General features: G+C 45.4%; 2 protein-coding genes and 1 pseudogene across 3 annotated transcripts; 2 read left to right on the top strand and 1 right to left on the bottom strand.

Annotated features, from left to right (window-relative positions):
* Positions 1 to 28,446: 28,446 nt before the first annotated feature.
* On the top strand, positions 28,447 to 33,756 carry LOC119272046 (annotated as a pseudogene).
* A 236-nt stretch (positions 33,757 to 33,992) lies between these two features.
* LOC119269042 (DNA polymerase eta-like) lies at positions 33,993 to 39,275 on the bottom strand. 2 transcript variants are annotated; one of them, XM_037550790.1, is made up of 14 exons: positions 39,100 to 39,272; positions 38,897 to 39,017; positions 38,712 to 38,823; positions 38,437 to 38,604; positions 38,190 to 38,354; positions 37,876 to 37,979; positions 37,614 to 37,733; positions 37,287 to 37,410; positions 36,549 to 36,662; positions 36,298 to 36,489; positions 35,680 to 35,779; positions 35,453 to 35,595; positions 34,583 to 34,673; positions 33,993 to 34,481 (listed from the first exon to the last, which is right to left on the bottom strand). In XM_037550790.1, exons 1-14 carry the CDS (start codon positions 39,173 to 39,175, stop codon positions 34,228 to 34,230), a joined length of 1,884 nt encoding a protein of 627 aa, XP_037406687.1. In that variant the 5' UTR covers positions 39,176 to 39,272; the 3' UTR covers positions 33,993 to 34,227. The 2 variants fall into 2 exon arrangements, with proteins under 2 accessions (XP_037406687.1, XP_037406688.1); XM_037550791.1 differs by having other exon boundaries at positions 34,343 to 34,481; positions 34,583 to 34,695; positions 39,100 to 39,275.
* Positions 39,276 to 67,299: 28,024 nt separating this feature from the next.
* On the top strand, positions 67,300 to 69,427 carry LOC119269043 (interactor of constitutive active ROPs 1-like). The gene is made up of 3 exons (XM_037550792.1): positions 67,300 to 67,693; positions 67,790 to 67,946; positions 68,029 to 69,427. The coding sequence occupies exons 1-3, from the start codon at positions 67,680 to 67,682 to the stop codon at positions 69,028 to 69,030; spliced, it is 1,173 nt and encodes a 390-aa protein (XP_037406689.1). The 5' UTR covers positions 67,300 to 67,679; the 3' UTR covers positions 69,031 to 69,427.
* Positions 69,428 to 71,535: the final 2,108 nt, after the last annotated feature.

Raw genomic sequence — 71,535 nt, 5'->3', positions numbered from 1 at the left:
CGGCCCGATCTGGCCCGGGGCGGGCCCGATCTGGGCTCCCTCGGGCCCGGCGGCGGGGAGGAGAGAGAAGGGCAGGTGGCACGCGGGGATTGGCCTGGAGCGGCGGCGGGGCGACGTGGCGGCTCCCCATTGGTGGGAGTGAGGTGGCGGCGGGCGGTGGACACGTCCGGCGCGGCGTGGACACGTCCGGCGGCGCGAGAGAAGGAGTTTTTAGGGTTCATCCGCGAAAATTTCGGGGATGGCCACATATTTATAGGTAGAGGGAGCTAGGAGAGTCCAAATGAGGTGCGGTTTTCGGCCACGCGATCGTGATCGAACGCTCTAGATGATGGAGCAGAGTTCGGTGGGTTTTGGGCCAAATTGGAGGGGTGTTAGGCTGCAACACACGAAGTCCAAATGATACGAAACTTGACAGGCGGTCTACCGGTAGTAAACCAAGGCCGCGTGGCAAGTCTTGGTCCAATCCGGAAATGTTTAATCCCCACACACGAAAGAAAGCTAGAAATGACCACCGGAGGAGAACGAAGCGCCGGAATGCAAAACGGACAACGGGGAAAATGCTCGAATGCATGAGACGAACATGTATGCAAATGCAATGCACATGATGACATGATATGAGATGCATGACAACGACAACAACACACAGAGACAAAGAACTCGAACCCGAGGAAATAAATATAACTTAACGCCGAAAACGGCAAGAGTTGGAGTACAAATTGGGAAAGTTACATCCGGGGTGTTACAAAAGCGCTCCCGAGGACACATGGGAATTATCGTCAAACTAGTTTTCATCATGTTCATATGATTCGCATTCGGTACTTTGATAATATGATATGTGGGTGGACCGGTGCTTGGGTACTGTCCTTACTTGGACAAGCATCCCACTTATGATTAACCTCTATTGCAAGCATCCGCAACTACAACAAAAGTATTAAGGTAAACCTAACCATAGCATGAAACATATGGATCCAAATTAGCCCCTTATGAAGCAACGCATAAACTAGGGTTTAAGCTTCTGTCACTCTAGCAACCCATCATCTACTTATTACTTCCCAATGCCTTCCTCTAGGCCCAAATAATGGTGAAGTGTTATGTAGTCGACGTTCACATAACACCACCAGAGGAGAGACAACATACATCTCATCAAAATATCGAACGAATACCAAATTCACATGACTACTAATAGCAAGACTTCTCCCATGTCCTCAGGAATAAACGTAACTACTCACAAAGCATATTCATGTTCATAATCAGAGGGGTATTATTGTGAATATAGGATCTGAACATATGATCTTCCACCAAGTAAACCAACTAGCATCAACTACAAGGAGTAATCAACACTACTAGCAACCCATAGGTACCAATCCCAGACTTAGATACAAGAATTGGATACAAGAGATGAACTAGGGTTTGAGAGGAGATGGTGTTGGTAAAGATGTTGATGGAAATTGGGCCCCTCCCGATGAGAGGGGCGTTGGTGATGACGATGGCTATGATTTCCCCCTCCCGGAGGGAAGTTTCCCCGGCAGAACAGCTCCACCGGAGCCCTAGATTGGTTCCGCCAAGCTTCCGACTCGTGGCGGCGGAGTCTCGTCCCGAAAGCTTGCTTATGATTTTTTCCTCAACAAAAGACTCCATATAGCAGAAGATGGGCATCGGAGGGCCACTAGGGGGCTCACGAGGCAGGGGGCGTGCCCAGGGGGTAGGTCGCACCCCCACCCTCGTGGCCAGGGTGTGGGCCCCGTCTGGAACTTTTTGCACTCAGTATTTTTTATATATACCGAAAATAGCTTCTGTGAAGTTTCAGGACTTTTGGAGCTGTGCAGAATAGGTCTCTAATATTTGCTCCTTTTCCAGCCCAGAATCCTAGCTGCCAGCATTCTCCCTCTTTTTGAAAACCTTGTAAAATAAGAGTGAATAGGCATAAGTATTGTGACCTAATGTGTAATAACAACACATAATGCAATAAATATCGATATAAAAGCATGATGCAAAATGGACATATCAACTCCCCCAAGCTTAGACCTTGCTTGTCCTCAAGCGAAAGCCGAAATCGAAAAATATGTTCACATGTTTAGAGATAGAGGTGTCGATAAAAATAAAATACGGACATGAGGGCATCATGATCATTCTTAGAATAGCAGCTTATATAATTATTATCATATGATCTCTTATGCTAGAGTAACAATTCAATCACAATTTCAAGTATGAATCATAAACTTCATTGAGAACTAACAAACTATAATCTCAGTCATTGAAGCAATTGAAATTTATCATAACATAGGAAAGAGTCAATATAAGAGCTTTTCAGCAAGTCCACATACTCAACTATCATATAGTCTTTCACAATTGCTAACACTCACGCAATACTTATGGGTATGGAGTTTTAATCGGACACAAAGAAAGATAGGGGCTTATAGTTTTGCCTCCCAACGTTTTCCCTCAAGGGTAATGTCAACAATAATAGTTCATGCAAACTCACATCCAAGTAGCCATATGTACCAGGATCTTTCCAACATTTATGCTTGCCAAAAGATAAAATGTAAAAATCAAAGGTGAGGATTACCATGACTCTTATGTAAGGTAGGAGATAAAAGTAAAATATAGGCCCTTCGCATAGGGAAGCAGAGGTTGTCATGCGCTTTTATGGTTGGATGCAAGAAATCTTAATGCGAAAGAACGTCACTTTATATTGCCACTTGTGATATGGACCTTTATTATGCAGTCCGTCCCTTTTATTTCTTCCACATAACAAGATCGTCTAAAGCTTATTTTCTCCACACCAATCAATCATACATATTTAGAGAGCAATTTTCATTGCTTGCACCGATGACAACTTACTTGAAGGATCTTACTCAATCCATAGGTAGATATGGTGGACTCTCATGGCAAAATTGGGTTTAAGGGTATTTGGAAGCACAAGTAGTATCTCTACTTGGTGCAAAGAGTTTAGCTAGCATGAGGGGGAAAGGCAAGCTCAACCATGTTGGATGATCCATGGCAATATAATTTATCTTAGATGTAAGAAAGCATAACCCATTACGTTGTCTTCCTTGTCCAACGCCAACTCTTTAGCATGTCATATTTTAATGAGTGTTCACAATCATAAAAGATGTCCAAGATAGTATATTTATATGTGAATACCTCTCTTTCTTTATTACTTCCTATTAATTGCAACGATGACCAAAACTATGTTTGTCAACTCTCAACAACTTTTATTCATAATACTCTTTATATGTGAGCTCATTACTCTCCATAAGATCCGTATGATCTCTTTTATTTCTTTTTATTTCTTATCTTTTATTTTATTCACTAAAGATCATGGCAAAATAATCAAGCCCTTGACTCAACACTAATCTTTATTATATAGCTCACGGACTCGATTACATAGGGGGGTCATAAAGCAAAACTCAAAACTAGATCATACTAAAAACTTGTATTCTACTAGATCAAAATATTATCAAAAGGATCGAACTAAGAAAAACGGTAAAGATAAAAGTGATGGTGATATGATACCGGGGCACTCCCCCAAGCTTAGCAGTTGCCAAGGGGAGTGCCCATACCCATGTGATTATATCTCTTTTGCCGGTGAAGGAGTTGGGGTTGTTGATGATGTAGGCTTGTCATCCCTCTTCCAAGTCATAGGCTCACCATCATAGAAGGATGATCGAGCCTCCTGAATCCTCAAATCTGCAGCCAAATTCATCCTTTTGAATCTATATTCATACTCACAGTTTTGATTTTGCAGGTCATAGATCTGGGCTTGGAGGTGCTCGATTTTCTCATGAAGCTTGAAGATGGCCTCCCCAATGTCCTCGACGTCCAGCTTGTGGTTGTTGGTGAACTCCGTGATCATGATGTGATTGGAGTCGAGTCCACGCTCCACCATCTCCTGACACTTGAAAACTTGTTGCTCTAATGCCTCGAGCCTTACGTCCGTGCTTCCGGTATTCCTTGGTCCCTCAACATCGCGGATGTGCAACAACCCCTCACGCATCTCAATGGTTTGAGGGTGTTGCAGCACCTCCGCGAGGTAGGGGTTGATGACCTTCTCGAAGAACTTTTCCTTCGGGGCACTTGAACACGACATGATGACCTAGATCTGTCAGAAAAACAGCTCGAAACATAGACGGGAGATATTTGCGTGATACAGGAGTCATAACCTTCGGGAGATTATATAATAAATTTTTACCGACCAAAATACGTAACATGCAAGAAAACGGAGTCCGAAGAGCACACAAGGTGCCCACGAGGCAGGGGGCGCGCCCAGGGGGGTAGGGCGCGCCCTCCACTCGTGGAGCCCTCATATCCTTCCCGGACTGCTTCTTATTTTTCTATTTTTCTAAATATTCCAAAATGGAGAAAAATTGTCATTGGAACTGTTTTGGAGTCGGTTTACTTACCGTACCACATACCTATTCATTTTCGGAGTCTGAAACGTTCCGGAAAGTGTCCCTTATGTATTCCTCCGGGGTTATGGTTTCAATAACATTGGTTTCAACATTTGTAGGATTACCTGAGATATAATGTTTGATTCTTTGACCGTTCACCACCTTCGGATTTGTGCCTTCGAAGTTGTTGATTTTTATGGCACCGGAACGATATACCTCCTCGATAACGTAAAGACCTTCCCATTTAGAGAGAAGTTTTCCCGCAAAAAATCTTAAACGAGAGTTGTATAGCAATACGTAGTCACCTAAATTAAACTCACGCTTTTGTATCCTTTTGTCATGCCATCTTTTAACTTTTTCTTTAAACAATTTGGCATTCTCATAGGCTTAGGTTCTCCATTCATCAAGTGAGCTAATGTCAAATAACCTCTTCTCACCGGCAAGTTTGAAATCATAATTGAGCTCTTTGATAGCCCAATAAGCCTTATGTTCTAGTTCGAGAGGTAGGTGACATGCTTCTCCATAAACCATTTTATACGGAGACATACCCATAGGATTTTTATATGCAGTTCTATAAGCCCATAATGCATCATCAAGTTTCTTGGACCAATTCTTTCTAGATCTATTAACAGTCTTTTGCAAAATTAATTTGAGTTCTCTGTTACTCAATTCTACTTGACCACTAGACTGTGGGTGATAAGGAGATGCAATTCTATGATTAACATCATAATTAGCAAGCATTTTATGGAAAGCACCATGAATAAAATGTGAACCACCATCAGTCATTAAATATCTAGGGACTCCAAACCTCGGAAAAATAACTTCTTTAAGCATCTTAATAGAGGTGTTATGATCAGCACTACTAGTTGGAATAGCTTCTACCCACTTAGTAACGTAATCAACAGCAACTAAAATATGTGTATATCCATTAGAGGCAGGAAAAGGTCCCATATAATCAAAGCCCCAAACATCAAATGGTCAATAACAAGTGAATAATTCATAGGCATTTCTTGACGTCTACTAATATTACCAATTCTTTGACATTCATCACAAAATAAGACAAACTTACGGGCATCCTTGAAGAGAGTAGGTCAATAAAAACCGGATTGCAATACCTTATGTGCAGTTCTATCTCCAGCGTGGTGTCCTCCATAAGCTTCGGAGTGACACTTACGTAGGATATGTTCCTGTTAATGCTCAGGTACACAACGTCTAATAATACCATCTACTCCTTCTTTATAAAGGTGTGGGTCATCTCAGAAGTAATGTCATAAATCATAGAAAAACTTTTTCTTTTGCTGGTATGTGAAACTAGGTGGTATAAAGTTAGCAACAATGTAATTAGCATAATCAGCATACCATGGAGCAGTGTGAGAGGTATTTATGAAATTTAATTGTTCATCAAGAAAGCTATCATCAGTAGGTAGTGGGTCATCAAGAACATTTTCCAACCTAGACAAGTTATCTGCAATGGATCAGTAATATGCAAATCAAATTCCTGTAGCAAGAGAACCCATCTAATAAGTCTAGGTTTAGCATCTTTCTTTTCCATAAGATATTTAATAGCAGCATGATCCTTGTGAATAGTTACTTTAGAATCAACAATATAAGGTCTGAACTTATCACAAGCAAATACAACTGCTAAGAATTCTTTTTCGGTTGTAGCATAATTTCTCTGGGCATTGTCTAGAGTTTTACTAGCATATTGAATAACATTTAATTTCTTATCAACTCTTTTCCCTAAAACATCACCCATAGCATAATCACTAGCATCACACATAATTTCAAAAGGTAAATTCCAATCAGGTGGCTGAACAATAGGTGCAGATATCAATGCTTTCTTAAGTATTTCAAATACTTCTACACAATCATTATCAAAGACTAACGGTATATCTTTTTGTAATAAATTAGTTAGAGGCCGAGAAATTTTTGAGAAGTCCTTAATGAACCTCCTATAAAGCCGGCATGACCAAGGAAACTTCTTATACCTTTAATGTCCTTGGGACACGGCATCTTTTCAATAGCATCAACTTTAGCTTTATCAACTTCAATGCCTCTTTCAAAAAAATTGTGCCCCAAGACAATACTTTCATTAACCATAAAGTGGCATTTCTCCCAATTCAAGACAAGGTTAGTTTCTTCCCATCTCTACAAAACTCGATCAAGGTTGCTTAAGCAATCATCAAAAGAGGATCCATAAACGGAGAAATCGTCCAAGAATACCTCACATATCTTTTCAGAAAAATCAGAAAATATAGCTGAAAGATCGTGGATGTTGCCTAGAGGGGGTGAATAGGCACTTTAAAATAATTATGGTTTAGGCTTGAACAAATGCGGAATAAACCTAGCAGTTAATTTGTCAAGCACAAAACCTACAACAACTAGGCTCACCTATGTGCACCAACAACTTAGGCTAAGCAAGATAAACTACTAGGTGATAGCAAGATATATGACAAGAAACAATATGGCTATCACAAGGTAAAGTGCATAAGTAAAGAACTCGGGTAAGAGATAACCGAGGCACGCGGAGACGATGATGTATCCCGAAGTTCACACCCTTGCGGATGCTAATCTCCGTTTGGAGCGGTGTGGAGGCACAATGCTCCCCAAGAAGTCACTAGGGCCACCGTAATCTCCTCACGCCCTCGCACAATGCAAGATGCCGTGATTCCACTAAGGGACCCTTGTGGGCGGTCACCGAACCCGTACAAATGGCAACCCTTGGGGGCGGTCACCGAACCCATACACTTTGGCAACCCTTGGGGCGGTCACCAAAACCCGTCAAATTGCTCGGGGCGATCTCCACAACCTAATTGGAGACCCTGACGCTTGCCCGGAGCTTTACACCACAATGATTGAGCTCCGAACAACACCAACTGTCTAGGGCGCCAAGGCACCCAAGAGGAACAAGCTCTAGGGTGTCCAAACACTCAAGAGTAATAAGCTTCTCAAATTTCACTTCCACGTATCACCGTGGAGAACTCAAACCGATGCACCAAATGCAATGGCAAGGGCACACGGAGTGCCCAAGTCCTTCTCTCCCAAACCAAAGCAACTAATGCTAGGGAGGAAAATGAGAGGAAGAATGAAAGAAGAACACGAAGAACTCCAAGATCTAGATCCAAGGGGTTCCCCTCACTTAGAGGAGAAAGTGATTGGTGGGAATGCGGATCTAGATCTCCTCTCTCTTTTCCCTCAAGAACTAGCAAGAATCATTGGAGGGATTGAGAGTTAGCAAGCTCAAAGAAGGTCAACAATGGGGGAAGAACACGAACTCAAAGGATAAAGTTCATTGGGGAAGAATACCCCCTTTTATAGGTGGGGGGAAATCCAACCGTTATGCTCACAGCCCGCACCGAGCGGTACTACCGCTCCAAGGAGCGGTACTACCGCTAGGGCGGTAGTAGCCCTTTGAAACACAACAGCGAGGAGGCAAAAAAGCAAGAAGAACCATCAGAGCGGTAGTACCGCTTGACCTCACGGTACTACCTCTAGGGGTAGCGGTACTACTGCTACGGGTAGCGGTACTACTGCTTGCGAGCGGTACTAAAAAATTACATCTGTGCCTACCACCGCTGGACTTGTGACGAGTTTTTGGTCCCGAGCAGAAGTAGCCATGGAAGTAGCCGCAGTAGTACTGCTCCAAGCGGTAGTACCGCTCCCACGAGCGGTAGTTAAAAATTACATCTGCTCCTGTCCGCGGTAGTACCACTACAGCCTTTTCAGAACACCAAAACTGACACAACTTCTGCAAACGGACTCCGAATTCGACGAAACCAAGTTTGTTGGAAAGCTAGAGACAAGGGCTAACACAATATTGATAAAAATACCAATAAGAAGCAAATGAGAAAAGTCCCAAAAGAAAATGGTGAGAACCCTTCCTCGGATAAGACCGGCAAAACCTCCAACACCGAAAACATCATGGAAGACGCATGCAAACTCCGTTTTCGATGAACTCAAGCTTGTCATCAAGATGACCATAAGCACTAAGACTCACAAATAGAACCAAACAAGAACCAAGAAACATGATGCAAGGATGCAATGGTTTGAGCTCTCTACGAACGATACGATCAAGCTACTCACTTGATAGCCCCCCTTGATAGTACGGCTATCGATCCTATAACCCGGTCTCCCAACTACCACCATGAGACCGGTATAATATAAAACCTATCAAGGGCAAACCTTTGACTTGCACATGATCCACTTGGGCTAGATGATGACGATCTTGTCCTCCTCAAGATGGACCACCTTTCTTGATTGTGTTGGGTCGATGGAGACTAGATGATTGCTCCCCCATACTCCACTATGGGTGAGCCACTCTTCGGCACATCTTCACAAGTCCATTGACACCAAATGGATGGGAAGCTTCAAGCACTTGATCTCTTCGTGATTATCCACTTGAACTTGCACACGGCAATCTTGATGACGATCACCACTTGATGTCATCCTTCCCATGGGTTGTATGATATCATCCTCTTGACGCAAGCCCATGGACACGTACCTAACCCCACATAGACTCTCACATAGACCATGCGTTAGTACACAAAGTGCAATAGACAATGCTTACCATACCATGGGATCACTTGATCCCTCTCGGTACATCTTCTACTCTTTGTGAGTTGATCAACTTGATTCACTCTTGACTAAGTCTTGATCAACCTTGAATCTTTCCAACTCTCTTCATTTGGATGATGTCTTGAAGGTAAACATGAATGATCACACAATCTTCTTCTTCAAGACATGCTTGCAATAAGCTCAACACTCACATGACCAGTCTTTAGATAATTCCTTAATAGCACCTTAGTCAACCCATAAACTCCTTGAAACCAACACATGGACTTCAAGAAATGCTTATGGAAAAATCCTTCAAATATAACTCAATGCAACCATTAGTCCATAGAGAATGTCATCAATTACCAAAACCACACATGGGGGCACCGCATGTCCTTTCAATCTCCCCCATTTTGGTAATTGATGACAATCACTTTAAAGAGAGTTTATATAAGGAATTATGCATCACCATGCAATGCAACAACCAATAATGCATGTGTAGGAGATGCGTATGCTTAGGAACAAACCAAAGCCAGAAGAGACAACTCTCTAAATTTCTCAACAAAACTCTCTGAAACTTCTCCCCCATTGGCATCGATTGCCAAAATGGGCTAAAAGCTTAGAAGGCATGTGTTCCTCCATAAATTGTGTATTTCTCAACAAGAGAGCGGAATGCAATACACATATCCAACGGTAGATACTTGGAGGAAGACAAACTATATTGAGGCCCAAAGATTGCAAAAGGAAGATATGCCACAAAGACATAATCAAAGAGAGAAACAAGCAATCAAGCAATCAAAAGATACCAATTGAAGCAAGCTATCAAAAGGTACCAATTGAACCAACTAGGCCAATGATCCTAAGAGCCACATGAATAAAGGATATTATGATAAGAGCGGAGCAGTGTTCTAAAGAAACTAGAGAAGCTCCCCATGATTTGTGCACATCAAGAATTTTTGTATTTGGATACAAAGTGCACAAAATAGTATCATAGCTCCCCCAAAATCAATAGAAACTTACAACAAGTGCAAGAGAGCATATAGGAAACTAAGCCTAGTACTCGCAACAAACACATGGTTGAGCAACAAGTAAGAGAGGCAACTTAAGAGTGGGCTCAACCAAAAAGATGTGTGTGAGTCAAGGCAATGCACTTGAGAAGACTAATGTACAGAAGAGCATTAAGCATCAATAAAGTCTTCAAAGAATGAGGCACACGGTGCAAGGCCTATCATTCCCACACACAACTAGCAAATGGGTTCACAAGCTTACTAATAAGCATATAGAGAACCTATGCTTGTGACAACCCGCCGTGAAGATAGAAGATGAAAGGCGCATCAAGACGAGGGATGCCAATTAAGATGGCAAAATGCTCATAAAGATAAGCATGAGGAAAATAATGTTCACCACACAAGAGCGCATCAAAATGCAACGATAGAAGACACGCACTCAAGGCAAAAGCTTTCACGGAGCCACCAAAGAAATAACATAAGAAAGACAAGGTGGACGTGAAAGAAAGGATATCATATAGATATGCAACTTCTCTCAAGTGTATAAGATTCTAGGTAGACGAAATCATGATATATATATATATATATATATATATATATATATATATCTACAAAGAAGGATGTACACCCGAAATAGTTACAACACAAAGGAACAAGATATCCAAAAGGAAGTCATACATATACCAATAAGATATTTGCTTGAGAGCATAGCACATGGCTAGATATGGTCTTATTGTATATAAATGAATTCCAACCACACGAACATCAAAGACATCACAACTAGCAACAAGACATCATTGTTGGGATGCTTTGAGAAAGGAAACAAGTATCACAAGAAAGAATGGATAACATGCCATGATACAACCTACACAAGGCTGATGCAAGAAATGTGTGCATGAAGTATATGAAGATACTTGTTACCGAGATAACATTGGAAGGGTGTAGTAGATACCAATTGAAGGTACAAAGTAGTTCATTGATCATCCTAGCTTGACTCCAATAAGCACATGGTGACAACACCTTCCTTGTGAGTGAGCCGAGCATCCAATGCATATCCACTTGTTCCTAGAACAACAACACAAACAAAATGGTACCCAAACTCATTGGGACCAAAGAGTTAGATAACCAACAACACATAGGACAAACTCCACATAAATATGTGCATATGGATATGAAAATGAATTTCATGCACATCTCATCCAATTTGAGATTTGATGGAGTTCCCCCTATATATTGGGTCAAAGAAAGAAAACATGCCAAAGAAACTACAAGAAGTAAATATGCATGCTCAAGACTTTCAAGAACCGAGACCAAAAGACAAAGAAATACCAAGCAAAGAAAAGATACCAAATGAATAAATCATCACTTGGAGGATATCCATAAAAGATACATCAAGGAATGAGATATCCATTGATACACTCAAAAATAAAGATGTCAAACTCCCAAAAGAGAGAATGGTTACAAACAAACCAAGCCCTCTACAAAGTTTCATGATGGCACAAAGCACCAAAAAGAAACGGCTTGCCTTCCACAAAACACACACTTGATAAGGATCACAAGATGAGTGTTTTATAGAGAATAGGATAGCTCCCCCAAGACTAGTGCATTATAGAGAATTTGCATTTGAATACAAAATGCATGAGGTGGGATCACCACTTTCACTATATCTAGAAAACACTAGACAAGGTCAAGAAATTAACAAGATCCACAAGTGGTATGGAATACAATGGGAGTTGACACAATCCTAGGCAAGAGATAAAGAAAATAAAAGCAAAGGCCAATGTAAAGATGATCAATAATTTCTACCACACATAAGTGAGTACCAATTGTAAAAAGACAAGAAGTATTTGGAAATAATTCCCGGTGGTAGATAACAAGGATATCCGACATCATCTTCACACCAAACAAAAAGCAAATTGCAACTTGTAAAGCTAACATGCCACCTAGGAACAAGATAATTTACAATATCAATTCTAGGTGACAATGTCTCAAATGTACACATTTTCTAGGCTAGTAATATACACATAGCATATTACTCCCCCATAATGTGATACCAAGTAAAGATAAACAAGAGGCAAAATAATGATCCAACACGAGATAATTAATGGACAGTATAGAATTTGAATTTCTCATGAGAAGACATACCACATAGCGACTAGATAATCTTGAAATATCAATACTAGATGGTATTACTCATGTACACACATATATAGGATTGTGAGGTGCACAAAGCACATCACTCCCCCATAATGGGATATTCCATTAATCTCTCACAAGAGCCAACAAAGAAAAGAACAAGATGCAAAAGGCTCAATGCATGACACACACGTACATAATGTGCAAACCAACACACACATACTTGATTGCTCAAGATAATCAAGTTGGAAGCACAACATATACAAACACATGCAAGGAACAAAACCAAACATGCAAAGGGGTAAGTAACTATCAATGTAAACACTTTAAGCATGAGTTACCGCATGGAGAAACATTGGATATAAGATAGAAACTTGATAATTCGAATAACTTGGCTTGAGACAATTAGAATGATGAAGTCCCCTTAATTCTTCATAAAGTAGCCAAGTCTCCAATGCCCTCCAACAACACCTATTGATCAAGTTTGAGTTTGTTGGTCCCCAACCAAGTTGGGTCCTAAGAGGTTAGTCACAATAGGTTTGGCTACCCAAATGGTTCTCTTCTTGACACCACTTTGAGTACCAACAACTTTGGCAAACACATTGCCAACCTTATCCTTCCCAAGAGAATAGATATCATCAATAATAATTGGGTTGGATAAGCTACCACTAGTGCATGAAGAGGCGAGGTGACCTTTCTCACGACATAAGTAGCAACGTCTACTCTTCACTTTCTTCTCACTTGATTTCTCAACTTGAGAAGCATTAGCTTGAGGATTCTTGGGAAGAGGACTTTCTTCAACTTGTGGTTGAGCATGAGATCGAACTTGTGGCCGCTTCCCTTGTTGCTTGTCACTAATGGCCTTCTTCTTCAATGGGAAAGATCTAACATGTTGCCCTTCTACTTTGCACTTGAAGCAAACAATCTTACCCGATTTTTGACTTGTTCTTGGCCCTTCTTTTTGTTCATCTTGGACTTCTTCTTCTTCTTCTTAGAGTTGAATCCAAGTCCACCTTTCTCATTGGGGGATTTTTGCACACTCAAGATATTGTTGAGTGTGAATTTCCCTTCATGACTCTTTTCCAAGTATTTCTTCAAAGAAGTGACTTGGGCCTTGAGATCTTTGATTTCCTCTACATGGTTAGTCTCAACACAAGTACTAGAGGAAGTATAAGCTTCATCGTTAGAGCAACAAGGCAAGGAAAGCAATTCATCACAAGATGTACCAACATTGTGAGTAGATGAATTACAAGGACTAGCACATGGCAACATAGCATTTTGACTAGAAGTAGTGCTAGTATCCACATGAGGCTCACTAGATGTTACCTTAGCAATCATGGCCTCATGAGCTATTGATACGTCTCCAACGTATCTATAATTTTTGATTGCTCCATGCTATATTATCTACTGTTTTGGGCAATATTGGGCTTTATTTTCCACTTTTATATTATTTTTGGGACTAACTTATTAACCGGAGGCCCATCCCAGATTTGTTGTTTTATGCCTATTTCAGTGTTTCGAAGAAAAGGAATATCAAACGGAGTCGAAACAGAACGAAATCAACTGGAGAAGTTATTTTTGGAATGAAAGCCACCGGATAGACTTAGACTCCACGTCAGGAGATATGGGAAGTGCTCACGAGGGTGGGGGCGCCCCCTCCTTAGGGCGCGCCCCCGGCCTCGTGGGGCCCCCGTAGCTCCTCCGACGTACCCCCTGCACCCATATATACCTAGGTATCGTAAAACTTCCAGAATGAAGATTAGATCGGGAGTTCCGCCGCTAGAAGCCTCCGTAGCCACCGAAAACCAATCTAGACCCGTTCCGGCACCCTGCCGGAGGGGGCAATCCTTCTACGGTGGCCATCTTCATCATCCCAGTGCTCTCCATGACAAGGAGGGAGTAGTTCTCCCTCGGGGATGAGGGTATGTACCAGTAGCTATGTGTTTCATCTCCCTCTCTCTCTCGTGTTCTTGAGGTGATACGATCTTGATGTATCGTGAGCTTTGCTATTATATTTGGATCCTATGATGTTTCTTCCCCCCTCTACTCTCTTGTAATGAATTGAGTTTCCCCTTTGAAGTTATCTTACCGGATTGAGTCTTTAAAGATTTGAGAACACTTGATGTATGTCTTGCCGTGCATATCTGTGGCGACAATGGGATACCACGTGATTCACTTGATGTATGTTTTGGTGATCAACTTGCGGGTTCCGCCCATGAAGCTATGCATAGGGGTTGGCACACGTTTTCGTCGTGATTCTCCGGTAGAAACTTTGGGGCACTCTTTGAGGTCCTTTGTGTTGGTTGAATAGATGAATCTGAGATTGTGTGATGCATATCGTATAATCATACCCACGGATACTTGAGGTGACATTGGAGTATCTAGGTGACATTAGGGTTTTGGTTGATGTGTGTCTTAAGGTGTTATTCTAGGACGAACTCTAGGGCTGTTTGTGACACTTATAGGAATAGCCCAATGGATTGATTGGAAAGAATAACTTTGAGGTGGTTTCGTACCCTACCATAATCTCTTCGTTCGTTATCCGCTATTAGTGACTTTGGAGTGACTCTTTGTTGCATGTTGAGGGAAAGTTATGTGATCCAATTATGTTATTATTGTTGAGAGGACTTACACTAGTGAAAGTATGAACCCTGGGACTTATTTCCTATCATTGCAATACCGTTTACGCTCACTTTTATCATTCGTTACCTTGCTGTTTTTATTATTTCAGATTACAAATACCTTTATCTACTATCCATATTGCACTTGTATCACCATCTCTTCGTCGAACTAGTGCACCTATACAATCTACCATTGTATTGGGTGTGTTGGGGACACAAGAGACTCTTTGTTATTTGGTTCCAGGGTTGCTTGAGAGAGACCATCTTCATCCTATGCCTCCTACGGATTGATAAACCTTAGGTCATCCACTTGAGGGAAATTTGCTACTGTCCTACAAACCTCTGCACTTGGAGGCCCAACAACGTCTACAAGAAGAAGGTTGTGTAGTAGACATCAAGCTCTTTTCTGGTGCCATTGCAGGGGAGGTTAGCGCTTGAAGGTATATCTTTAGATCTTGCAATCGAGTCTTTTAGTTTCTTGTTTTATCACTAGTTTAGTTTATAAAAGAAAACTATAAAAAATGGAATTGAGTTTGTCTCATACGCTTCACCTTTTTAATATCTTTCGTGAGTATGATGGAAAGGATAATTGTGCTCAAGTGCTAGAAGAAGAAATCTATAAAATGTTTGGCACTAAATATTTGAATGATGAGCATTATTGCAATGTTGTTAGTATGAATTCCTTGAATATCTATGATGCTAATGATATGCAAAGCCACAAGCTTGGGGAAGCTATGTTTGATGAAGATGATATTTTTTGTCCCCCAAATTTTGATGAGCAAATTTATTATGATGATAGCATGCCTTCTACCTATGATGATTATATTGATGAAAGTGGATTTGGAGAGGTCATGACTTTATTTAGTGATGTATCCACTATTTCGGAAGAGGTTTCAATTGATTATGATGAGAACAAAGTTGCTACTTATGATAATTATTGTGATGATACATATGCTATAAAAAGTAGTGATGATTATATTTATAAAACTTGTCATGATTATGAGGGAGGAACATATGCTTGTAGGAATTGCAATAATATCAAGTTTCTCCTCTATATGCTTAAAATTTTGAAGTTATGCTTGTTTTGCTCTCCTATGCTAGTTGATTATTGTTCTCATAAGTTGTTTTCTCACAAAATCCCTATGCATAGGAAGAGGGTTAGACTTAAATGTGCTAGTCATATTCTTCATGATGCTCTCTTTATGTTTCAATTCTTATCTTTTATGTGGGCATCATTGAAATCATCATGCCTAGCTAGGGGCGTTAAACGATAGCGCTTGTTGGGAGGCAACCCAATTTTATTTTAGTTCCTTGCTTTTTGCTCCTGTTTAGTAATAAATAATTCATCTAGCCTCTGTTTAGATGTGGTTTTATGCTTTTAATTAGTGTTTTTGCCAAGTAGAACCTTTGGGAAGACTTGGGGAAAGTCTTGTTGATCATGCTGTAAAAACAGAAACTTTAGCGCTCACGAGAATTGCTGCCATTTTTATTTGGAGAGTGATATTTAGTTAATTCTTTTTGAAGATGATTAATAGATATATTTCTCAGTTCCACAAATTTATTTTAGAATTTTATGAGTTCCATAAGTAAATATTTGATCCAGATTACTACAGACTGTTCTGTTTTTGACAGATTCTGTTTTTCATGTGTTGTTTACTTATTTTGATGAATCTATGGCTAGTAAAATAGTTTATAAACCATAGAGAAGTTGAAATACAGTAGGTTTAACACCAATATAAATAAAGAATGAGTTCATTACAGTACCTTGAAGTGGTGGTTTATTTTCTTATACTAACGGAGCTTACGAGTTTTCTGTTAAGTTTTGTGTTGTGAAGTTTTCAAGTTTTGGGTAAGGATTCGATGGACTATGGAATAAGGAGTGTCAAGATCCTAAGCTTGGGGATGCCCAAGGCACCCCAAGGTAATATTCAAGGACAACCAAGAGCCTAAGCTTGGGGATGCCCCGGAAGGCATCCCCTCTTTCGTCTTCATTCATCGGTAACTTTACTTGGAGCTATATTTCTATTCACCACATGATATGTGTTTTGCTTGGAGCGACAATTTATTTTGTTAGAATTTGCTTTCTGTTATTTAGAACAATGTTTTGCATCTTTTATTTCAGTAAAAGTGGCATTGATAGCCTTTACTAAGCCTATTTTAGAAGTCCACATGTTGCTGTTTGAAAACAAAAAGTTTACCACTGTTGCAATAATTCCCTAGAAAAGTCAGAATGTGTTAAAATGTTGAAACATTTTCATATTAAGCTCTGATAAATTTACTACAGTGGGAATTTTCTTTCATAATTTTTGGAGCTAGGGAAGTATGGATGTTGTAGCATTCTTTACAGACTATCCTGTTTAGGCAGATTGCTGTTATGTTTGCATTGTTTGCATATGTTTGCTTCTTCAATGATTCTATTTGAGGGTAGGACTATTAAATATGCAGAGTCATTTAGTATGCAATGTTGAATAATAATTTTAGTGGTTTGCTACAGTAGAGTATGATAAGGTTTTTGCAATGGTTTATACTAACTTATCTCACGAGTCTTTGTTGAGTTTTGTGTGGGTGAAGCTTTTGAGATTTAGGGAGACCTTGATATGAGAGGAACTAAGGAGACACAAAATTTCAAGCTTGGGGATGCCCAAGGCACCCCAAGATAATATTTCAAGAAGTCTCAAGCATCTAAGCTTGGGGATGCCCTGGTTGGCATCCCACCTTTCTTCTTCAACAACTATCGGTTAGTTTTGGTTGATCCTAAGTTTTTGCTTCTTCACATGATGTTTGCCATTCTTAGAATGTCATTTTATTTTGCTTTGATTGCTGTTTGAATAAAGTATCAAGATCTGAAATTATTAAATGTTAGAGAGTCTTCATATAGTTGCATAATTATTCGACTACTCATTGATCTTCACTTATATCTTTCGGAGTAGTTTGTCTTTTGCTCTAGTGCTTCACTTATATCTTTTTAGAGCACGGTGGTAGTTTTATTTTGAAGAAATAGATGAACTCTCATGCTTCACTTATATTATTTTGAGAGTCTTAAATAGCATGGTAATTTGCTTAAAATCCTAATATGCTAGGTATTCAAGATTAGTAAAAACTTTCTTATGAGTGTGTTGAATACTAAGAGAAGTTTGATGCTTGATGATTGTTTTGAGATATGGAGGTAATAATATCAAAGTCGTGCTAGTTGAGTAGTTGTGAATTTGAGGATTACTTGTGTTGAAGTTTGCAAGTCTCGTAGCATGCACGTATGGTAAACGTTATGTAACAAATTTGAAACATGAGGTGTTATTTGATTGTCCTCCTTATGAGTGGCGGTCGGGGACGAGCGATGGTCTTTTCCTACCAATCTATCCCCCTGGGAGCATGCGCGTAGTGCCGAGGTTTTTGATGACTTGTAGATTTTTTCAATAAGTATGTGAGTTCTTTATGACTAATGTTGAGTCCATGGATTATACGCACTCTCACCCTTCCATCCTTGCTAGCCTCTTCGGTACCGTGCATTGCCCTTTCTCGCATTGAGAGTTGGTGCCAACTTCGCCGGTGCATCCAAACCCCGTGATACGATACGCTCTGTCACACATAAACCTCCTTATATCTTCCTCAAAACAGCCACCATACCTACCTATTATGGCATTTCCATAGCCATTCCAAGATATATTGCCGTGCAACTTTCCACCATCCAGTTTATCATGACACATCCATCATTGTCATATTGCTTAGCATGATCATGTAGTTGACATAGTATTTGTGGCAAAGCCACCGTTCATAATTTTTTCATACTTGTCACTCTTGATTCATTGCATATCCCGGTACACCGCTGGAGGCATCCATATAGAGTCATACTTTGTTCTAGTATCGAGTTGTAATCATTGAGTTGTAAATAAATAGAAGTGTGATGATCATCATTCAATAGAGCATTGTCCCAAAAAATAGAGAAGGCCCAAAAAAAGAAAGGCCATAAAAAAGGCCAAACAAAAAAAGAAAATAAATAAAAAGGGGCAATGCTACTATCCTTTTTCCACACTTGTGCTTCAAAGTAGCACCATGTTCTTCATATAGAGAGTCTCTTGAGTTATCACTTTCATATACTAGTGGGAATTTTCATTATAGAACTTGGCTTGTATATTCCAACAATGGGCCTCCTCAAGTGCCCTAGGTCTTCGTGAGCAAGTAAGTTGGATGCACACCCACTAGTTTCTTTTGTTGAGCTTTCATACATTTATAGCTCTAGTGCATCCGTTGCATGGCAATCCCTACTCCTTGCATTAACATCAATCGGTGGGCATCTCCATAGCCCATTGATTAGCCTCGTTGATGTGAGACTTTATCCTTATTTTTCTTCTCCACATAACTCCCCTCATTATATTCTATTCCACCCATAGTGCTATATCCATGGCTCGCGCTCATTTATTGCGTGAAAGTTTATGAGTTTGAGATTACTAAAGTATGAAACAATTGCTTGGATTGTCATCGGGGTTGTGCATGATGAGAGCATTCTTGTGTGACGAAAATGAAACATGACTAAACTATATGATTTTGTAGGGATGAACTTTCTTTGGCCATGTTATTTTGAGAGGACATCATTGCTTAGTTAGTATGCTTGAAGTATTATCATTTTTATGTCAATATGAACTGTTGTCTTGAATCTTTCGGATCTGAATATTCATATCACAAGTAAGAAGAATTACATTGAAATTATGCCAACTAGCATTCCACATCAAAAATTATCTTTTTATCATTTACCTACTTGAGAACGAGCAGGAATTAAGCTTGGGGATGCTTGATACGTCTCCAACGTATCTATAATTTTTGATTGCTCCATGCTATATTATCTACTGTTTTGGGAAATATTGGGCTTTATTTTTCACTTTTATATTATTTTTGGGACTAACCTATTAACCAGAGGCCCATCCCAGATTTGTTCTTTTATGCCAATTTCAGTGTTTCGAAGAAAAGGAATATCAAACGGATTCGAAACGGAACGAAATCAACTAGAGAAGTTATTTTTGGAACGAAAGCCACCGGATAGACTTGGACTCCATGTCAGGAGATACGAGAGGTGCTCACGAGGGTGGGGGCGCCCCCCCCCAGGGCGCGCCCCCTGCCTCGTGGGGCCCCCGTAGCTCCTCCGACGTACCCCCTGCACCCATATATACCTACGTATCATAAAACTTTCAGAACGAAGATTAGATCGGGAGTTCTGCCGCCAGAAGCCTCCGTAGCCACGGAAAACCAATCTAGACCCGTTCCGGCACCCTGCCGGAGGGGGCAATCCTTCTCCGGTGGCCATCTTCATCATCCCGATGCTCTCCATGACAAGGAGGGAGTAGTTCTCTCTCGGGGCTGAGGGTATGTACCAGTAGCCATGTGTTTGATCTCTCTCTCTCTCTCGTGTTCTTGAGGTGATACGATCTTGATGTATCGCGAGCTTTGCTATTATATTTGGATCCTACGATTTTTCTTCCCCCCTCTACTCTCTTGTAATGAATTGAGTTTCCCCTTTGAAGTTATCTTATCGGATTGAGTCTTTAAAGATCTGAGAACACTTGATGTATGTCTTGCCGTGCGTATCTGTGGTGACAATGGGATACCACGTGATTCACTTGATGTATGTTTTGGTGATCAACTTGCGGGTTCCGCCCATGAACCTATGCATAGGGGTTGGCACACGTTTTCATTGTGATTCTCCGGTAGAAACTTTGGGGCACTCTTTGAGGTCCTTTGTGTTGGTTGAATAGATGAATCTGAGATTGTGTGATGCATATCGTATAATCATACCCACGGATACTTGAGGTGACATTGGAGTATCTAGGTGACATTAGGGTTTTGGTTGATGTGTGTCTTAAGGTGTTATTCTAGTACGAACTCTAGGGCTGTTTGTGACACTTATAGGAATAGCCCAACGGATTGATTGGAAAGAATAACTTTGAGGTGGTTTCGTACCCTACCATAATCTCTTCGTTCGTTATCCGCTATTAGTGACTTTGGAGTGACTCTTTGTTGCATGTTGAGGAAAAGTTATGTGATCCAATTATGTTATTATTATTGAGGGGACTTACACTAGTGAAAGTATGAACCCTAGGCCTTATTTCCTATCATTGCAATACCGTTTATGCTCACTTTTATCATTCGTTACCTTGCTGTTTTTATTATTTCAGATTACAAATACCTTTATCTACTATCCATATTGCACTTGTATCACCATCTCTTCGCCGAACTAGTGCACCTATACAATCTACCATTGTATTGGGTGTGTTGGGGACACAAGAGACTCTTTGTTATTTGGTTGCAGGGTTGCTTGAGAGATACCATCTTCATCCTACGCCTCCTATGGATTGATAAATCTTAGGTCATCCACTTGAGGGAAATTTGCTACTATCCTACAAACCTCTGCACTTGGAGGCTCAATAACGTCTACAAGAAGAAGGTTGTGTAGTAGACATCAGCTATCTTTAGCACATTATGGGATACTAGAAGATCATCATGAGAGCTTGAGAGCTTTTCATGACTTTTCTCCAATTTCCCATAATTGCTAGATAGCAACTCAAGTTGAGCCCGTAGCTCAACATTCTCCTTCAAAATGGATGCTTCACAAGTAATAGAGTTAGTAGCACAAGCATCATCATTAACAACAAGAGGAGAGGACAACTTGGAAAGCTCTTTTAAATAAAAAGCTTTAAGTTGAGCATGAGACTCGGTGAGTTTGATGAGCTCACCCTTAATGACCCTTGAGCCATTTTCGAGGTGCTCAAAATCCTCAAGGAGTCTAGCATGAGCAACTTCAAGCTTAGCATTTTTAGCTTCAAAATCATTGGCCACCACAAGAGCTCTATCACGAGATTCCCTCACTCTAGATAATTCTAGAGCAAAAGTCTCCTCAAGAGATTCCTTGGTGGTTTGTTCAAGTTCAAGAGTGTATCCAATAGCAGCACGGTGCTTCTTCAGAATTTTCAATAATTTTTCTTCCTCTTTCTCTGAAAGGTTAGCACTAATAATAACAGGATATATCTTCTTTTCATCAAGATAAGCATATTTAAGAGTATCAGGCAAAGGTTTAAGCTCAAACACGGGATCACCCTTGGGTGGAGGTGGATCCCCTAAGATTTCAATAGGCAAGTTGTGTTTCAGAATAAGTCCCTGTTTAAAGAACACTTTATCTATTTCCCTTTTTTCATTCATAAACATATCATTTTCATGGTCTAGCAAATATTGTTCTAAAGGATCACTAGGAGGTACGGCAATTGAAGCAAGACCAATGATTTCATTTTTACTAGGTAATTCCTCTTCACGGTGTTGTCTACGAAATTTATAAAAGTTGAACTCATGAGACATATCACCTAAACCAATAGTAACAACATCCTTTTTGCAGTCTATCCTAGCATTAACAGTGTTTAAGAAGGGTCTACCAAATATAATGGGACAAAAGCTATCTTGTGGGGAACCAAGAACAAGAAAATCAGCAGGATATTTAGTTTTCCCACACAAGACTTCAACATCTCTAACAATCCCAATTGGTGAAATAGTATCTCTATTGACAAGTTTAATTGTGACATCAATATCTTCTAACTCAGCAGGTGCAATATCGTGCATAATTTCGTTGTATAAGTCAATAGGTATTGCACTAGCACTGGCACCCATATCACACAAGTCATGATAACAATGATCTCCTATTTTAACGGAAATAACAGGCATGCCTACCACAGGTCTATGTTTATCTTTAGCACAAGGTTTAGCAATTCTAGCAGTTTCATCACAGAAATAAATAACATGCCCATCAATATTATCAGCCAAGAGATCCTTAACAATAGCAACATTAGGTTCAACTTTAACTTTCTCAGGAGGTGTATAGGTTCTAATATTGCTTTTACGAACCACAGTTGAAGCTTTAGCATGATCTTTTATCCTAACAGGAAAAGGTGGTTTCTCAACATAAGCAGTAGGAACAATAGGATCATTATAAGTGATAGTCTTTTCTTCAACTTTAATAGGTGCAGCTACTTTTACTTCTATGGGAGGATAATATTTAAACCACTTCTTCTTAATGAGATCAACATGAGTAGCAAAAGATTCACAGAAAGAAGCTACTACCTCAGAGTCAAGTCCATATTTAGTGCTAAATTTACGAAAAACATCGGTATCCATAAAAGATTTAACACAATCAAACTTCGGTGTCATACCTGACTCCTTACCTTCGTCGAGATCCCAATCTTTAGAGTTGCGTTTAATTCTTTCCAATAAATCTCATTTGAATTCAATAGTCTTCGTCATAAAAGAGCCAGCATAAGAAGTATCGAGCATGGTGCGATTGTTATTAGAAAGCCGAGCATAAAAATTTTGGATAATCATTTCTCTTGAGATCTCATGATTGGGGCATGAATATAACATTGATGTAAGCCTCCCCCAAGCTTGAGCGATGCTTTATCCTTCGCGAGGCCAAAAATTATATATGTAATTGCGATCACGATGAACAAGATGCATAGGATAAAACTTCTGATGAAATTCCAATTTCAATCGTTTGTAGTTCCATAATCCCATATCATCACATAGCCTATACCATGTCAATGCATCTACCTCCAAAGATAAACGGAAGACCTTCTTCTTTATAACATCATCGGGCATACCTGCAAGCTTAAATAATCCACAAACTTCATCCACATATATTAGGTGCTCATCAGGATGTAATGTTCCATCTCCTGAAAAGGGATTAGCTAGTAGTTTTTCTATCATACCCGAAGGAATTTCAATGTAGACATTTTCATTTTCAGTAGGTTCAGTAGGTTGAGGATCAAGTCTTTTCTCTACTACTCGGGATGAAGATACCCCAAACTTGCCCCTTAGAGGATTACTTTCCATAGTAACAAGTGACAGTAAATTTCAGCACACTATATAAATTTTTCCTTACCAAATTCCACCTATCAAAGACGCTTCACTTCCCGGCAACGGCGCCAGAAAAGAGTCTTGATGACCCACAAGTATAGGGGATCTATCGTAGTCCTTTTGATAAGTAAGAGTGTCGAACCCAACGAGGAGCAGAAGGAAATGATAAGCGGTTTTCAGCAAGGTATTCTCTGCAAGCACTAAAATTGTAGGTAATAGATAGTTTTGTGATAAGATAATTTGTAATGAGCAACAAGTAACAAAAGTAAATAAAATGCAGCAACTGATGAAGCTATGTACCTAGGGTAGAGTCATGGACCTGTCCTAACTGCCCCACCCAAGGACATCTCTAGAAGAAATCACCTTTCAATCGACTTGGAGGTGTTCCACTCGACAGAATCGAAGACACTCGACCAAGAAGCAATCACTCGACCAAGATCCAACCACTCGATGGCCAGGAGACCTAAAGTCACTCCGCACGCTAACGGTCGGTCATTAAGTAGCTTTTATGGTCATCATAGCACTTTATTACTAGCGTTACCAGTAACGCCCTGCCTTAATGAACATTGAACCCTTTGTAACGTGGGCTGGCCGGGGTCCTGGCGCACTCTATATAAGCCACCCCCTCCTCCAAGACAAGGGTTCGGACCTCTGTAATTCACACTCACCTAATCCAGTCGACCGCCTCCGGGCTCCGAGACGTAGGGCTATTACTTCCTCCGAGAAGGGCCTGAACTCGTAAACCTTGCGTTCTTATAACTTCTCCACAGCTAAGATCTTGCCTCTCCATACTTACCCCCCTACACCACTGTCAGACTTAGAACCACGACAGTTGGCGCCCACCGTGGGGCAGGTGCTTTAGCGTTTGTTGGAGGAGTTGCGACCTTTTCCGACACGAATCATCATGGTTTTAGGCGGAGTTTTGGTGGAGGGCCACGAGATCCGTCTCGGCGCGCTCACGTTCATTGTCGACGACTCTGCTTGGCTCCAGGAGACTCCACTCGACGTGGAAGCAATCCCTGTTTGCGGGGCAACGCACTTTAGCGCGTGCGTCCGCGGCGTTCTCCTGCGGCAACCGTCGACACCCTACCGGTCGGCTCCTATGTTGTCCTCCCTCCCTGTTTCCCGCCGGCGCAAGCGCTCCGGTCGGTCGAGACTTAAGCGGTGGGTGAGACACGCGGTGGCACGTCAGTCGGCCACCCCTTAAGTCGCGGCAATCGAGCTCGACGAATCCCTCTACGACCTGTTCGACCTGTCGACTGGCTCCGCAGAGACCGCATCCGAGTGTGACAGCAGCGATCCAGCGGCGGAGGTTCTGATGGTCGATGGACCGCCCAGTCCTCCCGGTTTTCCCTGCACCGACGAAGGCGCGGGTGGAGGTGACCCGTCGCGTCTCCATGAGGAGTATCTTCCCGAGCCTCTCACGTCGCTGTAGAGAGAAGAACTTCGCCGCCGGAACGTGGATGCACTGCACACTCCTATCATTGGAGAAACCCCCGAGGCTCGCGCCTTGGAGGACGCGCGCCTGGCAAACTTGGCCGAGCGCACTCGACTAGAGAACCTCCAGCGAGCACTCAATGAGCATGCGCGACAACGGGTTCCCGAATCCAATCGACGCCGGCTCTTCCCGCCCCCGCAGGTATATCGAACTCCGATTCAGAATTTAGCAGCTACAGCCCGCATAGTAGAGTCGATTCAGCCTTCCTAGTCGGAGGCCGGCAGAGGCTTGCTGCAGATCATAGCGTTACTCCGGGCTACAGGAGATCAAAATTCCGCTATTTCTCAGTCGCGGAACAGGATTCACAGCAGATCCGTTGCCGCGGACACAGTCCACTCGGCTCACAGCCCGAGATCTCCCCCGAGGCGTGAGGGACGTGGAGACCGGCGTGACCAGTATGGGAACCATGAGCAGTATGATCCCCGAGTCGATCGTGACGGTCGACGTTGAGTGCCCACGCCTCCCCCGAGGAGCGGGTCATATATGCCCCGCCAGCAGGATGATAGGCACCCTCATAGTGGTGGGCAAAGGATTCCAGTCGACCCCAGAGGGCCAGGCTTTGACGCGAGATCCATTCTCGTCCAAGGTTTGGTCAACAGGAACAGGGCTCACCGAGAAGGTCACGACAGAGATGCACCTACCAGCAGCAGAGTACATGTTTCGGGGCCAGAGTGCATTAGTAGAGCCATCAGGGCTGCTGTGATTCCTCCCAACTTCAGGTTGGCGACTGGAGTCAGTAAATTCACTGGTGAGTCCAAGCCCGATACTTGGCTTGAGGACTACCGAGTGGCCGTCCAGATTGGCGGCGGCAATGATGAAGTGGCCATGAAGCACCTGCCTCTCATGTTGGAGGGCTCGGCCAGAGCGTGGCTGAACCAGTTAGCACCTAGCAACATTTACACTTGGGAAGATCTCTCCCGAGTGTTCGTCACCACGTTTGAAGGCACATGCAAGCGACCGGCAGGGCTGACGGAACTGCGGTCTTGCGTGCAGAAGCCGAATGAAACTTTGAGGGATTACATCCAGAGGTGGATCATGTTACATCACTCGGTGGAAAATGTGCCTGACCACCAAGCAGTTTGTGCCTTCAAGGAAGGCGTCAAGTACAGAGAATTGAATTTGAAATTCGGTCGAACCGGAGATATGTCTCTGAATCGGATGATGGAGATTGCCACCAAGTACGCTAATGGTGAAGATGAGGATCGACTCAGGAGTGGCAAGCTCAAGTCAGTCGCCCAAGAAACCGGAGGAAATTCCAATCGGAAACAGAAGCGGAAAGCCGAGCCAGCAGCTCCCGGGGAAGCCTTGGCTTTGACCCAAGGAAAGTTTAAAGGGAAACCTAAAGGACCTTGGAACCCCAAAAAGGTTAAAGACCAGGACGGAAATGATGTGTTGGACTTACCATGTCTCGTCCACACAAAGAAAGATGAAGAGGGTAATTTCACTTACCCGAAACATACCACTCGATAGTGTCGACTCTTGATCCAGCAGTTCCAGGGCAAGCAGCCCAAAGGTAAGGAAAAGGAGTCGGACAAGGTCGAGGACAAAGAAGACAGTGACGACGGATATCCTCAGGTCAATTCCACTTTGATGATTTTTGTCGATCTTGAAAGCAAAAGTCGACTGAAAGTTATTAACCGAGAGGTGAATATGGTCGCTTCGGTGACACCTAGTTAGCTGAAATGGTCTCAGACTGCCATAACATTCGACCAGTCTGACCACCCAACGCACATCGCCACCCCTGGGAGGCAAGCTTTGGTGGTCGACCCAGTTGTTGAAGGCACTCGACTGACCAGAATGACACCCCCAAGGGAGGAACGACACCAGAGCACCGCCGTCATGCGATCATCCGATTTAGGGTCTCCCCCGGAGGTAGCAGAGAGTGGCCTTGAACTTCTCCATGGTGATGCCTTCAAGAAGAGAGCGATGCATATAGCGGCGCCACCATCGGCCCTGGCAGTAGCCGAAAGCAAGTTTTCACCCAGATCTGTTTGAAGGAATCCAACTCCCGTGCACGGCCGCCGCCACCATCAGGCTGAGCACACGCCACCACAGGCACCTCCACGATGCCCAGAGGCCGCGAGACTCACCGCCACCACGCCTGACAGGCAGCCACGGCCAGGCCCGAGCACCACCCAGATCCAATCTGGGGTCAAGAGCCCTAGGTCGCAGCCGCTGTCTAGGCGGCACCACCAGATGGGGACAGGCCCTCCAACCGCCGCAAAGCGAGCCGCCGCCGGAGCTTCGAAGCGCCGCGCCACCAAGCCTATCGGGAGTGACTAAGCCGCCGCGAGGAAGAAGGGAAGCCGCGCCAGGGGAGAAGCCCCGCCGCCGTCGGCACTGCCTGGGCAAGCGGTGGCTCTCGGCGGCGGCGAGGGGGGAGGGAGGCCGGCGGCGGGGGCGGCTAGGGTTCCGCCGTGTCGCCTCGGAGAGTGACGCGGGGGATTTAAAATTGCTTATATGTTGAAACTTAGTAAGAGCGGCCGATAAAAATCAACTATTTTGTGTTTACGATCCTTAGAAAAAATTGTTTAAAATTATATCTCTGAAGCTGGTTGCAACTTAACAGCTTTAGATGCTAAAATCATAAGTTTCAACTTTAAAACTTACAACTAATTATATCCTCGTGCGGGGTTGAACTACTGCGCGAATCGCAAGGCAAAACGAGCAGGTTGCGGGACTGACAGGTGCGTGCCCTTGCGAATTTCTGCATGGCTTTGGTGTTGGCGTGTGCTTTCTCATGGTAGCTTCACTCTAGTGTCTTGGGATGGCACCAAGGCAGCAGCAATGCGAGAGGTAGAGGTCGCGGGCTCGGAACTACCGGTTGCCTACGCTATAAAAGGTACTGTCTCGTTCTCTCCCTAGAGAAAGCACAGCCCATGCCCTCCGAGCGACCACGCTGCCACCACTGGCACCGGTGAGCGAGGACGCCATCCAACTCCTGCTGCCGGTGGTCACTAGTTGATTCCGCTGCCAGGATCCATCTCTCTCCCCACATCCCCATCCTCTCTGTGATGTTTCTCTGCAAATACTAATTGCTGAACCATTTACATTTCTCTCAGATCTTCGTTTTAGTGCACTTGTTGCTTCTTGATATACTCCTGTGTTTGATGGAGTGCTGCTTGCTACTCCGTGGGCATGCCCACGGGCAGCGGCTGCCCTCCGGCGACGGGCATGGCCGAACAGCCCTTCGGCCTGAAAAAAACTGGCAGGGAACCGTTACCCCGCCCCATCACCCCCGATTGCCATCACTACTCTGCTCCCAAACCCCTCTTCTGCTTTCTCCTCCCACCCTTAAACCACAGCCGGCCCGTCGTCGCAGTAGTGCCTCGCCCTGTCGTCTCTCCGGTACTTCGTCCATGGCAACAAAGCATCACGTATCGGCCGTGATCTTTGATCTGGACGACACCCTCCTGGACACTGGTACACACATCCGTTTAATCTCCTTCCGGAAGAGAACACTGGAGTAATTTCCAAAATGGAGCTTGTAAACTGTGGTGTGTGCGTGTGTGTTGATGCAGAGAGTGTAACAAGGGGCGTCTTGAACGATTTCCTGGCGACATATGGGAAGTCAGCAGACGCGGAGAAGGAGGAGGGGAGGCTGGGGCAGAGTCACAGCGAGTACGCGGCTGGGATCATCGCAGATTACGGGCTGCCGCTCACTCTCGAAGAATACTCAGAGGCAATATTCCCCTTGAATCTCAAAAGGTTCGCGTCACTTTGGCACGCTGATCAAATCTGCAATGTCATGTTCATCCCAACTCGTTTTTTTTTGTTTGCTCGTATGTTCCTCACAACTAACCCAGAGGCTTAAACCACTTGGCTTGGTTCTACTGTTGTCCAGCTGGCAGAAGGCAAAACCACTTCCAGGGGTCAGAAGACTTCTCAAGCATCTTCACAAGAATGGAGTACCGCTGGCACTTGCTTCCAACTCCGAGATGAGAATTATCGGTCAAAAAATTCTGAAACTAGAAGGTTTGTGATGTAGGAGTAGATACTCTTTCTAAAGAAGAGGATGACCAGTGGAGTTGATATCGGGTTTGGTTCCCCATGCGCGCACACCCAAAAACTATGGGGGTTCGGCATTGTACTTAGCCTACCAATGACCAGTCGTCCAAATTCAAACGTGAGCCAAATGTCCGAATGGTGTGAAAGTGAACATGTGCATCGATTTGATACAAAGACTAGAGAACAATAGAGCTCTCCATAAACTTATAAATGTTCCAATGGTACACAAAGTTGAAGCACAAGGCACATACAATGAGGCAAAACATCAAACACCATGTTGAAGTAAAATCAAATCAAAATGTTGTGTTGAAGCAAAAAAACCTCATCTTGACCGAAGCTTTTTTTATCATAGCAATGTGGAGTACCATGTGCATTAGATAAGTTGGCACGACCAAAGAAAAATAAAAATCTTCAATATATATTAAATATAGATTTTTTGGAAGAAGCTATGAGTTTTTTTTTACGAGGAAACGTTAGTGGGGAGTCATGTTGTATATATTTTCATAAAAGAAGGGAGAAAATCCTTTTTTTCTCCTTAGATGTTCATGCCAGTGATTACCAAGCCGAAAATTACTCCCATTTTCCAATTAAATACTTTATCTTGCATTCTAGCATGTTTATTCATGTTTCTCTAGATTTTCGGCACCCCTTAGGGAGCTAGAGCAGGGACATGAGCTCTTTCTTTTTTGCAAACTCGGAGGTGTGAATGACATGGGGGAGAAAGTGATAGGGTAGGATACACAACAAGAGATGGTGAGCTATAGTTTCTTTAAACACATTAAATACACGGATGCTCACATATGGAGAGATATAGTGCATGATGGACCAAGAGAGGAAAATGTCATTGGTACAAAACAAGCGCTCATTCGAAAAAATATACTTGTGAAGGTTTCCTCCTCTCATCTAACAACGTCATCATTCTCATCTGCCTCCAATCATCATCTAGGAGTGGGGATGTGGAGGGGAACCCGGCTCTTTGTTCAATGTGCAGTTCCATTTCGTGTTTGTCTTGGTTCTCATGTCGTAGCGACGATTTTGAGGTGGTGGCAGCATCATGTCGATGGAATAAGTCCCTGCATCCATCCTCCTCCAGGCCCCGACCATGTTCGCCCATCATTGCCGATGGGCCTATGAGGGGTTGGTCCCATCAATTTGAGCAACCAGATCTATTGGGCAGCCTGTTAGGAGTTCGTTTTCGCCATGTGCTTCTCCTCTAGATGGTGGCGGCAATTTGAATATTATTATTCTAGTGACTTTCTCTTGCCATCGATATTCTGTTGGTTTGCGGAGGCGTGCCAGAAGGGTTTGCAAATCTAGTTGGGGATGTCAATGGTCACTTGGTGTGCAAGGTGGTTGGTTCAGCGCAATCACCAAGCTCTTCAAGAGTGGTGGCCCCAAGCCTAAGCACTGACAAGGTTGGGGCATGATCCCAACAGAATTTTGATCTATATTAGCTTTATTCCGTCGGTAGGGGCAAGCAATCCGTAGGGGCTGTTTTTCTTGCGGTTGTCAAAAACCATGAGGCGCGTGGAATTTTGTGGGTGATGGGTTTTTTTTCAGAATAAATTGTCTTGGAAGGGGACTCTATTGTGACTCAAGTAATCATCGGTAGTCCTGAAAGACATAGTTTATAGACATAAAAGAATATTCAAGCAATAATTTAGTGCAAGTTTTTGTATGTGATGATCATCTAATGAAAATCCCTTATTTTGCAGAACTGCAAGACTGTTTTTCCGTGGTTCTTGGTGTTGATCAGGTTCCTCGTGGAAAACCTTGCCCTGACATGTATGAACGTTTTTTCAGAACTTACAATAGAAAGACTGGAGTATCATTTTCTCACACGACTTTAAAATCCTAAGGCCCGTTTGATTAGAAAGATATCTGCAGGATTAGAATTCTTATAGTTACATTTTTGTATGTATTATTAGTACGATTGAATGTTATAGAATCCTTTTCCAAATATTCGTGTGCACTAATATTCACAGAAGATTTCATTCACTTAAAAGAATCATCTTTTTTGTGGTCCAATCAAACAGTTTTTGGTGTAAATAAAATTGTTTAAGATTAGAATAGGCATGACATCGTAATCCTGTGTTTGTTCTTTCTAATCCAGCGTTATTTTGGAGGAGCGCATTGAAGCTTCCACTAAATTAACAACCGAAATCATACACAAGTACTGAAGAACTCACGCTTGACATATCTAGAGCAAATCTACCTTTTGTGTTCTAGGATATAACATCAGCAGTTTACTTGTAGTATTGCTTTATGTATTACTTCACATTATTGTTATTATTATTTGGCATCAATTTGGCCGACAACCTGATGATCAACTCAATATTGTTTTATTTAAAAACACAGTACAAACACATTCAATATTATTGATCATATAATATCTTATATCTCTTTGTTTCTAGATATCTGGAAGCTGCAAACAGACTCGGTGTAAATCCATCATCATGCTTGGTCATAGAAGATTCTCTGTAAGTTTGTTGTTCCATACACACACAAAAAGAGAAGACAAAATAAAATATAGAATGAATGAATAATAATACAACAGAACAAAACATAGATATTAGATATTACTGAGAGACATTTCTCTAACAAGAAGCCCCTGGGAACATGTGGTCCTTCACTAAGGAACAGAACAAAGTTTAGCATACACAACAACAAACAGTTTTGTCATTGTACATGAAGTGATTATGTAAACTTAGAAAATTTCAAGTTGCTTTCATTTGAATGGAACACATTGTACTTGCCTATCTTCTACGGCATATGCATTCTCCTATAACGGAAAATGGGGCTAAATCCTTATAACTGTTCTCAAATTCAGAAATAGAACGGCAAGCATTCGTGCATTAAAAAGGACATCTTCGGCATTCAGTTTAATTTCTGCTTCCAGAAAAATGTTTACTTTCTACTCCCTCTATTCTTAAATATAGTGCGCATAGAATTTCTTAGAAGTTAAACATTGTTTAGTTTGACCAAGTTTAGTGAGAAAAGTATCAACCAAAATAATACCAAATAAATATAATATAAATATATGCTTAATGATGTATTTAATGATATTTACTTAATATTATAGATGTAGATATTTGTCTTCTATAAATGTAGTCAAAGTAGGGGGAGTTTGACTATTGAAATTTCCTATACGCACTACATTTAGGAATAGAGGGAGTATTTTGTTGGCAATTTTTATTAGTGTTGGAGTCCGGGGTGCCAAGGCTTCTGGGGCAAAGGTAGTCGCTGTTCCGTCACTCCAAACTGAAAGGCAACATTACTCAATTGCCGATCGTGTCCTCTGTTCACTGCTGGACTTCCATCCTGAACTATGGGGTCTTCCTCCATTTGACGATCGTAACTTTCTCGATTTCTCCATTAACAGTTATTTCATTTTATACTTTTTTATTTAAGTTTGATATGTGGTACTTATGTTGCAGGCATTCAAGGTGCATTGCCCATGGATCCATTGTACTCAAATGCTCACATAGGAAATGTGATCTCAAACAATATTCATATGATAGTAGCAGGTCCGAGACCTTCCTCCCACTTTAATACAGAGATTATTTTCATTCACAATCCATTTTCACCGCTAGCTTCATACCGAAGTGGCCTTTGAAACTAATCTCACTTTGATACGTTTTGATAAAAAAAAATCCAGATTATTTTGCTACCACGCGACAATGCACTAGTTACCATCTTGTATGTAATGCATTCTCATGTTGTCTCATAAAGGTAACTATTACTAGACAATCTATTAAGCATGTTACGATCATGGTAGTAATTGTTACCATCCGGAGTACATAGGCACCATGCATTGTGGTACCCAATACTCCATCATGATAAGAGTCGCAAGTTAGTCATCTTTCTTTCTGAAATGCTGATAAGTGCTCATTGTTGTTAGTTGCTGATCACTGCAAACAGGTGAACATACCTACGACTCTGTTCCTGGCCAATTATCGGGAATTGTTTTTGGTCGGGCCAAGTTAGAACCACATGGAGTATCTAAGGTGGTTGTCAGCATTGGGTGGGACATTTCGCCCCCGGCTGTTGGAAGAGTGATGGTCTGTACTTTTATTTAATTTTCGATTACCTTTATGTATGAGCATTGTTAAGGTATAAATTTAAAGGGCTGTTTTTGTATGGGAGGTCAGTTGTGTGTAGGTTAGCATGATATTTTGTTGGGTGATTTGCTTTCATGCTTTGGAATTGTGTCCTTTCTTTTCCGTTCTTAAAACTTGTGTTTTTTTTTCAGCACATATGTTTTCTTGATCCCTGCTGCAATGCCAAATCAGGGGAGCCACTTGAGCTACTGTTAGTTGGTTACATCCGGGAGCTCCAAAGCACGGTAATTTAGCCATTTACAATTTGTCTATTTGCTACTCCCTACGACCCAAGTACTGTATAGTCTATATGGACCCTACATGGCATGCAATGCAGAGCATATTAAGCTACAGCTCACCACGGGCTAAATTTTTCTACAGAAGTCAACATATGGTAGTCGCTAACTTAAACATTTGTTGCAGGGAAGTACTACATCTCAAGCACTAAGCATTACTGAGGAAGACCAAATCATCGCGAGGGATGCACTGGACCTCCCAGCTTTCTCAGAACTACAGGAGCTAACGCTCTTCAGTGCGCCTGGGAAGGAACCATTTGAATGATTTGCCCCATTCATTCTTAACGCAGTGGGCGGTGTAATGTGTTTACTGGATGTGATTAGATAAATCTAAAATGTACACGATCAGCTGCGAGTTAGAAGCTACATCTCTAAGTCTTCTAAAAACACGGAGTTGCTATAGCTATGCAATAAAAAGATGTAAAAAAGTTTGTATATTTAATTATTTATCACCATGTGTATGTGTTTGTAAAAGATGTAAAAAATATGTAAAAGATGCAATAAAAAATGGAAGGCATTAATTTTGCGTTTGTGCCGGAGACGCAAACGTGTGATTGCATAGGGATGCAAATTTGTGACCCTCAGGGTACTCCAGGAATAAAAGTACTATTCACAACCATCAACACATCTATTAGAGTTGGTTAGATGAGTTTCCTACAGTTTACATGCGGACAATCATGAGAACAGTCAGCAGCGTGTTAGAATTAGCATGGTATAATCCAGCTATTCGGAGCGATCACCTTCTTGCCGGTGAAAAGTAAGAAGAGATGGTGGAACCGCGCTTCTTTGGGGTTGCCTGTTTCAAAGGACGGATCCAACCCTGTATTTCTCTTTGAATCTCCAGCGGCAGTTCCCCTACTACGGCCGGATCAATGTCTTCAACATTGAGCATCCATGTGTCACCGGAACCAGAAGAGTGCACGACGGCCGTGTTAATATTGTCTCTACCATGTTGTTCAGCCTCGCTTGCTCCTGAAGAACTCTCCGGGCCTACGATGATGAATATTTGGCAACCAAAGAATAATTTTTTCACATTGTTTACAATATGCAATCGATCGATATCTGCAAGCATAGAAAACAGCCTACCGAACCTTGATGGCTACAAATTAAGCCGTCAAAGTTTCTTTTCTCGTGCTGGCCAGGTTGACTTTGTGAAAGAAACTTCAAAATAGAGCCAGCTCCCTGAATGATTGTTATGAAACATCTGGATGAGTGCTCAGATTAGATAAGACACAAGTATGTCACTGAACTACAATAAATTACAAAACCTGGCATGGACACTGAAAGTAAACCTCCTGTGGCCTATAAAGATGAGTTTCTCACCCGACTTGAGAATTAGCTCAGCATGCCAATCACCGCCTAGGGTTGCAGGTGAGTGTTACTGCGTTAGGGTGATGGCTGGTTAAGAATTATGGTGGAACGGAGAAGTGGCGGATACTATACTGTGCTTCTAGTGGAAACGGAGTAACTAGCAAGATGCCGAAGGTCCCAGACGAACTAGAAAGATGCCAACGGTCACATGAGTGGTTGGACAAAGAAAAGCTAAGATGTAAGAATTAACTTTAAGTTCTAAACTTCTAATACTGCTAGTAAGAAAGGTGAATGAGATGAGGATCTGAAATCAAACTCAAAATCCTGAGATCCATTTCTACTATTTGGATAAAACATCATAACTTACTGATTACTGAGTTCAGTTTTCTCAATTTTCCAGCATCTATACGAAGCATTACATGCTCTACCTTTTCTTTCAAAGAATACCAATGCTAAATGGTAACCTCATTTCTATCAAACAAATAAAACCCAAATAATCAAGTGCTGATGTACTAGGTTAGTTGGTGAGACCAAACTTCGCCTTTGAGGGATAGGTTTTCTCAAAGGCGCATTACCTGTTAACAGAACAGAAATTAACAACCCACGAGGAGTCAGTTTGGTGACCCCTGAAGAGGAAAGAAACAACTTACCTGAACTTTCGGTAATTTCTTCGGCAGACCTTTTCCTTCAATTGAGCTACATTGTTTGGCAGAATTACTACTGTCACAGTCTTCCTTCATAGATGATGATTCACACCGTTCCTCATGAACTGGAGTCATATATAACTTGTTATCTAGAAAAGCATGTTCACAGTTCAGTACAGTAAGGGCAAACGGAAATTACACACGGTCTGCAATATTGAACTGAGTAACATTACCAACAGATGGTGTTGACTCAGGTGTAGAGGAAGAATCAAGGATGGCTGAAGATGCATCGGAACTTCGGCCTTTGATATATTTCAAGATTGAGTTTGTTCCCTGAAGTAATTAAAAAATAAAAAGGTAAAAAGGATAGAAAAACAATGATGTATAATCTTATTCAGTCAAACCTGCACACTACATATAGTTATAAATTACTCCCTCCGATCCAAATTAATTGACGCAGCTCTAGTACAACTTTATACAACTTTATACTGAAGTTCTACTACAACTTTATACTAAAGTTGTACTAGAGCTCCATCAATTAATTTGGATCAGAGGGAGTACATAAACTGATAAAAGTATTCCACACTACATGTCAAAATACGGATGAACTTCTTTCAAATAACAGAGGTTTACATCAGAAAATCATGTCAAACTTGTTGTCAGGAGCAGGCAACAACTAATGTGATGTCAAAACGTATTTGGTTTGACCAAATATAATGAAATAGCTAATACGGAGTACGTCTTATCAAGGTAACAACATGATCATATTGTCATCCTACTTGTTAATACAGATGGGATGGTTTTTAAACACACGAAACTATTGAATACCGAGAAAGTTATCATAAACATACACTTGGTATGTCAAATATTTTGCTTGCTGTAACAGAAAGAGATGTAATACTCCATCCAGCATTCCGAGAACCCCAAAAATCATGAAGCCCAGATTCGAATAGCTTCATTGCATCTTCTTGAATTTTGCCAGTCCCATAGCGTAATGGGCAAGATTTGGATGGGAATTTCTTCATTGAATTACCCTCGTTTTCCTACATAGTCACCATTAGTAAGCTGAAACTAAAAGGCATGAGTAAATTACACAAAGTACCTTAGATGCCCTAGCATGGAGAGTTAATGTTTGAGCGACTCTCTTGTTGCAGCTCAAGTCAGACTGAATCCGCTCGCTCAATTCTTCACAAAGTTTATCCAGCCAGCTCTTAACCTAAAATGTATGAAATTGATTGTGAATTAATGCGCCAGATTCAAAGTAGCTAAAACAAAACTCCCTACATTCATACACAGAATCAGAAATAACATATTTTGAGACATCCTCGTGTGTGGGATTTGACTCCTTGACAATGCAATAAGCCAGTAACCTATTTTAACTTTGGTGGGATACAAGTATCTTATAAAATCAATTTGTATTGTATGGATAAAGTTCCAACATAACTCAAAATGTATTTGGTGGGATAAATTTCCAACATAACTCAAAATGTACAACATGCCACTAATCAAACCGGCACAAGGCATGTTGATACCAATCTTCCTAAGCTCTTTATGTTTAATAAAATATTTTACAGCAACAACCAAGGGGGTGTGCAACCACTGCATAATACCAGTAAGCTGTGTCACTAAATGAAAAGACACTCTTCTTGCATCAGGTGATCATTGGAATTATGAGATGTGTATCACTAAGCAACTAATGTTTTAGGTTTCTATCAGCTGTGCACATCCATATAGTTCTCAGAGAGTTGCTTGATAATCTTTCTTAGTTTTCATAAGCAGCTCTAAAGTAGAAAAGGCTGTTAGAGAACGAAAGAACACAACAGACAGCAAGCATGCTTACAGAAGAATTATTCTTTAATGCTTTTGGGCCAGGAAATGTTTTTCCACAACCATGACTCTTTGGTAGAAGACGGTCCTCAACTTCTTCTCCGCTAATACCTCTTGCAGTCTTCCATAACCATGTTCTGTGCAAAAATTGGGTGCTTATAAGATGAGTTTTTACCAACAACTATACATGATTTCTATACTTATAATCTGCAAGCATAGTACCACGGAAATTAAGTTGCACACAAAATGTAAAAAAAAAGATTAGCAAGTCCAAATCTTTTACGTGGTATCCCAAACATCAGGCACCTGAAATAAAACCAAGCAATATGCAACAATTTACCCTGTATTTACACCATAGTACTCTTGTAATTTCTCTTCTGTAAAACCTAGAAGATCTCCAACTGTCTCAACCCCCAGATCATCCTGCAAGGAACTCCCAAGCTTACCCCCAAGTTGTTTCCTGCATAACATGGACGTTTTTTGTAATTCAGTATCAGACAGTTCTGGAATGTAAGGACTAGAGAGTAATACAAGGTTTTAAAAACTTTGTCCAACAAAAAACAAGAAAGCAATAAATGTGGAGTTGTCATGTAGCTCATTACATCTTCTTCACAGGCAATGATGCTAGAAAGTCTTGAACCGATGAAGATGGAACAACTGTTTGTTGAGCAGGTTTGTGCATCCCGCTAACAAGTTTAGCTAACATCTGCACAATATAACAACATTTGAGTGGAAACTGCAACAGGAAAAGGAAAGTATCAAGAGAAGCACTATGAGGAAGCCGACTTGATTTCCTAAGTTTAGAGAGCAGCTTAAATAATACATATGGACTATTTATACTTAAATCTGTAGAATGAGAAGAAACAAATCATGCAAAAGCATACTTCATCTACTCACTATATGACTCGTTATAAACCTTATTGTGAGCAATGCCAGCAGAACACGTGAATTGGGTTTCCTCCAGAACTTTTACTCGTAACTGTGCAACAAGTATAGCTCCACATGCCAGCAACTTATCCTGGTAGTTGGCATCTGCTCGGCAAAGCCATGCCTTCACATTCTCCTCCCTGTCACCGACATCCTGAACATACATATCAAGGTCTACGGTCACACTCACATCAAATGTAAGAACCACCCCAACCAATTTGCGGAAAAATTCTTACAGAAGGAAGGTCCAGGATATTTGACTTTGTGGCCTCCTCAAAAATAGACTCTGACGACTCCGGAGGAGATTCCAAGTGCATTTCCTTGGCAGCATCAGTAAGGTCGAGATAGACTTCGTCAATGGATGCTCGCTCACACTTCCCCTTGGTCGAAAGAATCGCTACTACCTGAAAGGATTGGACACAAAACCGTCAATGCCATGGAACAGTCTTTAGTTGTTCAATGCAGTAAATTATGAGTGATGGACACTCATATTGTTGCAGCAACATACTACCTCGGAGCCGGCATTTCGGTACACATTGAGGTCGGCCTTGTCACGAGACACGGGGACCTGGACCAGGTTTATACCTGGGCAGACATTCTTGGCCTCATCCCCACGCATGGACCTGAATCAATCAATAAAGCATCACAGATATCTGCCAGGAACTCCGGACCAAGCAAGTAAAAATCAGCCCTCACCTCTTCACGCCGAACTTGCGGGCCTCGTAGCTCACCGCAATCAGGCCGCCGCCTTTCCAGTCGTTGTACTGCACCACGGCGGTGGGCTGCCCCCTGAGCGCCGGGTTCCTCCGCTGCTCGACTGCAGGTGAGCAAACGCCTTGTTACCCTCTCGGTTCAGAGACGCTGCGAGAGAGGGGGGAGGGGGCGAAGAGGGTGGTGACCTTGCACGTAGAAGCAGTCGAGGTCGAGGTGGGCGATCACCCGCGGCTCCTGCGGCTCCGGCCTCGCCACCGGCATCGCTCCCCTTTCCCCGCCGCCGCCTCCCGCCGACTCTGCCCTTGCTTTCGCTCCCCTTTCTCTTTTTTTTCTTTTTTTTATGTTTCGGTTTCGCCCGCGCGCGATCGCAGCCGTCCGTCTGCCCAGTTGGACGGCTAGTAGGCGAGCTCGTCCCGTTCGCAACACCCCATCCTCACGCGGCCACGCGCCCACGCCTTCCCCCTTCTTAGTCCCGTCCCATTCCCCTACGCTTCACTGTTCTTCTCTTCTCTTCTCCCTCTCCGTGCCACGAGTCAATCAGCACTACTTGCTTACTGAAATGCATCTTCCAAACTGTTTCGCGCTGCAGATTACAGTGCGTTTTCCTTGAGATATGGGGCGCCGGTATTTCAGCCTTTTTCAGTTGTGCTGCAACTTGTTCTACGATCTATCTAGCCTTTTTTCACTGGCTATCTGGCAATTTAACTGCAGGTGTTCTTCGAATGATCTGCTACCTCATTTCCAGGCAGCTTTATTTAATTGCCCCCGGAAGATATGTACATTTTCTTTTAGCAGAAGAGGGTTACCTCCGATTTCATTAAGAGAAATCAAACCAAGCATAGCAGATCCAGTTCAGTTCAACGAAAAAAGAAAAAAACTAAGTTCAGGCATACTACTAATAAGTTCAGAAACAACAAAGACGGGACAGCCACCACGCAGGGGGCCAAACTACACTGGACCAGACCCTAGCACCAATCCAAACATACAAGCTGGGGACACGAAACCCTCTGAAAGCAAGGTTTCACAAAACAAATTGCAGCGGCCGCCAAAAGATTGCCAGGTCAAGAAGGCAAGAACTAGAGGTCTTCAGCATGTAGCTCTCAGCCACCTAGTCTCAGAACTCCATGCCTCCATCCCTGCGTCCCACGGTACACTTCACTTGCCACCTGTTCGATTAGTTTTGCCCCCGATATCAACATTCTTCCTTCTGGTGGTTTTATCTGCAAAACAGCTCCGTGATCCATTTGCACATCAGAACGATAACAGTCACTGGATCACAGATCTTTCTTCTCTCAAAGATTATATCATTTTTGCATTTCCATGTCGTTTAAAATAGAGTAGAAATGCCAACAAGTACCAAAAAAATTTATCATTCTTAGAAAATAATTTTATCTATGTATCAAAGCAATCATGCAGATTATCAGGCATTGAACACAAATCAAAAGCACATTTCAACAAGTTCCAAATTAGCCTAGCCATCGAACTGGAGAAAAATAAATGATCAATGGGCTCATCCTGTTACAAAACACACGGTTTTTGTCTCCTTTCCATCCTTCCCACAACAGATTATCTTTAGTAAGAACATTTTTTTGAAGTTAGAACCAGGTCCCTCTCGCGTCGCCTCCGCCGCGAGCGACTCGGGAAGGCTCCGTCGCCGCCGCCTAGTCCCTCCAGCGCCCTTCTCCCCCTCCGCCGCTGCTGATGGTCGGCGTCGGGCAAAGCCCGTGCGTGCGACGGCGGCGGCGGAGGGTCTCTCCTCCCGTTCCCGCATTCGTGGCGGCGCGGGCATCCTGATCTGCAGGGTGCGGCCCTCCCGACGGTGTGGCGGATCTCGGAGGCGACGGACTCGTGGCGGAGCACGAGTGCCCGGATCCATGGGTGTGGGACTCCCGGCAGCGTGCGGGCTCCCGGCGGCGGCGGGATCGGTCGACGGCGGGCTTGGGCGATGGCGTCGGCCACGCGGTGCCGGATCTCGTCGCTCGCGGCGGATCTTGCCACTCTGGCCTTCATGGAGGAACCTGGACCGGGGGCGGCGGCCCCGTTAGGCATGGCAACGACGCCCTCGGCTGGCGACATTCGCGAGGGGTGAATGGACGGCGTCTTGATCGCGTGGGCAGTGAGTCACCGGTGGATCTCCTCCGCGCTCCAGACTCTCTCCCGCTGCACTTGGTGGCTTATGATCGCGGTCGTCGTCCTCGGTGCGTTCGCGGGGGCTGGTAGAGGTGACATCGGACCGGAGGAAACTCTGGATGACTCGTTCATCCCGACGGTGGCGACGACCAGGGTCGTCGTTCTCATACTTGCAAGTGTTGGGGAACGTAGTAATTTCAAAAAAATTCTACGCACACGCAAGATCATGGTGATGCATAGCAACAAGAGGGGAAAGTGTTGTCCACGTACCCTGGTAGACCGAAAGCGGAAGCGTTAGCACAACGCGGTTGATGTAGTCGTACGTCTTCACGATCCGACAGATCAAGTACCGAACGCACGGCACCTCCGGGTTCTGCACACGTTCAACTCGATGACGTCCCTCGAACTCCGATCCAGCCGAGTGTTGAGGGAGAGTTTCGTCAGCACGACGGCGTCGTGACGATGATGATATTCTACCGACGCAGGGCTTCGCCTAAGCACCGCTACGATATGATCGAGGTGGATTATGGTGGAGGGGGCACCGCACACGGCTAAGAGATCAATTGTTGTGTCTTTGGGGTGCCCCCTGCCCCCGTATATAAAGGAGTGGAGGAGGGGGAGGGCCGGCCCTCTCTATGGCGCGCCCTAGGGGAGTCCTACTCCCACCGGGAGTAGGATTCCCCTTTTCCTAGTAGAACTAGGAGCCCTTCAATGTAGTAGGAGTAGGAGGGAAGGAAAGGGAAGGGAAAAGGAGAAGGAAGGAAGGGGGCGCCCCCCGCCCCCCTCCCTAGTCCAATTCGGACTAGCCCATGGGGAGGGGTGCGGCCACCCTTTGAGGCCTTTCTCTCCTTTCCCGTATGGCCCATTAAGGCCCAATACGAATTCCCATAACTCCCCGGTACTCCCGAAAATACCCGAATCACTCGAAACCTTTCCGATATCCGAATATAGTCGTCCAATATATCGATCTTTACGTCTCGACCATTTCGAGACTCCTCGTCATGTCCCGATCTCATCCGGGACTCCGAACTCCTTCGGTACATCAAAACACATAAACTCATAATATAACTGTCATCGAACTTTAAGCGCGGACCCTACGGGTTCGAGAACTATGTAGACATGACCGAGACACGTCTCCGGTCAATAACCAATAGCGGAATCTGGATACTCATATTGGCTCCCACATATTCTACGAAGATCTTTATCGGTCAAACCGCATAACAACATACGTTGTTCCCTTTGTCATCGGTATGTTACTTGCCCGAGATTCGATCGTCGGTATCTCAATACCTAGTTCAATCTCGTTACCGGCAGGTCTCTTTACTCGTTCCGTAATACATCAACCCGCAACTAACTCATTAGTTGTAATGCTTGCAAGGCTTAAGTGATGTGCATTATCGAGTGGGCCCAGAGATACCTCTCTGACAATCGGAGTGACAAATCCTAATCTCGAAATACGCCAACCCAACAAGTACCTTCGGAGACACCTGTAGAGCACCTTTATAATCACCCAGTTACGTTGTGATGTTTGGTAGCACACAAAGTGTTCCTCCGATAAACGGGAGTTGCATAATCTCATAGTCATAGGAACATGTATAAGTCATGAAGAAAGCAATAGCAACAAACTAAATGATCAAGTGCTAAGCTAACGGAATGGGTCAAGTCAATCACATCATTATCCTAATGATGTGATCCCATTAATCAAATGACAACTCTTTGTCTATGGCTAGGAAACATAACCATCTTTGATCAACGAGCTAGTCAAGTAGAGGCATACTAGTGACACTCTGTTTGTCTATGTATTCACACATGTATCATGTTTCCAATTAATACAATTCTAGCATGAATAATAAACATTTATCATGATATAAGGAAATAAATAATAACTTTATTATTGCCTCTAGGGCATATTTCCTTCAGCAGGCGCTGTCGAGGTCCCTGCCCTCCGCCCCGACCCCATGCCCGGGTGAAAACCCTAAATCTCCTTAGATTGGGCGGCGGCGGCACTATGTGTGTCGTACCCTTCTTGAAGGCGCCGCCTGGGGCGTTTGGGTGCTCGGTTTGAGGTACTGCAAGCGGAGGGGATGGGACCAGTGGCAGCCAGTGGTGTTTCGTGTCGCAGGAGCGGCGTGGCATATGGCACGTCGACAACAACTAGTCTCAGCGGCATGGAGCAGCAGGGTCTCGCCAGTGGGCGTGTGACGATGGACGAGCGCAGGATGGACGTGTGACGATGGACGAGCGCAGGATGGTGGCATTGTCTAGCGTCGTGGTGGCGTCGACGACAGCTAGACCGGGAGGTGGTTGCGGCGGCCTCATACACGACAGGCGTCCTGGTTGAGGAGTGCGCCGGACTGGTGGGTGCCCCATACCCGGCAGCTGTCCTAAAGGAAAAATGCCCTAGAGGCAATAATAAAGTTATTATTTATTTCCTCATATCATGATAAATGTTTATTAGTCATGCTAGAATTGTATTAACCGGAAACATAATACATGTGTGAATACATAGACAAACATAGTGTCACTAGTATGCCTCTACTTGACTAGCTCGTTGATCAAAGATGGTTGAGTTTCCTAGCCGTAGACATGAGTTGTCATTTGATCAACGGGATCACATCATTAGGAGAATGATGTGATTGACTTGACCCATTCTGTTAGCTTAGCACTTGATCGTTTAGTTTACTGCTATTGCTTTGTTCATGACTTATACATGTTCCTATGATTGAGATTATGCAACTCCCGAATACCGGAGGAACACTTTATCTGCTACCAAACGTCACAACGTAACTGGGTGATTATAAAGGTGCTCTACATGTGTATCCGATGGTGTTCGTGGAGTTGGCATAGATCAAGAATAGGATTTGTCACTCCGACTATCGGGGAGGTATCTCTGGGCCCTCTCAGTAATGCACATCACTATAAGCCTTGCAAGCAATGTGACTAATGAGTTAGTTGCGGGATGATGCATTACAGAACGTGTAAAGAGACTTGCCGGTAATGAGATTGAGCTAGGTATTGAGATACCGATGATCGAATCTCGAGCAAGTAACATACCGATGACAAAGGGAACAACGTATGTTGTTTTGTGGTTTGACCGATAAAGGTCTTCGTAGAATATGTAGGAACCAATATGAGCATCTAGGTTCTGCTAGTGGTTATTGACCGGAGACATGTCTCGGTCATGTCTACATAGTTCTCGAACCCGTAGGGTACGCACGCTTAAAGTTCTGTGATGATCGGTATTATGAGTTTATATGTTTTGATGTACCGAAGGTAGTTCGGAGTCCCGGATATGATCACAGACATGACGAGGAGTCTCGAAATGGTTGAGACATAAATATTGATATATTGGAAGCCTACATTTGGACATCGAAAGAGATCCGGATGAAATCGGGATTTTACCGGAGTGCCGGAGGGGTTACCGGAACCCCCCGGGGGTTAATGGGCCTTGTTGGGCCCTAGTGAAGAGAGAGGGGTCGGTCAGGGTAGGCCGCGCGCCCCCTCCCCCTCTGGTCCGAATTGGACTAGGAAAAGGGGGCCTTTTCCTTCTCCGTCTCCCCCTTCCTTTCCCACTCCTATTAGGAGTAGGAAAGAGGGGGGTCCTACTCCTACTAGGAGGACTCCTCCTCCTCCTGGCGCGCCCTATAGGGCCGGCCGACCTTCCCCTTTGCTCCTTTATATACGTAGGCAAGGGGCACTGAGGGAGTCCTGGATTAGGGGGACTCCGGATAGCCGGACTGTATCCTTTGGCCGGACTGTTGGACTATGAAGATATAAGATTGAAGACTTTGTCTCGTGTCCGGATGGGACTCTACTTGGCGTGGAAGGCAAGCTAGGCAATACGGATATGGATATCTCCTCCTTTATAACCGACCTTGTGTAATCCTAACCCTCTCCAGTGTCTATATAAACCGGAGGGTTTTAATCTGTAGGACAACATACAATCATACCATAGGCTAGCTTCTAGGGTTTAGCCTCTCTGATCTCGCGGTAGATCTACTCTTGTACTACCCATATCATCAATATTAATCAAGCAGGACGTAGGGTTTTACCTCCATCAAGAGGGCCCGGACCTGGGTAATACATCGTGTCCCCTGCCTCATGTTACAATCCGCCTTAGACGCACAGTTCGGGACCCCCTACCCGAGATCCACCGGTTTTGACACCGACGTTGGTGCTTTCATTGAGAGTTCCTCTGTGTCGTCGCCGTTAGGCTTGATGGCTCCTTCGATCATCGTTAGCGATGCAGTCCAGGGTGAGACTTTTCTCCCCGGACAGATTTTTGTATTCGGCGGCTTCGCACTGCGGGCCAACTCGCTTGGCCATCTGGAGCAGATCGAAAGTTACGCCCCTGGCCACCAGGTCAGGTTTGGAAGCTTAAACTACACGACCGATATCCGTGGAGACTTGATCTTCGACGGATTCGAGCCTCTGCCCTGTGCGTCACGCGGTCACGATGAGTACGATTTAGCTCTACCATCAGACAGTGTTCAGAGATCGCACCGGCAGCCGCTCCGACCCTCAATTCGGAGCCGATTGCGCCATCCATGGACGGGTGGATAGACCCCGCCACGGAGGCCTTACCCTCAGCGGAGATCGAGCCGAACATCGACCTTACCCCGCACGAGAGCCGTGTTGTCAGACTGTCGAATCCTTCTCCGGCCACGGACTCCGAACCGCCTGCGCCCGTTCCTAGCGAATCCGATTGGGCGCCGATCATGGAGTTCACCTCCGCGGATATTTTTCAGCACTCACCCTTTGGCGACATACTGAACTCATTAAGGTCTTTCTCCTTGTCAGGAGGATCCTGGCTGAACTATGTCCGGCAGGATTGGGATGCGGATGACGAAGAAATTCGCTGCCCACCCACCACCCACTTAGTAGTCACTGTCGACGACTTAACCGACATGCTCGACTTTGACTCCAAAGACATCGACGGTATGAACGACGATGCGGGAGACGAAGAGGAACCACTGCCCACAGGGCACTGGACAGCCACCTCATCATACGATATATACATGGTGGACACACCCAAAGAAGGCAATGGCGACGAGACAGCGGAGGATGACCCCTCTAGGAAGCAACCTAAGCGCCGGCGTCAGCGGCGCCGCTCTAAGTCCCGCCAAAGCAAAAACGGTGATTCCGACACAGGAGATAACAACACCCTGGACAGTGCCGAAGATAACCGCCTCCAGCAAGATCCAGCACAGGAGGATGGAGAAGCCAGCCCTCATGAGAGAGCGACAGATAGAGAGGAAGAGTATAATAATTACATACCTCCCTCCAAAGATGAGGCAAGCCTCGACGATGACGAATTCGTCATGCCAGAGGATCCCGTCGAACAAGAGCGCTTCAAGCGCCGGATTATAGCCACGACAAATAGCCTTAAGAAAAAGCAGCAGCAGCTTCAAGCTGATCAAGATCTGGTAGCTAACAGATGGACTGAACGCCCCTCCAAGAGTTACCCAAAATGCAGGTTGCTACCCCGACTGGAGGAAGAAGTGTATGATGCGGCTGATCGGCCACCCCGTGGTCACGACAGAGAGGCATTCCCGCCAAAAGCTTAGCCTGCACCCCGACGCCATTCAAATAAAAAGGCATGGGGAAATACGCCCGAGACGTATTGGAGGATAAAGCAAAACATGCAAGATCGATCTATGGATCACGAGGGCGCACCACTACGCGAGACGATAATCGTCACCCCGGATACAGCAAAAGTAAATCCGGCCGGGCCGAACACAGCGGGCAAGACTCATTGGAGCTGCATCGCAATATAGCCCAGTACAGAGGCGCCGCACGCCCCTTATGCTTCACAGACGAAGTAATGGATCATCAAATCCCAGAGGGTTTCAAACCCGTAAATATAAAATCATACGACGGCACAACAGATCCTGCGGTATGAATCGAGGATTTCCTCCTGCATATCCACATGGCACGCGGTGATGATCTACACGCCATTAAATATCTCTCACTCAAACTCAAAGGACCAGCTCGGCATTGGCTCAATAGTTTGCCAGCAGAGTCCATTGGCTGTTGGGAGGATCTGAAAGTCGCATTCCTCGACAACTTTCAGGGCACTTATGTGCGACCACCAGATGTCGATGACTTGAGCCACATAATTCAGCAGCCAGAGGAATCGGCCAGGCAATTCTGGACATGGTTCCTAACAAAGAAAAATCAAATTGTTGATTGTCCGGATGCAGAGGCTCTAGCAGCTTTCAAGCACAACATCCGCGATGAGTGGCTAGCCCGGCACCTTGGTCAGGAAAAGCCGAAATCTATGGCAGCCCTCACGACACTCATGACCCGCTTTTGTGCGGGAGAAGACAGCTGGCTGGCTCGTAGTAATAACATATCAAAGAACCATGGTACTTTGGTTAGCAAGGACGGCAATAGCAGGTCACGTCGCAACAAACATAAGCGCCGCATTAATAGCGATAATACCGAGGATACAACAGTCAATGCCGGATTCAAAGGCTCTAAACCCGGTCAGCGGAAAAAGCCATTCAAAAGAAGCACTCCGGGCCCGTCCAGTTTGGACCGTATACTCGATCGCTCGTGTCAAATACACGGCACCCCCGACAAGCCAGTCAACCACACCAACATAGATTGTCGGGTGTTCAAGCAGGCCGGCAAGTTAATTGCTGAAAACAAAGATAAGGGGCCACATAGCGATGATGAGGAGGAGCCCCGACAGCCGAATACCGGAGGACAGAATAGGTTCCCCCCACAAGTGCGGACGGTGAACATGATATACGCAACCCACATCCCTAAGAGGGAGCGGAAGCGTGCGCTCAGGGACGTATATGCGTTGGAGCCAGTCGCCCCAAAGTTCAACCCATGGTCCTCATGTTCGATCACCTTCGATCACAGGGACCCTCCCACTAGTATCCGTCATGGTGGATTCACCGCACTGGTCTTAGACCCAATTATTAACGGATTTCACCTCACTCGAGTCCTTATGGATGACGGCAGCAGTCTGAACCTACTTTACCAGGACACGGTGGGCAAAATGGGTATAGACCCCTCAAAGATCAAACCCACAAAAACGACCTTTAAAGGCGTCATACCAGGTGTAGAGGCCCATTGCACAGGCTCAGTCACACTCGAAGTGGTCTTCGGATCCCCGGATAACTTCTGAAGCGAAGAGTTAATCTTCGATATAGTACCGTTCCGTAGTGGTTATCATGCATTGCTCGGGCGAACCGCATTTGCGAGATTCAATGCGGTACCGCATTATGCATACCTCAAGCTCAAGATGCCAGGACCTCAAGGGGTCATTACAGTTAATGGAAACACATAGAGGAGCACACTGCGGCCCTCGCAGCGGAAGCGCAAAGCAGCCTCTCAAGGCAATCCACTAGTTCGGCATTTAAGGATCCGAACACCTTCAAGCGCGCCCGGAGTAATCGGCAACAGGACCGCCTGGCACGTTCCGAGCTCGCATAGCAATGCGGCCCCCACCCCGCCCAAGCCAAGTGGCGAAACTCGTACCACGCGTACATAATTACGCACTAAAAATACCATGGGCACAGGTAGGGAGGGGGCACGACTACGGCATGCCCCAAGACGCGGCTTAAACCGCACTAGGGGCTTCCCGCTTTGTTATTTTTCTTTCAGGACATTAATCTCTGGAAACCCTGTCCGGCAGCATGATTGTCGAACACATGATGCAACAACCAAGGAGGCAGAAAGCTACACCACAAAACGGAACTCCCAAGTGGATTACGATAACGAGTGAAATACTTGCCTTAACATTATTCCTCAGCTTGCCCTTGGAGGGGATATAGTCCTACTTTTTGCTTATTGCACTGCATGTATCATTCTGCTTGAACGCACCTTTTTGAATAAACAATACATAGCATTAATACTATTATTGCATTCTTCCTTTATATATATGTGTGTGTGTGTGTGTGTGTGTGTGTGTGTGTGTTCATTAATGACACCTTGCAACCGTACACTTTGGTATGGCCAATACACCAGGGGCTTAAGTACCCCCACAATATGGTGTGAGAAGTCCGAACACTTTCACAAGTGCGGCACCCCGAACTTATAGCATTATATGCATCAGCTCCGAATCATGTCTTTGGTCGATAGTTGGGTTTGCCCGGCTCCCATGTTTTGGTTCCTTACGTTCCGCTATATCGGCTAAGGTAGCACTGGGAGAACTACTGCGATTGTGCCCCGGTTCAGCTGGGCCAAGCACCTTAGTAGAGAAAGCTAAAACTGACTGTCATGATAAGGCGAGAGGCTGGTCGCTGTTCGAGAGGTTTTCGAGTCCCTAAAGACTTATGCCGCTTAGAGCGAGGAGTCGGCTCTATCCGGCTTAAGGCGTGTATCGCGCCCCGAATTCGGCCTTCCGAGTACCAGGGGCTTCGCCGAAATTTAAAATTATAGAATTCTATGGCTAAGTGAGAGTGATAAAGCATTATTAGTCCGATTGCCTTGTTCGTTGTGCCGAGCACCTGCCTCGAAGGACCCAAAAATGGGAACAAGAGTGCTCAGGTTTATCCCGAACACCCCAGCACTCGTGGCATGGGGGCAGAAGCCGATAACTAGCCATCTCTCATATTTGATAAACGGCCGAATAGAAGATAATATTTTAAATTCAAACAAGCATTGCATAGCACATATGAAACAGGTTTTCAACATACAGGATCACACGAGTAAATTCATTCAAATATTACATCTTTCGTACACTTGTCCGCTACGAGACGGGCACCCTTCAGGACACCCTCATAGTACATCTCGGGGTGGCGATGCTCCTTGCCCGCCGGCGGCCCTTCCTTGATCATCTTCACGGCGTCTAGCTTGGCCCATTGCACCTTCACACGGGAGAAAGCCCGGCGTGCACCTTCAATGCAGACGGACCGCTTGACGACTTCTAGCCGCGGGCAGTCATCCACAAGCCGCCTCACTAGGCCGAAGTAGCTGTTCGGAAGGGCGTCGCTAGGCCACAGCCGGACTATAAAGCCCTTCATGGCCTGTTCGGCCGCCTTGTGTAGCTCGACCAGTTGCTTTAGCTGGTCGCTCATAGGCACCAGGTGTTCGGTCCCAGTATATTGGGCCCAGAACAACTTCTCCGTTGAGCTTCCCTCCTCGGCCTGGTAAAAAGTTGCGGCATCTGACACGCTGCGGGGCAAATCTGCGAATGCTCCTAGAGAGCTCCGGATTCGGGTAAGTAACAAGTAATTTACTTTCACATGCTTGCTTTGCATATAGAATGCCTTACCCGCCGCTATCTTCTTCATCGCATCAATCTCCTGGAGGGCCCTCTGGGCTTCAGCCTTGGCATTTTTCGCGCTTTCGAGGGCCGTGGCAAGCTCGAACTCTCGCGTCTCCAAGTCACGCTCCAACGCCTCATGCTTCAATACGAGAGCTTGGAGCTCTTGCTGCACCTCGCCCACCCGTGCCTCTTGCCTTTCCCGCTCGGTGCGCTCCTTGGTCGCTTTGTCTTCGGCCTCGGATAGCACTTGCTTCAGGGTCGCCACCTCGGTCGTGGCCCCTGACAAATATACGACGATCCTGTCATTTTGCAATCGCGTCTTCTTTTATATATACATATCTATAGAAAGGGTATTGCTTACCCTTATTTTCCTCGAGCTGCCTCTTGGCAAGGCCGAGCTCTTTCTTGGACCCCTCGAGTTCCTGCTTCAGTGTGGCGACCTCCGCAGTTAGTGCGGCTGAGGCCAGCAGCGAAGCCTGCATACGCATATAGACATACTTATGTTAGACTCCTGTGGTATTATTTGATCCTCTATTTGGCTTTTCTTTTTGAACACCGAACAGAGCATCAGGGGCTACTGACTATGCGGTAATATTTTTTCCTATATTTCAAACACTTACCTCAAAGCCTGTTAGAAGGCTAGCACAGACTTCAGTCAATCCGCTCTTGGCGGACTGAACCTTCTGGACCACCGCGCTCATAATAGTGCGGTGCTCCTCGTCGATGGAAGCACTGCAAAGCGCTCCCAGTAGATTGTCCGGTGCCTCTGGATGGACAGAGGTCACCGGCACAGGCGTCTTGCCCCTTTTAGAAGGAGGCCGCCTGCCTGAGTTCGGAACCACTGGGGATTTCGACGCGGTGTTCGGCTGAGGGCCGGACTCGGAGCCCTCGGGAGCCTTGCTCCCTCTGCTCCCGGAGTCCGGAAGGTCGCCTTGAGGCGCCTCCGGGATTGTCTCCCCTCGACCAGGTGCCTCTTGAGACAACACCTCGGCGTTGTACGTAGGGCAGGGGGAGGTGGCGGTCGGAAGTGGATCGCTATCCATATCCGACGAGCCTAGGGAGCCGTCCGACGATACGTCGATACGGGCTCGTGGTGGTCTGCATAATCATAATTCAGCGTTAGAGGAAATAGTGCGACAAATGAATGCTATGAGTTACTCTGGCATCCGAATACTTACGACTTTGCTAGGGGCTTGGCCCTGAGCAGCCACTCATCTTCGCCTTCGGCGGCGGTAGTAGAGTAGTCCGGAAGGAGAGTCCTTCCCTTCTTGGACCCTTCCCCCCCCCCCCGGTTGGGGCGGCCTTCCTTTCCTTGTCTCCCCCAAATGAAGGGGGAGCATCTTCTTCTTCCTCCTCGTCTTCGGGGGAGGAGTGTGCCGCAGAGTTATCGGACAATGAGTCCGATAACACCTGGCGTCGGGAACTCTTTCGGGCACCTTGTAAGGAGCTGGAGTCAGCATCTCCGTCAGGAGAGCGTTTGCTGGGCCTCCGGGCAAGGGAGCCGGACAGTCGATCTGTCCGGCCGTTTCCTATCAGTCCTGTCAAAGGTACGGGAGCTTAGATCCCGCATACAGTCAAACTACGAAAAACAAGTATCCTGTAAGAGGTAAAATAGCTTACAACGCTGGCTTGGCGCTTCGCGCAGAATCCGCGATCCTCGGTAGTGGGAGGGGGAACCTCGGCGCCCTTGAATAGCACCTTCCAGGCATCCTCGTGTGTTGTGTCGAAGAGCCTGTTCAGAGTTTGGTGCTGGGCCGGGTCGAACTCCCACAAGTTGAAAGTCCGTTGTTGACACGGGAGGATCCGACGGATGAGCATGACCTGGACTACGTTGATGAGTTTGAGCTTCTTGCTCACCATGTTTTGGATACATGTTTGAAGTCCGGTCAGCTCCCCCGACCTACCACGGGACAGGCCCTTCTCTTGCCAGGAGGTGAGCCGCATGGGGATGCCAGATCGGAACTCGGGGGCCGCTGCCCATGCAGGGTCACGTGGCTCGGTGATGTAGAACCACCCCGATTGCCACCCCTTTATGGTCTCCACGAAGGAGCCCTCGAGCCATGTGACGTTGGGCATCTTGCCCACCATGGCGCCTCCGCACTCCGCCTGGCGGCCGCTCACAACCTTCGACTTGACATTGAAGGTCTTCAGCCATAAGCCGAAGTGGGGCTTGATGCGGAGGAAGGCCTCGCACACGACGATAAACGCCGAGATGTTGAGGATGAAGTTCGGGGCCATATCGTGGAAATCCAGGCCGTAGTAGAACGTGAGCCCCCGGACGAATGGGTGGAGAGGGAATCCCAGTCCGCGGAGGAAATGGGTAAGGAACACTACCCTCTCGTGGGGCATGGGGGTGGGGATGAGCTGCCCCTCATCTGGGAGCCGGTGCGCGATGTCGTCTGGTAGGTATCCGGCTCTCCTCAGCTTCTTGATGTGTCCCTCCGTGACGGAGGAGACCATCCACGTGCCTCCCGCTTCGGACATGGTTGGAGAAGGTTGGGGTGGGAAATGCGGACTTGGGCGCTGGAGCTCGAGTGTGCGAAAATGGATGAGCAAAGGAGGAAGAAGGCATGGATGAAAAGGTGAATCCTTGTCCCTTTATATGGGCGGCCGAAACTATGCGCCCCCACTAGCCTGGTAAAACTCGCTTATCCCCCAAGCGCCGTAATCAATGGCGCGGTTGGGTTACCCATGCCCGTATTGATGAGAATCCCATAATGAGGGGACGATCTCTACTTTGACAAGACGTGTCAAAAAACTGCCTCGCGTTATGTGCGGGGCTAGTTAAACGAAACGGTTCGAATAATCACCGGGCCATGGCATGATGTCATGTTGCCGAAACGTGTCAGCAGATTAGATTTGTGGAAATATTATTCTCTCTACGGAGGTATGTGAAACTTATTTTTGCAGGGTTGGACACTATCCTTGTATTCAAATTCTTCCATGGTGTATTCGGAGGAGGAACCCGCCTTGCAATGCCGAAGACAGTACTGCGCGTCGGAATCATCGTCATTGAAGTCTGGTTCAGGGGCTACTGAGGGAGTCCTGGATTAGGGGGTCTCCGGATAGCCGGACTATATCCTTTGGCCGGACTGTTGGACTATGAAGATACAAGATTGAAGACTTCGTCTCATGTCCGGATGGGACTCTACTTGGCGTGGAAGGCAAGCTAGGCAATACGGATATGGATATCTCCTCCTTTGTAATCGACCTTGTGTAACCCTAACCCTCTCTGGTGTCTATATAAACCGGAGGGTTTTAGTCCGTAGGACAACATACAATCATACCATAGGCTAGCTTCTAGGGTTTAGCATCTCTGATCTCGCGGTAGATCTACTCTTGTACTACCCATATCATCAATATTAATCAAGCAGGACGTAGGGTTTTACCTCCATCAAGAGGGCCTGAACCTGGGTAAAACATCGTGTCCCCTGCCTCCTGTTACCATCCGCTTTAGACGCACAGTTCGAGACCCCCTATCCGAGATCCGCCGGTTTTGACACCGACAGGCACCCTAGAACACACAAGTTGATCATTGATCTCTCCCAGCCGTGTGTGGTGCCCCCTCCACCATAATCCACCTCGGTCATACTGTAGCAGTGCTTAGGCGAAGCCCTGCAACGGTAGCTTCATAAACATCGTCACCACGCCGTCGTGCTGACGAAACTCTCCCTCGAGCTCTACTGGATCGTGAGTTCGCGGGACGTCACCGAGCTGAACGTGTGCTGAACGCGGAGGTGCCGTACGTTCGGTACTCAGGACCGGTCGATCGTGAAGACGTACGACTACATCAACCGCGTTGTCATAACGCTTTCGCTTAACGGTCTACGGGGATACGTGGACGACACTCTCCCCTCTCGTTGGTATGTATCACCATGATCTTGTGTGTGCGTAGGAATTTTTTTAAAATTACTATGTTCCCCAACACGTCCTGGTTGGGACCTCAGGTCTTAGATGTTAGGTTTGGCTACAAGGTCTGTTTAGTATTAGGCCCAGACTATTAGCATCCCTACATCAACTGGATAGGAATAGCGACAGATGTTGCCTAGACGGTGGTTTTAGTCTTACTGTTGTATGACTTTGTAAGGTCTTGTTTGAATAATTAATAAAGTGGGTGCATGCATCGTCCAGATGCAGAGGCGGGAGGTCCTCCTCCATTTCTAAAAAACGCTTTTTTTTATTAAGCAGCCATAAGAAAAAAATTAATTTTAGCAGGCACTTTGACTTTCCACAAAAAAATATGTGGGAAGCCTCTATCACTTTTAATCAGATATAAGTAGGATTTCACTGTAAATTTTTGTCAGGAGACATCATCGGGGGGGTGTAGAAAATTCCACAAATCAATAGAATCTCTAAATGAAGTTCTTCTAAATGTGAATTGTTGCCATCCTTTGTCAATGGCATCAAAAACAGATATTATGATTATTGTTGATAAAATGAAGACTAGGATAGGCATCTTTCAAGGGTTTATCACCCACCCACTAGTTTCCCAGAACCTAGTGTTTTTTCCATCCCCCAACCACTTTTTTTACATGTTGATAATACATGTCTCTAAAATGCAGAAGACTGGACCAGAAGTGAGAATCTCTAGTTCTCTACGTTTATGTTTAATCCCAGAGATACACTTCCCTTTCACATACTTAGCAAGTAGGATTTCCTGCCACATCTCATTTTCACTTTCAAGTTTTCACAGCCATTGGGCAAGTAGAACTTTGTTGAAAAGTTACAAGTCTTCCAATTTACCAGATGGTAATTTTTTTATCCTCATCAACTTGCCACACCAGCCTGGCTCTATAAAAATCCACTATCTTCCTAACCCCCATAGGCATAGGATAGAAAGACATCATATCAACGGGTATATTAGTAAGACAAGATTGAACCAAAGTTACTCTCCCAGCAATGTTAAGCAGCCTCCCCTGCCATGAACACCTTTTTTCAATTTTCTCATTCATGATCTTCCAAAAACTGTTTTTAATCTAACATCAGAGGCTAGGAGCCTTGAATATTGTATAGACATAGATCCTAGTCCACAAGTTAAAAAAAAACTGATATCTAGCAGTTTCATTAACAGCCTCACCCCTATTTTCGCTGTAAAAATCTGATATTTTGCAGACATATTTTCGCTGTCTTTGACATGAGGCGGGATACAGTTGATGTCATTGCCTTCGCATATCCAACAGCACTTTTGCATTGTGTTCTTAAGCGAGAGAAGCTCCTTTGGATACATAGCAGGCTTTACATAGATCGATCTGCGCTATTAGCAATCTCTTATTAGACGGATGGGTGGATTCGCCACTGTGATCGCATGAGGTGTTGTCTCTAAATGAAGTACACATATTCATAGCATGGGTATGGCCTTAACGTACATCCTTCTGACTTTTTGAGGGAGAAGGGGGGATTGTTCGCTCATTGTGAAACATGTGATGTACTAGAAACCTTTTAACCTTGGTAGGCATCACAACAATATTGTTTCTGCTGCCTTCGATGAATCTTTCCTCGCTGCAATTTTGAAATTCAGCAAAAAGAAATTGAAAAGAAAATTCTCCACGGTGTAGCATTCGTGTCTACTTTTTTGTGAACTAGGATCACTTTTTCAATAAATAATAATCAGGATATTACTCACCGATTGGCCTGTTTACTTGAGTTTGCACATTTAAAAGAAAAACCTTCGAAGCATGCAAGTACACGCAAGATCAGGCCTGCTACTAGGAAATGAACCTGCCAACAGTCTTCAGAATCAATCTGTCCTGTCTTCCGTTCCCGTCGACTACGAGGCGCCTACGGTAACTTCGTAAAATCTTAAAATGATATGTCGGCTCAGTCTCTCGAAGGTGCTCATAGGGATAGGGTGTGCGTGTGTGCATTCATAGGGGTGAGTGTATGCGTATTTATATGAGCGCTTTGCGTCTGTACTATGTTAAAAAAAACTGTCCTGTCTTTGAAAAAAATACAGGACATGGAAAAACAGTGCATATGGAGACCGTTTTTATAACTTCTTCTGAATACTTTTCACCAGATTTAGAATGTGAGGATTTGAAAAAAAATACGGGACATGGAAAAACACCGCATATAGAGACCTTTGTATAACTTCTTGTGAATACTTTTCACCAGGTTTAGAATTGTGAGGATTTGACCGTGCAATTCACGCATTGTGATTTGCAGCAGAGAGGAAAAACAAACAAAGAGGATGTCATGTTTTGTGGTCAGTGGTTAATTAAATTCTTTGAGAGGTACTACCACACTGTACTCCACAAGAAGGATGAATGGCAGCAAAGAGGAGAAGATCCATACTGGTAGGTACGTATCTCTCCTCTCGCCGTAGCAGTGTACCGGTCGCTACTTAACACGTCCGCCGCAGCCGCAGATCCCAAAACAAAACCTAGCCAAGAATCACATCGACCCCCCGGCCACGGAAAGCGAAGGCAAAGCCCCCCGACACGGCATGCACCAGTGACCAGCCATCGCTTTCCCCTCCCGTGCACGCGCGGTCGAGCTCCGGCCGATCGTCGGTCCCTCCTCCGCCGTGATCGGGTCCGGTTCGCTTCTCCGGCCTCCCCTCCGTGGCTCCGTGGATATATGGACCGCTGAAGCTCGTGTACTCGCAAAAGAGAGAGAGAGAGAGAGAGAGAGAGAGAGAAAGAGAGAACGCGTGCGTGCCACCAAAACAGGAACAGCCTTTGCTCTGGGTCCTATAAAGGCTACTCCTACGGTGCAACCTACCAGGACTACTAAGATGACTAGCAAAAATTACTACTCCCGATAAAGCGATGGCGCGAGTCCCGAGGGGTAGTGGGTTTCCGCTTCATTGCAGCCGCAGTCGGGGGATGGGGCCGCAGCCGCAGTCGGTTCTTGCATGATTTGAGCGGGAGCAAATTCGTTTCTCTTGTTTTTGTTTCTTTGACGCTCAAATGGGCAGTACTTCATCTGGGCTTGGGGGAAAATCTCTCCCCATTCTCCAGCATGTAGTGCCTGATCCGATGCGAGAATCACAAGAGAGTGTCGAATCTGATGACTCTCTCCACACCTCACTGCTTATTGAAACCATGAAATATGAACATGAACAGGATATGAAAGAGAAAGTAAGTACTACGCTGCAACAGACTCCTATTAAAAACAACCCTGAATGCAATGAAACAGTGAAATCCTACTCTGATGTAATTAAATCCCTGCCACAGGTTGTGGAGGTGGTTGGACACCATGACTCATCCCTGAAGGTGGTCAATGAATATAGGGTGGAATCTCCTGATGTGAATGTTGAGGTGATCCCCACTCCTCCTTTGGTCACTGAGGAAAACTTACGCTTCAGCTTGAGAAATGTGCAGAGTAAACTGGAGCGGGTGGAGGACAAGGCTGCAGCTGTGGCTAAGAAGAGAAACATGAAAGGTAATAATCTAAAACAGAACTCGTTTGATGCCTTGTCTGATCCCATGCTTATTCTTAGAGCTGTTAAAATGGGTATTGATATACCAGATTCTGATTTTACTAATATAGACATTTTAAGAGAACTGAAAGATCCAGAAATAGAGATTTTTGGGAAGATAAGGATGTTAGTAATGATAATAATAATAACATCCTGATGCTGACTAATGGGAAAGGGGACAAAACTCCTCTGGACATGAAATGGAGTGAGGGGAATGAGCTGGATGAGGAACCTTTTACTTTAGTTCGGTCTAGAAAAAAAAAGAGAGGAGAGTGAATGTTACTATATCTAGACCTGTTACTAGAAGTCAAAAAGAGAAAAAAGCCCCAGTGCAGAGTAGTGGTAGCCCTACCATGCCCCCTGGTAGGAATGCCAAGCGGGGGAAGAAAGCCAATGTGATTAAATGAATGGTATCTTTTGGAATTGCAGGGGAGCAGGCAAAAAAGGAATGAGTGCCTGCTTCTCTGACATGATAAAAGATCATTCCCTAGATTTCCTTTGTCTTCAAGAGACTATGAAGAAGAATTTCCTTCCTAAGAGTATCAGGAAAATAGACCCCGCGAATCAATTTGATTGGAATTGGATTCCTTCGATTGGAAAAGCGGGGGGAATCCTCTGTGGTTTTAAGAAAGAATCCTTAGAAGTTATTTCGTGGACTCCTGGTAGGTTTTGTTTGCAGGCCAACCTTTACGATATTAAGCATAAGATTGTCTGGGCTCTCATTACGGTGTATGGAGCAGCCCATGATGACAGTAAAGACGACTTCCTGGTTGAATTAGCCGCGATGTGTGCGTATACACAGGTCCCATACATTGTGGGGGGGATTTTAATATCCTCAGAGAAGCTGGTGATAAAAATAAACCTTTAAATAGATCGCCTTTTGTGGATAAATTCAACTCCATTATAAACTCTTTGAATCTTCGAGAGATTTATATGGGGGGAGGCAAGTATACATGGACTAATAATCAAAAGCATCCTACTCTGGAAAAGTTAGACAGAGTCCTGATGAGTTTTGAATGGGAGGATATCTTTCCTTTGGTTACGGTTCGCAAACTGGTGAGAGATGTTTCGGACCACAATCCACTGCTTGTGTCCTCGGGAGAGGAGAGGCAAAAGAGCCGTAATCAACACAAATTCCGATTTGAGCTTAACTAGCTGTGTGACAAAAACTTTTACCTTATTGCTAAGGAAATATGGGAGCAACCTGTCAGATCAGATGATCCTATTGACGTTCTTAATATCAAACTGAAGCGCATTAAAAAATACTTCAAAGGTGGGGCTCAAACATTTTTGGTCATGCCAGGAAGAGAAAGAAAGAAATTAAAAGGGAGTTAGAAGTAATAGAGAGTAAAGAAGAGGAGCATCCTCTCGACCCTGAGTCATATGAGAGAAAGACTGCGCTTCAGATAGAACTTAGTGAGATTTTATTTAGAGAAGAGTTATATTGGCTACAGCAGTCTAAAGAACGCTGGCTTTTAAAAGGAGATCGAAACACCGCGTTTTATCACAGAGTGGCTAATGGCAAAAAGAGGAAAAACACGATCCAATCCCTCACTGATGGGGAGGTGGTAATTGAGGGGACCACCAACCTACTAGCTCATGCCACAGCTTATTACAAGGAACTGTTTGGGCCTGCTAGAGGAAACCTGTTTCACTTGTCGCCTGATATGTGGGCTGAGACCGAGAAATTGACTGAAGACGATAATATCCTGCTTACCAGTAAATTCATTGAAGAAGAGGTGAAAAAAGCCCTTTTCAGTATGAAGAGCAACCGAGCCCCTGCCCCGATAACATACCTGCAGAATTTTATAAGCATTGCTGGGAGTTTGTGAAAAAAGATATTATGAACCTTTTCGAGGCCTTCCACAGCAATTCCCTAGATGTGGCTAGATTGAACTACGGGGTGATTACCCTCATTCCTAAGATGAGCGGAGCTAAAAAAATTCAACAGTATAGACCCATTTGCTTGCTACGATGTCCTTACAAGCTCATTACCAAAGTTTTGGATAATAGAGCAGCCTTGTTTGCAGATATTTTGATCAGCAAACATCAAAATGCATTCATAAAACACAGAAATATTATGGATGGCATTTTAACCCTTCATGAGATTCTTCATCACACACAGAGAAAAAAGAATATTGGTGTGATGTTGAAACTTGATTTTGAAAAAGCATATGATAAGATCAATTGGGATTTCCTCCTTGAGTGCCACAGTAACAGGGGTTTTGGCCCTGTGTGGTGTGGGTGGATCCAAAATATCCTTAAAAATGGGACCATTAATATCAAACTTAATAATGAGAAAGGTTCTTACTTTCAAAGCTGCAAGGGGGTGCGACAAGGGGACCCACACTCACCTTTTTTGTTCAATATGGTTGTGGAAGCCTTATCCAAAATGATCCTGAATGCTCAGAAAGAGAATATGATAACTGGGCTAGCTCCGGACCTGATCGATGGGGGGGTTGCTATCCTCCAGTATGCAGACGATACAGTCGTGTGCTTTGAGCATGACAAAGAAGCCGCGGTTAATCTGAAACTCCTGCTTTATCTATTCGAACTCATGTCAGGTTTAAAAATTAACTTTCTGAAGAGCGAAGTTCTTTGTATTGGAGGGGATGATGAGATTCTTGCCTTTTATTCTGAGCTCTTTAATTGTCAGATTGGTCATTTCCCTATGAAATACTTAGGAGTTCCTATGAGTTACTCTACCCTTCGTGCAATAGACTGGGATTTTGTGGAGGATAAATTCCTTAAATGCTGCGAATCTTGGATTGGGAATGCAGCTTCCTCAGGGGGGAGACTGACTCTCCTCAATTCCTCCCTTACGAGTATTGTTTTCTACTATATGTCTATGTTCATGCTTTCTAAGAAAAATATTGAGAAACTAGATAAGCATAGGAAAAAATTCTTTTGGCAAGAAACGGATGGTAGAAGAAGATATCACCTGGTCAGATGGTCTAGGATATGCAGGTCCAAGAAAAAAGGAGGTTTAGGAGTTAAAGACTTGCATAGACAAAACATCAGTCTTCTCACTAAGTGGTGGTGGAAGTTGGAAAACCAACAAGGCCTTTGGCAGGAGATAATTCGAGCTAAATACTTCAGAAATGACACGGTTTCCTCGGTGAGAAGTAAGTTTGGGGATTCCCCCATATGGAAGGCTATTATGAAGGTGAAAGAAATTTATTTGGCAGGGAGGGAGGTGGTTTTGAACTCGGGGAATTTGGCCAGGATTTGGAGTGATCCAATTAGGGGTGAAGATCCCTTGCGATATAAATTCCCGGCCTTGTTCAGTATATGTAATTATCAGGAAATTACAGTAGCTGACTTCAAAAAATTTGAAGGTGAAGACCTTTTTAGAAGGAATCTTCATCCGCCTCTAAAAGATCAATGGAATGAACTGATTGGGGTGGTGAACTCTTGGCAGCTTTCTGAGGAGACAGATGGTATTCAATGGAGATTGAGGAATAAAGGAAAATTCTCGACCAAATCGGTTTACTCCTATCTGAAGAGAAATTTGGCAGGATGTGATTTTAGGTGGATCTGGAAAGCAAAAATCCCCCTGAAAATTCAAATTTTTCTCTGGCAACTATTCCAAGATGCGGTGTTGACAAGAGATGTCATGAAAAGACGAAAGTGGGCTGGGAATCCTAAATGTTCGTTATGTAATGAAGTGGAAACCTCACAACACCTCTTTTTTACTTGTCCTGTGGCTAGGGTGGTGTGGAGGACAGTTGGGTGTGTTCTTGGCACCTCGCTGTGTCCAAACAATCTTTGGCAGTACTTCTCCTGGTGTTATATTTTCCTTCCTGATGGGGCTAAATTCTATACTTTTGGTTTGGCAGCTATGGGCTGGGCGATTTGGATCAGTCGCAATCAGGCTACCTTTGAGCACAAATCTCTTAAAAGTCCGTTTAATGTGGTGTATGCTGCTTGTGGCTTTTTGACATATTGGGCAGGTTTGATGACTGGAGAGGATAGGGAGTCCATGGAGCGCAGAGCCAAGATGCTGAGGTCGAATGCATCGGCGATGATGAGGATATGTGCACCTCCGGCACCGACGAACTGATGCTGCTGCATCTAAAAGAGATTTCGTCGAGGCGTCTTACTTGTTTTGTTAAGCTCTACTCCTGCGCGAGTGACTCTGTGAGACTGTTTTAGCTCCTGCTGGAGTTTGCCTGATTCTGTTAGGTCTAGTGGTTTTGCGTGTTAATAGGTGTCACTGGGTTTTCGCCCCGCGATGAGCTGCTCGATGACGGGTGCTTGTAGCGGGTTTCCCAGTGATGCGTTGATCCCGCCTTACCCCTTTCTAGTCTCCTTATGTTGTAGTTCGTTTTGTTGGGTCTTGTGTGGTGAACTTTGTATTTTCGTTATATCTTTAATGGAAAGGGGTTATGGCCCGGGTCAAAAAAAAAAGAAGCCTGACGTTTTTTTTACACAGTGATGCAGACATTCATATATATATATATATACTCTACACGCATACACACATCCTTATAAACATACAACCAGACTTTATATTTATGAGCACTCTTAAAAGACCGAGCCGATATATCATCTTAAGATTAACGAAGTCACAACAGACATCTCGTAATCGACGAAAACGTTTTTTTGTCACTAAACACACATCACTAGAAATTCTAAAATAAATTTACGAATAATGCCAGCATCGGGACTTGAACCCTGATGGGCTGATATATCACTTCCTTTCTAACCATCCAACCATAGGTTGGTTCACATAATCCTAATGTTCGATTTGTGAGGAACCAGTGCGTTCAAGACCACCTTTTCCCCTACATACAAGTTAATTTTTTTGTCGCTATGTACAGCTTATCTATACCTACTAATAAAAAAATAGGTATTCTTAGTCCGTTTTGCTATTTTATAGAAAACCCTTAATGTTTCTGACATTAAACCCATGGTAGTACATATTAAATGTTTTTTTTAAATACCCATATGTTCTAAATTGTAAGTCCAAATTTAACATGTTATATATGGAATTTGATTAGAAAACTATGTAGAATCTGAATATGATGTTATTTTATCTGTTAATAATTTAAAATATACTATCTAGGCTGCAATGTTAATCGCCACACCAACGCTTCCTCGTCTCTGGCCATCAGCCTGTCGCGTCGTTTACCATCCCCGGCGGCGGTACGATCCTCTTTCCTCCCCCTACCTTTTCTCGGTAGGTGCGGTGCCAACAAAACGAACGAGTAGCCTATCGGCGCGCCACCATCGGCCTGTTAGACGACGCGCACCACAACATTTGTTGAGCCGCTCCTCCCCGTAGGCAGTGAGTTCTGGCCAGATCAAGACGAGCCGCAGTGCCGCATCGTCCTCCACCGCCTGAACTGGCGTCGGCCTGTTGGACTATGCGCACCACAAGATCGTTTGTTTTTGTCGTTTTTTTTACTCGCCCGTAACAACACCTCATTCCGAACATGACTTGAATAAATGCATGATCACTTGACCGTTTTTTGTAATCTACATGCAAGCCGTGTTGAAATAGAACACTTGTACAATCTTAATCTATCCTTTTATAGGTTAAGACCATCTTTGTTTGGGCCATAGCTACAAATTCTTAGATTATAGACCATTTTTCTAAATTAAAAGCATGTGGTATTTTTTTTCTCTCGTTAACGCACGGGTGTTTTTGCTAGTTGATATAAAAAAATGTTCATATGTCCTTCAAGAGCAACTTTGTCCCTATGTACAGGTTAAAAGAAAGTGGGCCAGAAAAGGAGGCCCAGCTTACCCGCACAAAGACCCAACTATGAAAAGATAGCAATTTGCACACAGACTAGAAATCGAAAACAGGAAAATTGCAATCCTTTTTGAAATAAAAAAAATCATGTAGATATGTATTGGAAAAATCATATATATTCCATGGCAACTAAAACAGCCATGTAATTTGCCATGTCTTGGAAATAGCCACAAACTAGCATATTTTTTTTTGAAAATTCAAGTGTGCTATACCTAACGCACACAAAAATGACATGGTTGTACAAAAGTTAAATTGCAACAAGTTCAATTTACAATGGATGTTGAAAAACACTTCATGCCAATTGAGTGTGAACAATTTGCCACGACCCGGGACTTCAAGACTAGTGACTTTTAACATTTGAAACATGACAAAAAAAATGGCACTAGTGATGGTATCCGGGCCAAGGTACCACGGTGGGTTATTTGCCGTGACAACAAAAATGTAGGTAAGTGAACACAAGCACGTACTCCCTCCTTCCATCTATGTAGGACCTAATGCATTTTTTAAGACCGCCTTTGATTATTGATAAGATTAAGAATGCATGATATGCATAATGTGAAAATTATATCATTGAAAGCTTCTTTCGCATACGAATTTGAAGGTACTATATATTATATCATTGAAAGCTTCTTTCGCATACGAATTTGAAGGTACTATATATTTCGCATACGTAGTATGCTTTGTGTAAGTTGCATGTCATATATTATTGCTCTAACATTTGGTCAAAGTTAGTCTGGAAAAACGCACTAGACCCTATATAGATGAAAGGAGGGAGTAGCAAAAATAGATTTTCCTAGACGAAAAAACCACCTAGCAAATTTGCAAACGATTTTCAATTTGCCAAGACTTATGAAAAAACAAAATCACCGTAAATTTTGCCATTTGATATAAAGAAAGATTACCAATAAGTTGAGTGTCGCGTTCGCTGGCGCGTCGGTTGCAACGAACGCTCAACAAAACATGATGCGGCACTGTTTCTTGCATCATGATCAGTGCAGCTCATCCGACGGTCCAGGAAGCATTTTCGTTGGGCATCCTAAAAACCGACGTCAGATTTTTGGCGATTTAGTAATCTTTAGGAGGCCTTGTTGACGTTACCAAGCAGAGTATGGCGAGGTAAAGCATGCACCGAAGAAGAAGACCACTAGACATCGGTAAGCATGATAATCTCGTCCCTTTGTGAAGTGCAATCAACGCAACGTCCAAAAATTTAACCCGCAACGATGTCACGTGTGGGTGCGTGCGTTGCGCGGTGTTTTTCATGGGCGTACGCTAGCGTCCGTCACTCTCGCTAGCGGTGCGCGCAGCCTTCCACAACCCGCAACCAGCAGCTTTCGACGTTTTCGCCGCTCATTGGGCCATCCGCGGTGAAAGTCCATTCCATCGCGTACTACTACTACTTCCTCGCTGACAGACTAGATTAGTTTTACAAAGTAAACCAAACTGGATTACTTTCCTCGGGAAGAAAGAAAGAGGACATACAGAGCAGAGAGAAAAGTCTAGACCACTAGTGACAAGAAAGGTACCAAACCGCAGTACCACACGCACATGTGCACTGCTAGGACCCAAGCCAGCATTTTGCTGGGCACGTTCGTTGATCTCCTCCTTACTCTTCTCCTTTGTCCTCTCCTGCCGCTATCCTACCCCCCACGGCCTACAGGCAGCATCTTGCTCGTCCCAGAAAGCTTCCAAAGTCGCAACTTCCAAGGCGAGGGAGGGAGCCCTACGCTTCGTGACCCGTTGCATCACACTTAGGGCTCAGGTGTGCACTATGCTCGCTCTTGGACGTTGCTCGTGTCCCGACTCCCGACTCCCGATCGATCGTCGTGAGCAGCGCGTATCCACTGTTTCCCTCTGTGATCCCATCTCATCACTCGTGTCGCCCGCATGTATAGTACAGCACCATGTTGGATGGATCAGGTGTGTGTGTCACGATCACCCCCTTGGACGCATGTAGCTGAGCAGGTGATCGTGTCTCGGAAACCCAAAGATATGGGTCCATATTGACTTCACCCCGCTAGATTATTATGCCATTTCCAAAATGTGATCACACAAGTATCTTGCTAGATCCGAAAACAGGTCGACCATGCAGGTGAACGTGTCACGATCGATTGGCTTTGCCATGCGTGCCTGCTGCTACTTCTCGGCCCGTCGTGTGGGGGCAAAAATATAGTACTCCCTTCGTAAACTAATATAAGAGCGTTTAGAATACTAAACTAGTGATCTAAACGCTTTTATATTAGTTTACAGAGGGAGTATCTTTTTATCTCAAACCATGCTTTGCACCAGAACACCTGTGAATTTGCGAGGCAAAGGTGATGCTAACTCGGCAGCAGTACCACTCTCAGTGCGGGCGCTTATTAGGTGAGCGACACACATCCCACGCTAACTAGTTATAGTTGGGCTACAGGTGATTATCAGGCGCAACGTCTTTGTTGCACGAGCTGACAATCTTGTGTGTGATTATATGGCACGGGTTCTCCGCTGCAAAGAGCTACTCCACCCGTGCACAGCCTGATCTCCGACGATCTTGTGTGTGATTCACATTTTTTGACTCGCAAATCCAACCTCCCTCGCGGCCTCCTGTCCCCTTAATAACGAGCTCTGTACTTGATTGGTAATGGGGTCAGGGCGATTGCGCGCCTTCCCTGCCAACACTGATTTCACACCCTATCTGCCGTGCTTAAGCGCTTTCCCTTCCAAAAATCCAACGCTTGCCTCCATTAGCTGCTGTCCTGCGATCCTGTCCTGCTGCCGTATTTGGATTCTCTATACTAACTTGGTACTGCCGCCTCCTCTTTATCCTGCCGGTTTGCCTAGCTTCAAATGTGTGGCGGTACACGTCAATGCAACCCCAGTACTATTCCTAGCAGCTAGCAAGAGCATTTCAAGAGTAAATAAAATGGATCAAAAGGCTAGTAGTACCACTACCTTGCAGATATCGGTTTTCGCCCGTTTTTCCGTTAATTAACCGGACAATTCTCTTCTTCTTAATTAATCGACGAGGCAAATATTTTGCCTTCGTTTCGAAAAACTACCTTGCAGATAAACATTGGTACAGTAGGAAACATTCTTCAGAACCGCATACTCTAATCTGAATCTGGCTGCTTCAAAAGGCGAGGAGTACGAACTGCTCGCTGCAAAAGCGAGTAAAGTTGGCGTGGCTGGACCCTGAAGCATGTGCAGCTTAATGTTACACAGACAGACGGTGTAAACTAAGTCCAAGCCTGATTGCTTCAAAACTCTTTTTTTTTTTTGCCTCAAAAGCGCCGTGAGCATCGCCCTGTCTGTGTCTGAAATCACTCGCTCGCTCGTCCGTCCGTCCGGAATTCGTCACGTCAAAACCCCCACCAACGCGCTGGCGCTGGTACGAGCTCTATTGCTCACCAGATGCGTGTCCGTGATGCGCGGTGCTGTTTCTCCGTCGGCAGTTTCTCCCAAGCGGCCAAACAGTCACGGAGGAAGCCATCTCCGTGCCACCGTACCACAAGCAAGGAGCAGCAAGCAGCGAGTGATCACCGACGGTCAGATCGCCGGACGAGCGGTGGCTCATCAGTCCCACACGGGACACGCTCGCAGGCCTCCTTTTCGTGCAAGTTGCCACACGGTGTGGGGGCAGTGGCACGGCCGCGGCTCCACCCTCGCCAAGCTGGTCCTTTCGCCCTCGGCTCGGCGCCATGGCGCTTCGAACACAGTACACCGCAGATGTTCACGTACACACATACACATTCATCCCTACGAGCATCCTGCCACAGGAATCCAAACCCAGTGCTACCAGTAACGTTCCAATCCATCCGCATTAACGCCGGGCCGAGGGTGCGCCACCAACCAGTCGAGGTCGGGGCCTGCGCTGCGCGCGTCGCGTGGCACCGGCGCTCGGGCCGGCTGCGTCCCGTTGCTTGCTCCAGCGATTCTGATTTCTCCCGTTCGAATTTGAATCGCCACTGCACCGCACCGGCCCGGTCGCCTTTACGGAACCCGGCGCCCCTCTCCTCCATTTATTAATCCCGTTTTCCACGAGAGGGCAGAGCAGAGAGAGTGGAGTGGTGGACTGACTCGTGGAGACTCCTTTTCTTCCCCGCGCCGCTGTGCCGCCTGCTCCTCGCCCGCCCGCCTTTCCACCACCCCCGTCCCTCTCCCTCGTGCTCCTCTCCTCTTCTCCTAGGACGACGCGCTGCAGACGGCGAGGCTAGCAGCCAGAGGCCGGGCGGGGCAACGGGCGCCGGCCATGCCGAGATCCAGGTGCGTGCGGTGCCCACTTCCTTCCCTCCAATGTCCGGTGTCGGTTTCGCTCCTTGCTCAGCCATGCACGCCGTTGGTGCGCATTTAATCTCCCAGGGGGTCCGAGCTGCCGCAGCGGGCGTCGCCGCGCGCGCCGCTGCACCTCAAGACCACCGCCTCCTCCGAGGCCAATGGCGCGCACCACCGCCTCCTCGTCGACCGCAGCAGCCCCAAGGTCGCCGACCGCCACTCGCCCCGCAGCCCGCTGCCCGAGGTACGCTGCTGTTTCTCAGTTGTTTACGCTCTGCTCTGCCTATGCTCGCCATTTGATCTGGCGACGGCGGCGCCATTTGCAGAAGAAGCGCGCGGGCACTCGGGTGGCGGAGCTGGAGACCAAGCTGGGGAAGGTGCAGGACGAGCTCAAGAAGCTGCGGGAGCAGCTCGTCTCCGCGGAGGCCGCCAAGAAGGACGCGCAGGTCGCGCTCGAGGAGGCCAAGAAGCACGTCGGCGCCAAGGGGAGCCCCAAGCCGCCGGCGTCTCCTCCCTCCCCCGCCCCTCTACCGGTCCAAGACGAGAAGAAAACCGAGGAGGTGAAGATCGTTGAAGAACCGGCGGCCGAGGAAGCGGAGGAGGAGGAGGGCAGCATAAACTCCCCGGCGACCGATGTGTTCGAGGTCGTCCCGACCGAGTCGGGCGACAAGGAGAACCAGAGCGCGCTCGTCGCCGAGGACAGCGAGGAGGTGAGCTGTGGAGACAAGGCGGCACTGGCCGATGCCGAGGAGGATGTGGAAGTGGAGGAGACCAAGACCATGATTGAGGAGGACAAGAAGGACTCCGCGGCCGCCATTGAAGGCGGCGAAAAGGAGAACCCGGAGGTCGTGGAGCTCAAGGCCCAGCTGATTGCCAAGGAGATGGAAGTCGCCGTGCTCACGGCCGACAATGCGGAGCTCAAGAAGCAGGCCGACGAGGCCGCGGCGGCGGTCAAGAGGGCTGACGAGGAGGCTGTGGCCAAGGCTTTCCTCATCGAGCAGGAGCTCAAGGAGAACGCGGCGCGGGAGGCCCGGATGGGCGAGCAGCTGAGGGCGTCCGAGGCCGCGCGCGAGGCGCTGGACGCCGAGATGCGGCGCCTGCGCGTGCAGACCGAGCAGTGGCGCAAGGCGGCCGAGGCGGCCGCCGCGGTGATCGGCGGGGACGCGCACCTCGTCGGTCACCATGGCCTCGCCGGCAATGGAAGCAACGGGTGGGGGTCCCCGGCGACGATGCCGGACGACGGCGACGACGAGGGGTTCGGCAGCAAGCGGAAGGGCGCCGGCATCCGGATGCTCGGTGACCTGTGGAAGAAGAAGGGCAGCAAGTGAAGTGAAGGCGACAAGCAGAGTGGCATATCTGTGTAATGCCCAACGCTCGTCTCTCTCGGGTCACAGATCCACAGTTCGCTCGCGACGGCGAGCTAGCTCAGCTCAGCTCGCGCTCTAGCTCCATGCATGCTTGGATCGATGCGCTGGTGTTTACTGCATTTTGGTTCGCATTTCGCTTATGTTTGTACGATGATGAGATGATGTTCGTGAGATTAAACTCTGTTTGGTGCTCCCGTCGTGAGCTGTATGATGATGATCGATGGCTTGATGCTGTATTGCTGTTGGCTGCTGTTGCCCATTGTAAGATGCAGTTCGGCGTTATCTTGGATTCTGTTGAAGCTATAACCAGATTGTATGCTTCACGATTTTTTGATGATTATAGGGTCTGCCTACTTCATGATTGTTGATGATTGTAGCGTCTGCTTACTTAACGACTGCTGATGACGGTTTTGGATTTTGGATCCAGTTATTGATGATCGTTTTGGAGTTTTGGATTGAGTTGATGATGAGAGGATTTTTGGGAGATGCGGCCAAAGATTTGAGCAGCACGCCCAGTCAGTCCCAGGTAATAATTTTTGAAATGGCCCGGCGTCAAAGGTCTCCCCTCCTGGACCACAGGCTGAGGCTGAAACCAAAAATAACCCTTTGCACTTTGCAGCGCCACACTGCAAAAGGTGCGAGGCGCTGGGCCACGCACGAAATCTGCGAAAGGCGTACGCGTGGGCCGTATGGTACGTGAATGATCGAGCTGCTCAGAGCAAGCGTCGTCGATTAGGACTCGCTACACCACCATTATCCTAGCATTGTCTCAAAAAAAAAACCATTATCCTAGCAAATCCAAAAAAAATACACGAAATCGATAGGCTAGGGTCGCTCAGACGCTCGCTTGGCTGGCAAGCAAATCAATCAGCAATTATCGAATAATAAAGATCTATGATCCGGTGAAGAAAAGCTGGGAGAAGATTAGGAGTCAAGGATGGTGGGCCGGGCTGGGCTGCCTTTGGGTTTGGGACGATAAGCTTCAGCGGTGCAGTGCGCACACGGCGGATCGATTTCAAAACTGTGGAAGCCCGCTGCTGCGATGCGGCAGCGGCAGAGGCAGAGGCAGACACTGCGTGCTCACAGTCATAGGAACGGGCAGCGCCAAAGGCTGATGAAAGGCAGGCAGCTGGTGCAATGCGATGGCATGGCACAGGGGCGCGAGAGGCGGAGGAGGGAGGCACGCGGTCGCAGCGAGCGCTCGGCTCGGCTTTGCCCGTCGCGCGCACGCAGACGCAGGCGCAGGACATGAGTGGCATGTCCGCTAGCTGTTGGAGCTGTGCTGCCGCCTGGCCCATGGGCTCCGCCGCGCAGGCTGTTCCAGACAGTCCACACACGCACACACATACGTGTCTGTCTGTCCGGCGTGGCCCGACCCTCCGTCGTCGCCCGCTGCCATTGATGAGGACAGCCCGGTGGCAGGTAGCCAGCCAGCCAGCCGGCCGGCCGGTCGCATGCATGCACGGCGCCGGGAGTTCAGACCTGGCCCCTGGCCCAACTCCTCGGCTTGCATCGCATGCATGCATGGTCCGGTCCAGCGGCTCGGCCGACCGGCTTTATTGTCATGCGTGTTGGTGCCGGTGGCCGCTGGCCCGGTCGCCGGAGTGGTTGCGCCGGTTTATTGGCGTCCACCGCGCCTGTCTCTCTCTGTACGACGCGAGGAAATGTGCACTTGCTCCATGTGATGTGCCCAAAACGAGCTAGGACGAGAGATACATGCATGCACGGTACCACTTGAAACTTGAAAGCTCGGCTCTTTGCTGTAACCATGCACGTGCTGGTTGGTGGCCGTGTGCCGCGCCGTTTCTCGGCATCTGACCGTGGAAACATGCATGACAAGCATTCTGCAATAGCATGGCTCGTCCAGATAAAGGCGGAGAAAATCTATCGCAGTGTACGTACATCGTCGCTAGGTTTTACTTGGGGGTGGACGGTTTCAGAAGTTTTGCGATGCTGGGGATCGGGAGACATGCCAAGGTGTTGGTTGGTTCCTGGTAGAGGGGCCTTGTGGTAATGCGCGCGCTGTAAACGTATGTAGCACGCACAGTGTCGACGATCGCGACTGCACCGGCCATGGCCCATGGGCCATGGGGATGGGGGGGCACACATTTTCTGGTTCGTGGAGCAGTGTGGCTCCGTATTAATGTTGTGGCCTTTGCTCTGCGTGGTGTAGGCCACAGCCAACACGCGCAGCTAGTCTCGGTACAGACCACGCAAGGTTCCCACGTTCAAGTGTGGATCGCGGGTGTGGATCGGAGGGCACCTTTCTCTTCTCTCTGCATTTCTCAAATGACAGGTGATTGATTGCCAACTGAGCCTAGTTAGCTTCTTTGTGATGGACCAGGGGCGGTTGTGGTGACTTCTTTAATTTTACAATAATATTCCGGCTTAGTTTTTTGAGATGCTCACAGGGATAGGGCATGTGCGTCTGGGTTCATAGGGAATAATTGCATGTGTGTATATAGT

The sequence above is a fragment of the Triticum dicoccoides genome, chromosome 3A, assembly GCF_002162155.2.
Source record: "Triticum dicoccoides isolate Atlit2015 ecotype Zavitan chromosome 3A, WEW_v2.0, whole genome shotgun sequence".
NCBI classification, from domain to species: Eukaryota; Viridiplantae; Streptophyta; class Magnoliopsida; order Poales; family Poaceae; genus Triticum; species Triticum dicoccoides.
The sequence above is the reverse complement of the archived record's forward strand: the minus strand, read 5'-3'. Positions and strand labels throughout refer to the sequence as shown.

Coding starts and splice junctions, on each gene's coding strand:
- LOC119269042 (XM_037550790.1), bottom strand. CDS start 39,175: ATGCCGGTGGCGAGGCCGGAGCCGCAGGAGCCGCGGGTGATCGCCCAC. Junction 36,663..37,286: donor CATTAAAGAATAATTCTTCT/GTAAGCATGCTT, acceptor CATACATTTTAG/GTTAAGAGCTGGCTGGATAA. Junction 35,780..36,297: donor AAATATTTGACATACCAAGT/GTATGTTTATGA, acceptor TAATTACTTCAG/GGAACAAACTCAATCTTGAA.
- LOC119269043 (XM_037550792.1), top strand. Junction 67,947..68,028: donor CCCGCAGCCCGCTGCCCGAG/GTACGCTGCTGT, acceptor CGCCATTTGCAG/AAGAAGCGCGCGGGCACTCG.